The following is a 72,089-nucleotide window of genomic DNA, read 5'->3' as shown; positions in this document are numbered from 1 at the left end:
TTGCTAGCTTCAAAAACATTGGCATGGCAGCTTATTCTTCACTCTTTAACCTCTATTATCTTTTATAGAAAATAGATAGGAAAATTCTTTACTGGAAATTTGAGGATGATTATGAAACTAATAGCAGACCTAGAGGGTAAATCAAAAATTATGTAGAATCTTAAAAAAAAATATCCTCCTTTATTTAAATTTTAATTATTTTTATTTTGAACAAAATAAAAACATTTACATTCTTGTTAATTTTTTGACTGCATAGGATTTCTCCCCTCAGGTGTGGTCACAGTAGCTCTCCCTCCACCAAAGTACTTGTAGTCCTTACCATAGGCCATTGTGCTCCCCCCAATTTTTTTTCTACACATCCCCCTCTATCTTACATTCTCTCTCCCTTCGTGGGTGTCTCAAATGTATGGGAGGGTTTCAAGGTTTGTCTTAAAGTTTCTCTTTGTCTGACTCTTTGTTTGATTTCTCTCTATTCCACTTGTAAGTGAAACAATACAGTATTTATCTTTCTCCTTTTGGCTTATTTCACTTAGCATAGGCCCATGTAGCTCCATCCATGTTGCAGCAAATGGCATGAGTTTATTGTTTTGGCCACTGAGTAGTATTCCATTGTGTATATATACCACATATTCTTATCCACTCATCTGTTTGGGGGCTTTTAGGTAGTTTCTATATCCTGGTTATTGTAAACAAGGAGGTAAGATATACCACTCTTGACATAATAACAGTGCAATATGAAAGGGGAATAAAGAATAACAAATTACTTGAAGCTATAGTTTCAATTAAAAATTGTTATAAGCAACTTGACATCAGTCTTGACAATGATGGCTTGAATGCCACACCAAAAGCAAACAACAGCAAAAAATTAGATGGGACTACATCAAACTAGAAACTTCCACACAGTAAAGGAATCTATGACAAAATGATAAAACAACCTACTGAATGGAAGATATTACTGTATCATATATCTCATAATGGGATAATATCCAAAATATATAGAGTTCATGTAAGTCAATATAAAAAAAACTATCCAATTAAATGACAGGCAGGGGATCTGCATAGACATTTTATCAAAGACGATATACAGATGACTAACCCACAGAGGATAATATGCACAACATCACTAAACATCAGGTAAAATGCAAATGAAAACCGCAATGAGGTATCATCTTAGACCTGTTAGAATGACTATTATCAAAAAGACAACAAATAACACGTGCTGGGAAAAAGAGAAACCTCATACACAATGATGGTAATGTAAATCGGTACAGTTATTGGAAAATAAAGTATGGAGATCAATTTTTGGGCATTTGGGTTTTTTCCATAGCTTAGCTATTGTAAATGGTGCTGTTATAAACATAGAGGTTCAGGTGCTCTTTTGAATTAATGTTTCCATGTCCTTTGGGTAAATACCTAGGAGTGGAATTGCTGGATCATATGGAAGCTCCATCTTTAGCAGGTTGAGGAATCTCCACACAGCTTTCCATAGTGGTTGGACCAGTTTACATTCCCACCAGCAGTGCAGGAGAGTTCCTGGATCAAGAAGATGTGGTACATATATACATAATGGAATATTACTCAGCAATCAAAAAGATAAACTCATGCAATTTGCAGCAACATTAATAGAGCTGGAAGGGTTCATGTTCATCAAAATAAGCCAGTAAAAAAAAAAATGCCAGATGGTCTCACTCATAGCAGGAATTTAGAAAACCTAAATAAGGGACCAGGAAAAAGACTAATTATAATGAAGTAAAAAATCAAAATCAACAAGCAACTATAAACCAGAGACACACTATGGGGGTGTGGGGAGGGAAGGAAGGAGCAGGATCAAAACAAGGGGGGTGGGAATTGTATGGGGACTATAACCAAGATGAAAATGCATACATTGTGCAAAAATGAAAAATGATGTAAAAATATATTAAATAAAAAATGAAAAAAAAGTATGGAGGTGCCTCAAAAAATTAAAGATAGAACCACCAAGATTCAACAATTCTACTTATAAGAATATACCTAGAGAATGCAAAAACCATCTAAAAGATAAAGGTACTCCCATGTTCACTGTAGAATTATTTATAATAACCAAGTTAAGGAAATAACCCCAACTGTTCATTGATGGATGAATGCATAAAAAATTACAAACAAATTAGCAAACAAAATCAAGCTCATAGGTATAGAGAACAGATATTTAGTTGCCAGAGGATATAGGTTTGAGGGAGGTAGGTGAAACGGGTAGAGCCTTTTAAAAAAATACAAACTTCCAATAACAAAATAAACAAATCATGGGGTATAATGTATAATATAGTGACCATAGTCAATAATACTTTAATGCATATTTGAAAGTTTCCAAAAGAGTTAATCATAAAATTGCTCATCACAAAATATTGTAGTTTTGAATAGAAATGGATATTAACTAGACTTTTGTGGTGATAATTAAATTAAATGATATGAACAAATATTAAATAATTATATTGTAAACCTGAAACTAATATAATATCATGTCAATTATACATCTATAAAAAGTTCAACAGAAATACTTGTTCCAACTTTTACTGTAGGGACACTTATTACAGATCTACTCTCTTAATAGATCTTCATGATTAAAATACAGTTTTGTTGTCTATAGCCATAATGTTGTACAACAGATCTCTAGAACTTATTCAACTTCCATAACTGAATTTACACATTAATTAGTAACTTCCACTTTCATTCTCACCTACACCTAGCTATCATATTTTATTCTTTAATTCAATCATTTTGACTAAGATATTTCATATAGTGAAATACCTAATACAATATAGGCAATATTTTTTTTTTTTCCTTTTGGTGTTGACTTTGACAAAATACAATATTCTCAATGTCCACTCACATTGTCTGATTTTGTAGGATTTCCTTCTTTTTTAAGACTGAATAATAGTCCTTTGTATGTGTACACCACACTTTCTTTAACCATTCATCCACTAATGGATATTTTAATTCTAAATCTAGTCTTTGTGAATAGTGTTGCGGTACACATGACAACAATAAAATTTCACCAAGATACTAATGTCAATTATTTTGGATCCACACAGAGAAACAACATTTTCAGATCATATGGCAATTCAATTTTTAGCTTTTTTGACAGATTATATACATTTTTCCAAAGTGGATGCATCATGTTTTAATTCTAACAACAGTTTGAAAGGGTTTCAATTTTACTGATTTTTTAAAATATACTTAATAACCATGCTAATGTGAGTGAGGTGACAGCTTATTGTTGCAAACCATTTTTTGACTTGCATTTTCCACATAATTCATATCAAGCAGCAACTTTACATGTTTCTGTTGGTCTTAACAGAAATCTTTAAGAAAGTAGAATTATCTTGTTCAACCTTGTGAATTTTACCTTTTTTTTTCAATTTAGATAGAAGAATTCAACATTTCTTATAAGGGAGACCTAGTGGTGGTGCACTACTTCTGATTTTGATTATTTGGGAAACACTTTATTCTCTCTTATACATGAAAGAACATTTTTCAAGATAGAATATTCTTGACTAGCAGTTTTTATCTTTGAGTATTTGGTATATGTCATTCTACTTATTCCTGAACTGTAGAGTTTCTGCTGAGAAGTCTGATAATACCCTTGCCAAAAAGGATAGGATTTTAAAGAAGTTATTAAGAAAAGAGTTTTAAAAATTGGTAAATTATAATCTATAAGACTAAAATAAATTGCACTAAATAACTGAAAAGATGAAATTATCCAAATAATAATGAAAGAAAAATTCTCAGAATGTTTACAACAAGAACATCTATATTATAGGGCAGGAAAAAAAAAAAAACCTAAGACATATCATCATAGAATTTATGAAACCAGAGTAAATCAATATGGAAATACTTCCATAAAGGATAAAGCAAGTCATATGTGAAGAATGGAAGAGAATCCAAAGAAAGCATAGAGCATCAGAATGACAATTGACTTCTTAAACAAAACTAGAAACTAAAAATGTATTTTCAACAGGAAGTTCTGTATCTAGTCAACTTTTAATCAAATTTGAGATAAGAGGGGCCTCCCTGGTGGCTTAGGGGTTAAGTCTCAGTGCTACCACTGAGAAGGCCCACCATTATGGCCTAAGTTCCATCCCCAGCCAGGGAGCTAACTCATATAGCGCAGCAGACCTCTCCTGTCTTGCCTGCTGCTCTCCTTAGCAGTATATTTCAGCAGATCTGCCTGTTCTTCTTCCCACTCAGTCTCTGATGAATCATCTCACCTCCCTGCACCACAGTTCTTCATGCACAAATAAATAAGTGAAATATTAAAAAAAAAATTGAGGTAAGAAGAGAGTCATCTATTTTGGACAGATAAGCTATCAAACTATTGCCAGTCACCTTATTCAGGTAAATTTTTTAGCATCTAAAAATGTGATCCATGAAATCAAGTAAGCAATTAAAAGAGAAGATCAATAATCTAGGAAAGAGTGGGTCCATCATGAAGATATAACAATGGTAGTCCCAGGCTGAAGGCAGCATACCAAGGCTGAGACACAAGTTGAGAATGGAATGGAGAACGGGAAACTGCAGTAAGAATATCTATGGAGTAAGAGACAAAGAAATACATGGCCCTATGTTTTGAAACACAGTAAACAGGATTTGAATAAAGTTTAATATTTTTGCAGAGTATATGAAAGTAAATGATAGGGACATATAATATTATGCAAAAATGAATTCAAGATTATTTAAATCTGGAAAAACCCAAAGTATTGTTCAAGAACCCTGGTTGCCTATGTCTCTTTGCTACTGGCTGAGTTTGATTCCCAGCCAGGGATCTAAAACACATATGGCATAGCCGACCTCTCCTGTCTCACCTGCTGTTCCCCTTAGCAGTGTATTTCAGTAAATCTGCCTGTTCTGCTCCTCATTCTGTCTCTGGTGAATCATCTCATTGCCTGCACCACTGGCCTACACACCTGTTCTTCTATACACACAATAAAAACACACCTGTTCTTCTATACACACAATAATAAAATAAGTAAAAAAAATGTTACAGGACAAATTTCATATAGTGCTTGACTAGGCTTAGGGTTTAAAAAATAATTAAATTGTAACCATAATGTTAACAACAAGCCTTGATTTATCTGAACAATTTTGATATAACTATCATGGAAAAATGAAAGAATTGAAAGTAGAATATAGAAACCTTTTGGTGCTAAGCCCCCATATTTCATAAGAAAACTTTTGGTGCTAAGCCCCCATATTTCAATATATATCTAATATAAATAAATTAAGAAACATATATTAGCATGATATTGGAATAAGGAGAGAAAAGGAAACATAGTTTTTTTTAATATGGTCAAATCTTATAGTATTATTACTTTTTAAAAATGATGCAAATGTATTATTCTAACAAAAAATAAGTTTTAGAAAGATAAAGACTTCCAATTTACAGAAATGGAACTAAATCTGAACTCCCCCACCTATTACCGATATCTCAATGGAAGGTCTTTCTAATCAAGATCCTCAGTTCGGGGTATGTAAAACAAGAGAGAAAATAACAGTAGTCGCCATGTCAAACACTTTACCATGATAGATATTTCAATGCATTTTTTATTTAATCATCACAAAGCTCCTATGACTTTTCATGTTTTTATTATCTCCATTTATATGGGGGAAAATGGGGCAACATGTTCAAGTTAATGTAGTAAATTAATGATGCAAATGGAATTTGAGCTAACATAGTAAAAAAAAAAAATAAAAAACAACATATATGCCAAACTCTTGCCATCACAAAGTCAAAATCAAATTTAAATGAGGTCACCTACAACTGTAATTGACAGAGTAAATGCTCTATATTTGCAAATGAATGAGTGAATGTTCACTGTTCATTTAACAAGTTCATTAAGAACCTAAAACACATATAATAATCAATTTTAAAATACTGACATATTGAACACACACTGTAGTTAACCAGACATTAACAGAGTTTTAGTGTGTGTTGGGGCACTTGGATTGTAATATATAGTCATACAGTCACCAAAGTATCTATAGTGCAATGAATTCTAATAGAACAGTAATTTATTATTAATTTATACAGCTGCCTGTTTAGAAAAAGGTTGTAGATTGTAAAGGATATTTTTCATGATGAAAGTCCAGGCAGGTAATTTCCGTTATATACTAACCAGAAATAATGTTTTTCAAGTCTGTGTTTCAGGAAGGAAATCCTCTGCTGTCACTTCTTCCTTCTCATCTTTGTACTGGATCAATTTCCCTATCGATTATGCTAATGCACATCACATCAGACTTGCCACCCAGAAGAGGGAATGTCTAGAATTGAAAGTCTGTTAAGGGATATGAATAGATTTCTTATCATTCTGGTTAGGTTGGCCTTTTTACAACACTTTCATCAATCTTTGAAGGAGAATGTTCTTAAAACCAGCTCAGATTTCATTTCAGTGTACTAGTCACTATTCTACATCCACCCAAAAAGTTTTGTCATTAGGTATTTAAAATCCTAAATACCACAAATATGTTTTAAAGAATGGCAAAAAGTTAAGTTTTTTACAGGCTTACAAACAAACATATAGAATATTTTGTTAACCACATGAAAATTAACATGAGGGATTTTTTTTAATTTAAAAAGAAACACTGAAAGAGATGTGTTTGCTGTTAAGAATTATTTGATAGATCAGCTTTAGGAAATTCAATTTGAGATAGAGAACTCTTTAAGTACCCTGATTTTTCTACTCTGCCATATGGTCAGCTGTTGGAAAAAGTACCCCAGTGAATATATAAATTGTAGAATCAAATTATTAATATTACTAAATGTGAATATTAAATAAAAGAACACTATCACTGGCTATTCATGGATGTCTCCACGATACCTTGTTCAAAAAATCCTAGGAGTCTAAATCAGCAATCTGGCTTTTAACAAGATTTCCATTACCAGACATACAAACACATTTCTCATTACTGTTCATGACTACCAAACTCTGAGAATTTATTTTGCTTTCATCTGAACTTTAGAAGAGTTAGTTTTGAATGAAGAAAACAGAACTAAGAAATAAAATTCATTTTAAAAAGATCTATATTAGAAAAGCCTACTTTTTTTTAATGGGAATATCCACACTGCCTGAAGTTTCTTTGGACCACATCTCAACGACTTGTTTTATAAGATGCACATTTCATTGTGTACTCATTCTTACTTGTTTAGACAAAAGAAATAAAATCCTGAGTTTCAGAAGAATATATTAGGGATACTAACTTGAAATGGGTGTTGGGTTACTTCTTGTTACTTCTTGTTGTTAGTAATGACTACTGAATGCCAATAAAAATTGGTGTAGTAGTCAGAACCTTTCAGAACTCTATGTTGGGTCAGTTTTTGAACAATTAAATCTGGTAATGAAACAATTACATACCTGGTAATGAAAACAATGCCAATTATTATAAGCTATCTTTTAGCAATTGTTTTAACCATTAAAATCTAGATTTAACTATAACTGTAGCTATAGTTAAAAGAATGTAGACAGATAAGCTGGATCATTCAGGTTGAAATTCACACCCAATATCATTAAGCAGCTATGACTGTGCTTATCAAAAAACTGAAAGTGAAAATTCATCATATGTTTTTAGCATCCATATGTGTTAAGAGAACATGTTATAATAAGTGTATGTAGGATGACACTTCATTGGAATCTTATAAATTAAACGTGGTTGTTCACCTTGAATGACTTCAGAGAAATGGACACTGATATCCTTGCAAGTGATTCCTGAGACCAAATGATTACTACACAAAAAGTAAACCAAAAAGTAGGATATGGAAAAAAAATCCCAGAATATAATATTTAACTTTGGTTTTGAGCCCACCCGAATGTTTCCATTGTTTTTCTTCGAGAAAATCTTCTAATGTGAGAATTCATTGACCTAAGAAGTAACAGGTTGAAGGTATCCTGATAGTGAGAAGATTCCTTGTGGATTTATACTATAGATCAGCTTGTAGCTTGGCAAGTTGGTGAGATTTTTTTTTTTTTTTTGGAAGAAATGCAGAGACCACAGAAGCAGGAAGATTGCATCATGGTGCTCCACAGCATGCCTTTATAATTTGTATACCAGCCCGTGGAAGAACACTGAATCAAGAAAACTTAATTTTGACAGGTCTGATGTATAGTCTATTTTGGTTAACCAAAAGGAACACATACATTTACTACATTAGAGAAATTTCCATTATTTTTCTCTCAGCCATGAAAATCGATTTTGATATGATTACACTCAAGGCTGCTTGATGTGACTGTGACAGGACAAAATGGATAGAGACAGTGGGTGGTGTAGACTGTGGTTAAGCTGGACCCTGTGACAAACTGAAAATAGTAGGATTCAAATACCAATTAAGATGTTTTGTGTGAAAATGGACCTAAGATAAAATAATGAGGACTATGCTGTATTTAAAAGCTATATGTGTGTGTGTATATATATATATATATATATATATATATATTTCAATATAACTAGTAACAGTTTCCATCACTGCATCTTTACAGTTTTAGATATGTGCAAGGATATTGCTAATTGAGTGAATACTTTATCTCTTTAATAAAAATATTGAGCTCAATATATGTGAGATATTTATTTAAGAAATCTGTATTGAAGTTTAGATTTGATGAAGAAAAAAGATTAAAAACTATGTAGCACTAGTTGAAATTCTCATTTTGATTCTTTTTCAAGATTCTCTTACTAGTTATAAATCTATCCTCATTTTCATTTATTCAATGAATATTCATTATCCTAAGGTAAGACATTTGACCAAGTGTCTAGGACACACAAATAAACAAAGCAGATGGTATTTGTTGCCATGGAATGTATATTCTAACTGGGAATACAGACAAGTAAAAAGAAATTACAATAAAATGTGGTAAGTGACATAATAAAATATTAAATTTAGCCTTGAAGGAGGAATAGAGTCTACTCAGTAGAAATTGTTAGAATTTGGGGTTGAGAGGGGGATAGAGGATAATGAGGTAAGGGAGAATATCAGGAAGAGGAAGTAGGATGCTCAGGGGTCAAGGGCAGAGAGAATGCATGGCACAGGGAAATAAGATGAAGCATTTATATTGCCTAGAGTGTGCAATGTAAGAGGTGGAATGAAAGACAAAATTAGAGTGAACTGCTTGAAGGAGAGAGAGGATGTTGGATGTTTCTGCAGATATTAACAGTTTGCCATTGGAAAACTGTAATAGTTTGTGAATGAGAAACAGTCTCCAGTACTTAGTCTAGATCCTCAGAAAGGACTGAAATGCTCTCAGGGTTCTGGAGTTCTTTGGTTATTAGAACAAAAACTTTCCAAGTCTTTAATTTATGCTCATAGGAATATCACTGATTAAGTTCAAGTAATAAAGATATAATTCAAGAGAGAAAGCAAGTCCTTTTGTCTGAGCATAGCAGAAAGAAAAAAACAAACAGGGAGTTAATTACTCTAAATTCCTAGAGTTGATGAAAATGTCAGACACAAAATGTTAAGTACACTGTCAAAGTGATATAAAGAAATAGAAATTATAGTTTTACCTGTCTTTAATGAAAGACTTATTAGAGATTAACAGATAAACTTTAAACTATATAGCTTCTAATAATGTACATACAGTGATTCAATTTAAACTTCAATTGATTAAACAGCGGAATGGATACATCTAAAGAGAGAGTTAGTGAAATAGAATGTGTCCAAAATTAGTCAACAGGAGTCAGAGAGACAAAAATATGGAAAATATGAATAAGATATTGCAAGATATAAAGGGTAATTATGTAATTTTAGCAGACATATGACTCAATCCCAGAGGGAGAGAATAGAGGCAAGACAATAATTCAAAACAATATTTTTTTTCAGTATTGATGAAAATATAGATCCTCAAACCCAAGAAGCATCCTATTCTTCAAGCAGGATAAATATGAAAAAGTTGAAAGTGAAACACGTTGTAGTGAACTTGTAGAATAAAGACAAAGAGTAAACCTTTAAAAATAGTTAAAGAGTTATGGGAAAATACTCAACAATGATATCTATTCTGAATATTAATCTAATTGACAATCAAACTGTTTCCCTGGATCTTGCCAACCTCAGCAGTTCATGTATCATCCATAACAGACAATCCAAGGTGGAAGTTAGATGAGTGTACATTTCTTAACTTGGCATAATCTCTTGGGCACTTCTCTGAATTATGCAGTGAGCTGAGTATTTCTGCACTCCATCTCTTTCAATCCTCTCTGCCATCCCCTGAGGTTGCCACCTTCTGAGTTTGATAGAGTAGGATTTTGAAAGAGAAGGATTTGGGTATTTAAAGAGGTTTTGTGGTCTCCCCAAGGCTGTGAAACTAAGAAGTGACATAGCAAAGATACAAATCCTGGATCTAACCCCAGATTATTGTTCATTGTAGGAATTCATCTCATATTCCTTATTTTAGTGAGTCCTTCATTAGAATGTCTTCAAAAGTAGAATATAATCTTCCATAATCATAAGTTAAAAACAATCTAACCAATTACAAAGCAATCAAAGAGAAGGGAGACTGATAAAGAAATGAATAATTAGAGAAACACTGGATACTGGGAGAGCTTGTAAGATCTCTTCAAAGTACTGAAGGAAATGACTATTATAACCAGAGAAAAATAAATTTGAAAAATATGTGAATCAAGTCATGCAAAGATGAAAACAACTGAGAAGTTATCACAAAGAAACAGAAATAAAGATTTCTAAAAAGCATTCAAGAAAGAAATAATGTCAATACTAAAACTCATGCAACTTAACAAAAAGAACTCAAATAACCCAATCAAAAAATAGGCAGGGCCTCCCCGGTGGCGCAGCCGTTGAGCGCTGGGTTGCGAAGCTGCCCGCAGCCTCTGCAGCGCCGGTTCGATCCCCGGCTGTTCCCCGGCCACCGGAGGAGGGTCCCACATGGCGCGCAGACCTCTCCTGCCGCCCGCTGCTCCCCTCAGCAGTGTACTTCGGTCCTTCTGCCTGTTCTGCTCCCCGCTCTGGCTCTGGTGAATTCTCTCACCCTCCCGCGCTTCTGACTGTACCCAGTGCTTGTATGTATAAATAAATAAATAAATATTTAAAAAAAAAAAAAATAGGCAGAAGAGACAAAATGGCATTTCTTCAAAAAAGACATATAGAGGGCCAGTGGACACATGAAAAAAAAATTATCACATTTCATCAGGGAAATATTAATTACAAACATGATGAAATACCATATCACATATGGGAAAACAGCCCATATCAAAAATAAAAAGAAACCCTCATAAACTGTTGGACAGAATGTAGATTGGTCCATCTGCCAAGGAGAACAGTATGGTGATTTCTCAAAATAGTAACAATAGATCTACCTTAATAAGATCCAGCAATTCAACTCTTAGTGATCTGTCCCCAAAATACAAAACCACTAAAAGGAAGAGATATAGCAGCACTTATGTTTATTTCAGCACTATTTACAATAGTCAATCTATGGAAACAACCTAAGTGCCCAAAGACCGATGAGTGGATTAGGAAGATGTGGTACAGATACACCATGGAATACCACTCAGCTTTAAAATATGATAAATTCTATGAAGTTATTTTTAAAACACACAAAGCTAGTTCCTTGAAGATGCTGATAAATAGACAAATCTCTGAGAGGATTTCTTTTTAAAAGAAAAAGAAAGACACAACCAATAAACAATATTAGAAATAGAAAGAGTGACTTAATTACAAGCATCTGAAAATTAAAAAGACATTAAAGTATTGGGAATGAAATTCTGGTTGGGTGACTATGCCACTAAATGATCAGAAAAGACCTGAAGATAAGGAGGCTGGGGAAAATATACTGAGACACTGAATTTGAAGACTTTATGGGACAAACAAATAATGGTGTCAAGTAGCCTGTTGTCATACTTACAAAAAGATCTGTATGCAGAAAGCTTATAAAAAGATCTGTATGTAGAAACAATGAGCAATAGACAAAATGTTAAGTATTTCTGTAAATCATCTAGTCACTTAAACAATCTAATCATGTTTTCTTAAGTGAATAAGAGATCATTCTTAAAATTATTTTTCAAATATCTGACCTGAAACGATTTCTCCATCCCATACCTAGTAAGTTTAGAGTAATGATTCAATCCTTGAACATTGATGTACTGACACCAGAATGTTTGTTCTTAAACTTTCTCTGTACCCTCCCACGTAAGCTGTAAATCTGTGGATGGGATCTAGATGTTATAGATGGAAATTGATGCCCTGGATACAGATAATATTAGCTAACACAATTATTTAAAATAAGATAGTAAAAGGGCTTATGACAAGAATCTTAAGATTGACAATAATTAAAGGGTAGGTCAAGGAGAAAGGAAAATTCACAAAAGAGACTAAGAATGAAATGGCCAGTGAAGTATAAGGCAAACAAGGAGAGTGCAGTTGCAGATAAGCCAAAGGGAGAGGGCATGTCAAGAAAGAAGGAACAGTCAATAGTGTCAAACTCTGCCAAGTGTTCAGGTAGATAAGACCTGGAAATTATTTATTGGATTTAACTACAAGGCCATCATCTCTGACATTGACAAGAGCAGGTTCAGAAGAGTGGGGGGAAGTAGGATCCAGATTTTAGAAGATTGTGGAGTGAAAAGGAGAAACAGAAGTAGAGATGGGATTAAGACTTTTCATATATGTTTGATTGTGAATGGAAGGATGCGTTGGCTACTGAAGGAGAACATGGAGGTGACATATTTTCCCCCAAAGAGTGTGTAAATAGTGATTAGAAGAAGTGAATACAGTGGGGGAAATTAAATATATAGGAATTAAGGGATGTTTTATTTGTCAAATACTTTTATTGTGCTCTGAGGTATTTATAAAGAAGACCATTTTCAATTCTTATTAATATGCTGTGAGATAGGAATATTTCTTATGCTCATTTTGTACTTATAATGAGAACATGAAGAGGTAAGGTCAATGCTATGGTCACTCAGTCAATTAGTGTGGACTTACAGTTCAATTCCAGGCCGTGACTGGTTTCATTAAAACAATTATATATGGATAAGTAACCTATGAACAAAGCACAATCTTTGAGAAGAAGCCAAAGAGATTGTGTAAACAAGTTGAAAGTGAGTCACAGAGAGAATGAAGGACATTTCTTACATCATAATGGGAAAAAAAAAAAAAAAAAGAGGCAAACTCATGCAGAACGCCTGCATGTTTGAAGCTAGGGCAATCTGAAGTTCAGGGAGTTTCCATGAAAAGATGTTTTACTTAATGTGAGGTTGTCATATGTAGATATCTGTGAGAGATGGCTAAGCTGATGAGGTTTGAAATTTGAAGCAAAAGGAGACCGTTTGATATAAATGTTACAGAGAAAACCAAAAGTGAGTTTGTAAGGAACATAGGAGGATTTCACGATAACTATGAGAATCATTTTGTATCAGTGACTTCAAATTAGTGACAATTCCATGCATGATTGAACTTTTTTCCTTTAGTAGTGCTACAAGCTTAAAACAGTAGTTTCCAATGAAGGCTTAAACTTAGCCAGTTGAAAACAGCGGAGGAGATCACAGAAAAAGAGTTGAGGTTATTGACAAAAGATCAATTTGAAATGAAGAGACTTAGAATTCAAGCTAGATGGGAAAGGCATTCAAAAGAGAAAGGTATACAGAGACAGGGCAGTGGAAATTAACCTGTCTCCTTAGAACTTGGGTTGCTTTATAATATACCAGAGCCTGAATTTGAATCCAAAAGGTTCTGACACAATTGATCTTGTAAGAGACAAAACGCATCCACATATTTTTAGCGCTTCCATGGTTATTTGCATGTGCCATCAGTCACAGCTTTGGAAGATGTGATTAGATGGAAGAAGTAGTATAGAAAAAGTTGAGTTCAGGAGCTGGAGGGATGGGAGTTTGGAGAGATTGAAGTCATTGAGTTAATTATTTCAGAGATTAAGGCTTTCCTCATGAGGGAAAAAAGTTGTAATGGCACAAAAGTTGTAAATCTTACTTTTATTGGGTGCTTATTTTTTCTGGCCTAGAAGCCACATTGGATGGTGGTGGGATTTCAAATAGAAAGTTAAAGTGTGAACTATGGGCCAAAGTCTTTAATTAAAAAGGATTAACCAAGATCTTTGTGGTTGATAGTAAGAAAAAGGAGTAGAGACTGATTTAGTCAGATGGTATATGCCATATGTATGTGTGTGTATATATATATATATATATATATATATATATAAAATGTTCCATATATATATATATATTTTTTAATGTGGTTTGTTTATGTCCTCACCTTGGTCCTTTATACTTTCCTTTAATGATCTTTTCTTTGGAATTTGGTTTAATTTGCCTCTTGCTATCATCTATGCCTTGTGTATTTTTTCTTATTCATTCTTACTTTTCTCTGCTTTATCCTCTTTTGTATAGTTATTTTGCAAATTACATTTCAATAAAAATGAAAGATGAAATAGATAATTATGAAAGATGAAAAGGAGTATAAAAGATAGGTTGTATTCAAGATAGGTTGTTGATGGGAATTTTAAAGTGTTTTGTAAACAATACTTCATGGATTTATCCAGTGCCTCTAAGCAATGGACATGAAAATATATGTACAATTTATTGTACACTTGCTAAAGACAAATCTATCAAATGGACTGTCTGGAGAGAGTGAAAATGTTTTTATTCATCCATTTATTCATTAAGGTGATATTTATTGAACACTTTCTGTGTGACAATCACTACGTTTGCAGCTAGAGACCTAGTCCCTATTACCTAGACACTTAAGATCTAGCCTGGAAAACAGACAGTAGACAAATATCACAGACTTAAATATTTAATTATAACATGTGATAGATGCTACAAAGGAAAGGGCAAGCTGCTGTGAGAGATTATTGGGTAGACATAATTTATATTGGGTAATCAGCATAGGCCTTATTGAAAAATATGCTCTTAATTGCAGGCCATGCCTTTACCTTCAAGACAAGTAATTCTTTGAGAAATACTAACAGCTCCTTGGCAACTATAGTAACTATCTTTCAGGTAAACTAGTAAGTGAGTTGTTGTTGTTGTTGTTTAATTTTTCTGATGGTTCTTCAAGTTTTCCTGTAATTACTGGGTTTGATTCAATCCAGCTTGCAATAGAAATGTATCAGGAAACATTTCTTTTTTTTTAAAAAAGATTTATTTATTTTTATACAAGTACAGGGGTATAGGCCAGAGGCACAGGAGGGTGAGAGGATTCACCAGAGACAGAGCTGGGAGCAGAACAGGTAGATGGACTCAAAGCACTGCTGAGGGGAGCAGTGGGTGAGACAAGAGAGGTCTGCTGTGCCATGTGAGAATCTCCCTGGCCGGCCAGGAATTGAACCCGTGCTGCAGAGGGTGTGGACAGCTCCACAGTGCTGTGCTCAAACTGCTGTACCACTGGGAGGCCCTATCAGGAAATATTTCTAATTTGGAACTCTGAACTTGAAATAGAAAAACGGATCTATTTAAACTTATTAAAACTTTTGAGTCAAGGCCTACAGTTTTTTCCCTAAGAATGAACACTGACAATACCTTTCTGTTTAGTCTTGTATTTAGCTTTGTAATGTCAAAAATATTTATGAAAATTGAGTGGAGATATGAATTTCTTGAATTCCCATTGTATTTGCATTATTTCCATCTTCAAAATAATTCTGCAAAGAAATACCACCATTTTATGAATGAGAAAAATGAGTCTTGCCATTTTAGCAACATCCTTATGATCAACAATAAAACAGATATGTCAAAATTAAGGTTAAGAATATTAAATTCTTAACCTCAATTAATTCTATTTTATGTGATTGCTACATGCTTTCATTTTTATTTTTGTGAATTCTAGAAATGTCTACTGTGGGTTTGAATGGTTTCCTCCAACCCCCAATATATGTGGCAGTCTTAACATCACAAACAAGAATGAGACCTTACTGGGAAATTAGGTCATTGCAGATGTAATGATGTAAGACAAAATCGTACCGGAGTAGGATGGATCCTCAATCCAGTATGACTATGGTCCTTACAAAAAGACAACAAGAAGACCCAGACATATGAAAGAACACCATGAGACAACACCATGAAGTGCTGTAGCTGCATGCTAAGAATGCCAAGATTGTCAGATAATCACAGGAAGCTAGAAGAACTCAGGAAAGATGTTGTGACACAGGTTTTAGAGAGAATGTGGCCCTTACCCTTCAATGTAGGAGTTTCTTTTTGAAGCAAAGACAGCTAATAGAAAGGGAAAACTAAGTAATAGTAGAACAGGCCCTTTGAAGATAACTGAAATGATAAAGATGTATAGTCAAGTTAAATGCTGCTTCTTCTATGGTGCCCTTTCACTTACAATGAGAGTGGGCAATCACTTCCTGAGATTTGCCAGATATAATTCTATAGAAGATATCCTCACTGTTACCTGACTGGGAATGGAAATCAGAAGGAGCTACTTCTTTCTGTTCTAAGGTAGAACTCTTGATCTTTGTATGTAAACATGATCATGTCATCTCTTCAAGGTGTCTTTTTCCTGACCATCTAGCTCATTCTCAGATCCTGTTACTTCGATCCCCCATCATGCTTTCTTTGACATTATCTTTTCTTCCTTTTGCTTCCTCTTTCCCTCCAAACTTTCCTTCCTTCCTTGATTTCTTCTTCCCTTGCCTTACTTTCCTCCTCTTAATTTATTTACTTTTGTCTTATTTGTAATAGTATTTCTAGCATCTTGAAGAACATCTAAATTGATGTGTTCAAAAACATGGGTTAACCATTAAATGCATGTAAATGTATACATAATTGGAGGAAGACATAAAAACAATTACATTTATATAAATTGTAAACGACCAGTTGTATGTTTTACTGGCACTTGGATCAATAAGACTGTAAACAAATACAAAGAATCAAAGAGTTGGTTATTTATGCCAGCCATGAGATATCTTCAAATAAATAATTTTGCTGACACTTCATGAGCAATGCAGATAAAGTAAAAACATGATAAGTAATAAAGAAATTATAGTTTCATTGAAAAAACTGAAACATTTTGAATAGGCACATTTAAGCAAAATGAGATAAGTTGGTCTATTTAAAATAATGTACTGTATTTCAATATGATCCGTACCTTGGATATCTATATACTTAAAACTTTTATTCTGAGGTCTTGAAAGGCTGCCAAGATGGTCCATGACACAAACCAGGTTAAAACTCTCCACCTAGCATGACCTCTTATGATGGTGATGGTAAGTCCTGACAATTTATAGTTGTGACTCCAGTTGATACATAAGACTGAAGTCAAGCACTGCAAATGGCTTTGATAATTTTAAGTGAAAGATGTAAAGCAAATGGATAATATGCTATTATTGTCATTTTGAAGGGTATGCTTTTGGAAATTATAGCATTTTTCCCAAGTAGTCTTGGCTGAGATGGAGGTCCTCTCTGTCCTCTTTTGTCAAGTTAGTTTTGATAGATATTTCCAACTGTTCATTAAATAATATCTAAATCATAAAGCAATAACCATCATATGACTCTCACATAACTATCTGTTTCTAAAAGAATTATAGCACCGATGGCTTTTAATGGCCATTTACAATGCCAGAATACTCTTAGGTGATTTCCAGTGGAATCAGTCCAAATTGGTTACCCGGTGGAATTGATCTTTAGTTAAAGGTCAAATTCAATTTTACCTTCAAAATTGAGAGGACTTGGATGGGAAGGTTTCCTCTTAATAATAATCTTTAGCATAAAATTCACTCTATATTCATTTTTTAAAATCTTTAGATTGCAGAAGAGGAATAATACCATTCACTACCCACCCCCAAGTCTCAAAATAATTGGCAGATTGACATGGGGATTATCATATGAAAATTCAAATCACCATTTTCTTTTTATATAAAGCTCTTGGGATAAAGATCTGTAAAACTGAAGCAAAGAAGACTTACTAATTTCATCAAAGATCTAAGTTTATTCATGTAATGAAACACAATTGTTGAGATACCTTCACTGGTGGCTTAACTCTAAAACTACACTACAGAGAATTAGAAATCACTTTTTTTTTTCCCATGCAAGTATAGTTGTGTCCCAAATAAATAATAAATTGGCTAGGTTGAGCATATGAACTTGGTTTTTGCAAACTCTTATGTTGAATAACTCACTGCTATGGAATGATAGACAGAAGGGACTGTACATGGGAAAAATAAATTATATGCAAGTAAATCTCTAATAGTCATTTCAGTGTTAGTATTTCCAGCACTGAGACCCTAATCTCCACACAACCTTCCCTAAAACCTACTTTCCTTCCAGATTTTCCAGGTCATTAAATGGCAAGTTTACCCTTGTCTCATCCCTTTTACACATATCCCACCTTACATAAAAGTTCTACTTGCTTCAAAGCAGAGCTCATTTAAAAACTGCAAAGAGAATAACCCTTTGAAATGAAAAGTTAGGTTTTACCAATCCACACAAATCCCTGCAGTGACTTATTGGCCTCTTCTTGAGTGTAGGCACAAGTCCTTACAAAATTTTACAAGGCTTTGTTGGGTTGATAACCTGTTAATCCTCTGGGGTCCTGTCTGAATATCTTGTCTACCACTGATCTGTTCTAGTCCCACCAGCCTTCTTGTGATTCCACAACCCCCAGGCATGCCCTGACCTGCTGGCACCTGCTCTAGGTCTTCTCTCTGCCTACAGAACTCCTCCTGCAAATATGTGATTGTCTGGTTTTCTCTCTTCCCCTAAGTGATTACCCAAAGGTCACCTACTCAATGAGGTGCATTTATTATTTTAACTTACCTGTTTTCCCGTTTGAACCAAGTGTTTTTTTTTTATTTTTTCATAGTACTTAATAATATGTAACAAATGATACACTCTATTTGATATACTGTATTCGGTTTGCTTACTCTTCACAACATGTATATTATAATATTTTTATTTTTATAGGAGTAGGGAATCTTTGTTTGGTTCACTGCTCTATGGCAAGCACCTAATGTAATGCCTCGTCAATAGTAAGCACTCAAAATATCTGTTGAATGAATACATCAAGTAGAAAATTATGTTGACTCTACTTTTAAAATATGTTTTGAACCTATTTCCAACCATTTTGTCAACAATTCCATCACCATTAACTTGATTTAAACCATCATTATCAATTGCATGGATCATTATTTACTCTTTAAATATTCTTCATTATTTGCTTGTACTCTTTTATTCTAAAATGCACACGCACTCACACACAAGAAAATGCAACAATGGCAACAAAAATGTTAGATTGTGTCACAGCCCCAGACCTCCAGTGTTCTTTTTCTACACTGAGTACAATTCATAGTCTTTGGTGGCCTTTTTGTTCTACAGGATCTGTCTCTCTCACCTCTGTTTCTGCCTGACTACCCTGATTCTATCACACTGGCCTCCTTGAGCAAACCATACTCATTTTTGGCATGGGCCATTTTTATTTGCTATTTTTTCTGCCTGCCATGCTTGGCAGAAATCTTCATGACACGCTCCCTTGATACTTCGTGTCTCCCTTAATGATTTTGTAAATTTCCCAGAGGAACTTTCTCTGACCAGCCAACTTTAAATTTAAAATTCCTCCACCATTGTTAGCCTGGCCCCATTGTATTTTTCTTCATCATACTTATTGTTATGCCTCATATAATTTTGCACATTTATTTTGTTCATTGTCACCACCAACCAGAATGTAAACTTCGCAAGGGCAATGATTTTCCTCTACTTTGTTCACTGACACATGGTAGACATTCAGTTAATAATTATGGAGGGAAAAATGAAGTATTACTCTTGGCATCTGAAAATTCTCAAAGGAAATGCATGTGTATTAGTTAGTGTCCCAGTAAGAAACAAATGGCACTTTCAAACTAATTTGAGCAGAGTTTAATAAAAGGATGATTTACAAAGGTGAAGTCAGGGCATAGAGAAATCACACAGGAGTGCTTTACCCTGGGCTAGAATCACTGCCCATCTTTCTCCCCTTCCAAACAGAAATTGGAAAATAGTAAGGCCCTTTGACTTAGTCTTCCAAGAAACAAGCAATGGGGGGAAAGATGCAGAGTAAATCTGCAGAGTAACATTGTTTGCATTTAGAATAATAGTGAACTTTGATGGTATAAATGAAAACTGTCAACAATATCCAAATGACTCTCCATACATATATTTCAGCTTTTAGAGATGTACCCATGAATTAACAGTATTTTCTGAATTCAGAGCTATGCCTGGCTCATCTTCTAAGGCCGACATTAGGCACCGTCATGTATAAGACTTTCTGGATTATTGGACACATGGATTATTGTAGTGCTACTGCAGGAGGATTTGTGTTAAATAATTATGGTGTAAATTTGATTACTTTCTGAGTAATTGTAAATGACATTTAGAAACAAATAATGTCAAGTAGCTGAAGTATTTGGGAGGAAACACTTGAGGCAATGTGGCAGAGCATAATGGTGGGTCATTTTAGATAATGTGGGGAGGGGATCACTGAAGAAGTGATTTTTGACCTTAGAATTGGATAGTAAATTGGAAGCAAGTCAAGAGAGTGACACTGCCAGAGTTCCCATACAAGTCTGGGGAACAGAGTTAGCAGTAAACTCAGAACAGAGTGAGTGAGGTGTGTGAAGAAAAGAGGACACGAGAATGATTTGAGATTATGTAGGCACTATAGGCATTGCTTTGTTTTATCAAAATGCAGTGAGAGACAGGGGTCTAATGCCCAAGATCTACAAACAATCCATGTAACTCAACAAGAGGAAAATAAAGAATCCAATCAAAAAACGGGCAGAAGAGCTACTTCTTCAAAGAAGACAAGCATATGGCAAATAGGCACATGAAAAAGGCTCATCATCACTTATGATCAGGGAAATGCAAAGCAAAACCACTCTAAGATACCATGGAACTCCTGTGAGAATGACCCATATCAAAAATACCAGAAACATCAAATGTTGGAGATAGTATGGAGAAAAAGGAGTTCTCAGACACTGTTGGTGGGAATGTAGTCTGGCCCAGCTCTTTTGGAAAACAATATGGAGATTCCATAAAACCTTAAAAATATATCTAGCATACTATTCAACAATTCCACTCCCAGTATCTATGTGAAGAATACTAAATGACTAACTTGAAAGGCATATGCGAAAATGTCTTCATCTTATCCTTGCATTTGAGTGATGCTTAAGTGAGGTCAGACAACAGGATTCAGAGCATACTTTCCAAAATCTTTAGCACTGTCCTAAGTTTTATGTTTGGGCAGTTACTATAGGGGTTTTTTCCTGTGAGAAAGTGTTGGAAGTCAGACACTCCAAAACAAGGGAATTGATACAAAGTGGTTTTTGAAGTAATTCCCAGTCTAGTTTTGTCCATGTCCAGATCCTTCCTCCAGATACTGTCTCTTCAGATCCCCCAGCAGCAGCTTCACATTCTTCTACCTAGGTACCACTGTCTTATAAATTCTCCCTAAAGCATGGTGGAGCTACTGAGGCATCATATCTGCTGGACTTCACTGTCAATCCTCAGAAATCCTCGCCATTTCTGGAGTGCGAGTGGCAGCTCTCCTCTATGAATGCATTCTTATATTTCCCCAATTATTCTAATGCAGTTTGGAATTAAAGAAACTTAAAATGTTATGTTTTTAACTTTAAAATTTTAACTTAAAGTTTTTAACTTTAGGCCTCCCTAGTGGCTTAGGGGTTAAGTCTCAGCTCTATCACCTCCATGGCCTGAGTTTGATCCCTGACCAGGGAGCTAACCCACATGGCACAGCAGACCTCTCCTGTCTTGCCCACTGTTCCACTTGTGTATTTCAATAGATCTGCCTGTTCTCTCTACTCTGTCTCTGGTGAGGCCCACACAAACCTCTGGCCTGTACCCCAGTTCTTCTATGCAGAAATAAATAAAGCCTTTTAAAAAATAAAGTTTCTAACTTTAACTTAAGAAGTTAAATAAACTAAGTTTAAAAATGCTTTCGATCAGAAAATTTAAATAAGAAGGTAGATTTCTAAGAATGGCTAATGACTTAAGTTTAAGATATCTGCAATGTTTAAGGAGGAAACAAACAAAATAGTGTATACGCCTAAAATTAGGCAGCATGTATGAATTAAAGATAAAGATTGAGGGGGTTGTTTTCAGACACTAAATGGTGGTGGGGACCATGAAAGAGGAAGTAAAGCTTGGCCAAGTATAGCTCCTCAAAGATATGGTGTCTATAATTTAAAAGCAAAAGTGATTTTACTCTTTTTGTACATATTGAAGATTCACAAAACATAAAGCAAAAGTCAACAAATAAAAGAATGAATATGTCCAGATATTTTTCTGCCAGGAAGCTTTAAAATATAAAGCATGAGACAAGTGGAGCCCTAAACATTGGGTTTACATAATTTCATGGTGGAAAACCTTCATTAATTTATCACTTTTCATATAAAATGGCATGTAATACCTGTATAAATTGATGTGTGTGAAATGTAATTTATATGCCCTAATGTTATTATTATTATCATTAATGTTATCATTACTTAAGACAGAATAGCATATGCGGTTCCAAACGTTTATATTTCATGTATAACAGGTGAGAAATGAAGATTATGATGGGATCATAAGTGTGTGTCTAATTGCTTTTTTGCATTTTAATTTTCAGTCCTTTTTTCCCTTTACTTCTCTCTTCACTTAAAGATTTAGTCTGTGTACACATTATTCAAGCAGGATTTAAAAGAGGACATAATTCTATTTATCATGTTTATGATTTCTGCAAGACATATCTAATATCATTAGTGGAAATGGAACTACCTTTCATTTTCTCTCCAATTATTTATATATTTTTGAAGAAAGTTGACAAATATCAATACCTTGTGAAAAGGACATTCACTACTTCCCAAATCAAATTGATTAAACTACCCAAAGAGTAGTTTGGAATCTTCCATGGGCAGAGCAATTCAATACCAGCACATCTCTCATATTTATTTATTTATTTTTTTAAAGATTTATTTATACAAGCACTGGGCACAGTCAGAAGCGTGAGAGGGTGAGAGAATTCACCAGAGACAGAGTGGGGATCAGAACAGGCAGACTGACGAAGTACACTGCTGAGGGAAGCAGCGGGCGGCAGGAGAAGTCTGCGTGCCATGTGGGACCCTCGCCCGGCGGCCGGGGATCGAAAGGACACTGTAGAGGCTGTGGGCAGCTTCGCAGCCCAGCACTCAACCGTTGCACCACCGGGGAGGCCCTCTCTCATATTTAAAGTGAGTTCCTGGCCCACATTCATCTTCCCCCAAACCTTCATTCATTCAACAGATTTTTGAGCCCTGGGCCCAAGATGAGACTTCTTATTGGCAATAGGTGTCGCAGAAGGAGAAGAGAACAGTCAAAAATCCATCTTGCTTAGATTTTCCATTCTAGGAGAATTTCACAGACTATAAATAAGCAAGCAAATGAAAGATATCAATTGAGATAGTGATAAAGGTCACAAAGAAAATGACACTGTGAGAGGGACAGTGTGAAGCTATACTCTCTGATAGGATTTGATGATACTGTAAATGTCTCAGTTTCCAGCTGGTGTTTCATTTGTTGGTTTGTTTCTCTATTTCATTTTTGAGTCATCCCAGGATGAGAACATACCAGTAAACATCAAGGAAGGACTCTGAAAAGAGGCTCACTGAGTTAAAATCGAGGTGCTCACAAACACTGATTCCAGCAGCTTGGGAGGAGGAGCATGGTGAGAATGATTCAATACAAAGCACATGTGACAATACCTTGAGGATTAAAATAAAGGTTATAAGTACAACAAAGAAATACTAGACTTAACTTCCAGAAATAGAGAATATAAGAAGAACAGGGCTAGTGGTCATTAATTAAGGCTTTTCCAGCTCAATCAGTAAATACAATGTTAAATGAAGATAAACACACACACACACACACACACACACCACACACACAGAGCATTTCATCTTTATGTGACTCTTCAATTTATTCCTTTTATTGTGGTTTTTCAGAAAAAAAATGTTTTGATTTGTTAAATTATCTTAAAGATTTTCTATATTATTTAATTTCTCTTGAGAAAATGCATTTAGATTTAGGCCTTCTGAATTACCTATTGCTTTAATCAAACAGCAGTAATTGCTTACATTGACAAAGAGATACTACAGAATTAAAACAAGTGAGACTGAGAGAAGTTAGTGTGTGGAATCAATTTCAGCAAGCAAGGAACAGTATAAGGGAGACAAGGGCAACAGCAGGAAAAAGATAGTAAAGATTAGGTTTACTCTTAGATATTTTTTTTTTCCTCTGGATTCAGAAAACCTTTGTTTTGGAGAGGCCACCATGTTGTTTTTAGTCATCCATCTCTTACACCTTGACATTGATTAATTCAGTGTTAAAATAAGTCCTAAGCAGATTGGGTTACTGTTGACTCAATGGAATGTTTGAAGCAGTCAGTCTCTTTGAGAGTAAAAGATCCTTCCTGTGTCTCACTAACCAACTTGTCTTACAACTGCAGCATGTCTTAATACTTGATATGTTATGCACACCCCATTTAGGATTGAGCTCCTAAATAAAAACTCAGCATTTGCTCTTTTGCTCATCTTATTGGCATTACTGTAAAACATGGTTCATTCTCATTCCACAGAAGCAGCAGAATTTTTATCCTCATCTTTTTATATTGATTTGATAGATATAAAATGCAGGTAAATCTTGATCTACATTTTTTTTTTTTTTCATTGCAATGGAAAGCTATTAACAGTACAGAGAGCAGCTATCCACAAGCTCTTTGCAGTGGCTCCTTCCCTTGCAAAACACTTCTTATTTCAGTGCCCAGATATCCTATAAGATATGCCTCCTCAAAATGGAATTGTCAACCCCTTCAGCCCTTAGACAAGATGCACTAACAGCCTGGGTGTAAAACCCCTGGGGTAAGCTAGTTTGACTCACATAAGATGCTCTAGAAGCAGAGAAAAGTCTTGACATTCAAAGATGATAATGGGCAATCCCATGCTTTAAAACAGGGTATTTTCCCTACTCCCTTCTCCCCCGCCCCTGCAGTGTGTCTCTAGTTTATAGTTGCTTGTTGATTTTGATTTTTACTTTATGATAATAGTCCTTTTCCTGATCCCTTATTTAGGTTTTCTAAATTCCTGTTATGAGTAAGTAGGATCAAAACTAGGGTAGTGGGAATTGTACCGGGACTATAACCAAGATGAAAATGCATACACTGTACAAAACTGAAAAATTATATAAAATATTGTAAATAGTGCTGCAATAAACATAATGTACAGGTGCTCTTTTGAATCACTGTTTTTGTGTCCTTTGGGTAGATCCCTAGTAGTGGAATTGCCAGATCATATATAGCTCCATTTTTAGTAGACTGAGGAATCTCCAGACAGCTTTCCACAGTGGCTGGGCCAGTTTGCACTCCCACCATCAATGTAGGAAAATTCTTTTTTCATTGCATCCTCGCCAACATTTGTTGTTGCTTGTTATTTGATATGTGCCAAAACCTGGAAACAACCCAAATGCCCAAAAATAGATGACTGGATCAAGAAGATGTGGCATATATACACAATGGAATATTATTCAGCAATCAAAAAAGATAAACTCATGCCATTTGCAGCAACGTGGATGGAGCTGGAAGGAATTATGCGCAGTGAAATAAGCCAGAAGGAAAAAGAAAAATATTGGATGCTTTCACTTATAACAGGAATATAAAAAATAATAATAATAACAGTACAAAACACAACAAAGCAAAAACAATCATAAACCAGAGATATAACGCAGGGGAGGGGGAGGGAGAGGGATCAGAGGGAGGGAGGGAGGAGCACAGGGGACTGCGGTGATGGTGCAAGAGTGCCTTGGGGAAGGAAACTCTATTGAGACTCAATCTGATGTGGTGAGGGGAAGAAAATATTATGTAAAAAATGATAAATGCTAAAATAAAAAAAAATTAAAAAAAGAAAAGTTATACCCATATTTTCAACTGTGTGTAGAAAACGGTGTCAGTGCTTGACCCTTGCATTGTTCAAGGGTCAAATATATTTAAATTATAGCTATATATATTTATATATATATAAAAGAAAAGTAAAAAAAAAAAGTATAAAATGGTGTATTTTCAAATTTGTCTTTGTAATATGAACTTGAAGAACTTGGAAACACGTTTCCATAATCCTGCCTTGGCCATCTCTATTAGCTGCTTCTGAAAATAGGTGGGAGGGTGGTGGGAAACAAGTGGAGGGTTAAGTAAATGTGTCCTATTAAATCTATTTGTTTATATTTCATGCTGAAAATGTCACAGCTAAAAAAGAAGTTGAAAACTATTGTGCGGACTTCCTTGTCCAATATTATGAAATTCCAGGTATGCTCAATTTTTCTGGGTACAAAACATCTAAGTATGCTTGCAAAATCCTTCTTTATAACTCCTCAGTAGATAACACTTAAGAAACCCTTGGCCATCCAGAACCATGACAGGAGCAAATTAAGAGTGGTAACTGGGGCTGAGGGCTTCCCTGGTATATTACACAAGTGCATTAGCTGGAGCCTTGGCCTTGAAACATTACACAGGTAAAATAAAAGTGATGCTTGAGCCTGCTCAAAATGGGAGTTGGCATAGAAGCTGCATAAAGCCATAATCATCCCACCCTCAAAAAAGAAAAAAAAAGTCTACATGCTCAGGGAAAGAGTAGATAAGAGAAAATATCTGAATATAAAATGAGATGACAAATATTGTCTTTTTACGTTTGTTAAGGTGAGAAGAATAAAACCCTTCAGTGATTATGTGTATACATAAAACAGCCTAATTCATGACCAAGTTCAAATTCTTATTTTTCTGAATTAAAAAAATAAAAATACAACAATAGTTTATCGTAGTACTGGTTTGGCATTTCTCCCAGGAGCCTAGCAAAACCAAATACAAATAATTACAGTAGGAATGTCTCCTAAATTTCATAAAATTCCTGAAAGTAAAGACCCAAGGAATATGACTAGATTTTTTTTAAATGAACATGCAACAACTATAAGAACAACCAAAGATACTATAAAAATGACCTGAATTTTTTTTTATAAGAACAAAATGTTTTCTATAAATTTAATTTAAAATTTAAGTTCCAGGGATGTATTAGGTAATAGACTATATTTAGCTAAGAACTAATGAGCCAGAAGATAGATCCAAAAAAATTACCCCAAATGAGCACAGAGATACTGAGATTAAAAGATGAAAGACAATGGAGTGTAATGCCTACCATCAGGATGATCGGAGCTCCAGAAGGAAATACAGAGGATAAAGTTGCAAGATTTGAAGTCATATGGTTTAGAAATTCCCTGAAATGATGACATCAAAATTCAAAAAGGAAATTCAGTGAATCCAAATCAAGATGAATTAAAAAAAAGAGAGACAGAAAATCCACACCACACTACTCTTTAGGGAATCTTTAGACTATATCCTAAATAAACATAGCTGGGGGGTGGGGGGAAGTATTCTCAAAGGAATGAGCATTTTAACAGTAGAAATGGTGTCTAGCCATTGCACTACATACTTGTAATAATAAGTTTAGCATGTTGAAAAATAATCCAATTTTCAACTTTGAAAACAAAACTAAGCCCTTGCAAACAAAATTATATTTTAACAAAATTTTTAAATTTCAAAAATTTTCAAAACCAGTGGGGATTTAGCCACAAAAGACAATCACCAAAGAATTTTCTGCAGGGCAAAAACAAATTCCAAAAAGAAAGAAATCCTTTTTGTTTTTAATGTATTTATTGTTTTTGAAGTACCCTTATTTTATTTTTTTTCTTTTTTTTTTCTTTTATATATTTTTTACATCATTTTTACACCCTTGTGGATGAGTTCTCCCAGTTGGAACATCGGACTCCCAACACTTTGTCACAGGAAAGAAACCCTGAAGTAACTGACCAGCCCTAAAAGTCAGGCAAGTGATAAAGGCAAGCAATGAGTTTCAAATGGTGTTTCCTAAAATCCCATTTAGGGTGCTAAAATAGCAGAGAGAAGGGAAAGGTGCTCAATATACTCACAAAAGCCTATCTAAATTCAAATGAACCATAGTTCAAATAGAACCTAATTACCATTCATTAATTAATTTCTGGAAAGAACATGGCTTATCGTGGTTAAGAATTTGAGTTTTTCAATCAGACAGAACTGTGCCAAGTCCCAGTTTCCCCCCGTGCTACCCCTGTAACTTCGTGATTTTCTACATCTTGCAAATTTTATTTCCTTCTACTAGAATTTTGTGAAGATCAAGTAATATATGCAAATTGAGTTCCTACAACATAGCAAATATGCAATAAATGTAAACTATCTTTATCATTATTGTCATCATCATAAACTTCATTTTCATCATCATCATCAACAACAGCATCATCATCACTATTATCATTAACTGAATAGTCACCAGGAATATGTTTCTCTGGGAAATAATTTTCAGAGTTTCTTTTAGGGGCATAGAAAAATAAACCTTCCCTTGGATCGCATATCTTTTCATTTATTTTTTTTTACATTTTTCTATTATAGTACTTACAAGAGTGTATTTTATTATTTGAATTGTGTCACCAGATTGATGCTTCTTGGATACTATTTAATTTGTCATTGCATTCCCTGTTATAGTTCATTGCACACAATGGAGAGGGAGGGACATTTCAGCTTAAAAAAGGAATCCATACTGGTTGGAGTATAGTATGTGGGAAACACTGTGTGACATGTTATATACATCATATATCACTACACATGTGTGCATGTATGAATCTTCTTCATAGAAGAAACATTGTACAGGCAGTGTGATTCTTATTTTAAAATATAAAGAAAATAGGGCCTCCCCTGGTGGCGCAGGCAGTTGAGCACTGCACTGTGAAGCTGTCCGCTGCCTCTGCAGCACCAGTTCGATCCCGGCCAGCCAGGAAGAAAACCACAGGGCAAGGCAGCCCCACTGCTCCCCTCAGCAGTGTATTTCATCAGTCTGCCTGTTCTGTTCCCCGCTCTGTCTTTGGTGAATTTTCTCACCTACTGCACATCTGGCCTATACCCTGGTTCTTGTGTGAATAAATGGATAAATCTTAAAAAATATATACATTTTCCTATTCATTTAAAAACAATAATAATAAAAGAAAATTCAAAGAAAATAGGTCCTATAATCTGGTTGAAATAAAATATCTCAGATTGCAGAGGCAGGATTAGAATTCTGGTCTGTTTGGATCACAAATCTACCCTTGTCCCCTCTACATTAACATTTCTAAAACTTTAGATTAGCCTTTTCAGGATTCTCAAAACAAGTTTTTCTGAGTCCACATGACATCTGATTTTTGCTTGAATTTCAGTGATATTCAAAATAAATATGAACATATTTTTGATGATTGTCATACATATGAGAACTGATATTTCTGTGGCAGAATTTGGGGTTTTCCCTTCCCTCAACCTCTTCCTGGTGATCAGTTATGACAATGGGGTGTCCTCAATTTCATTTCAAGCCCTATGTTCCATGGTCTTGAGGAGGCAGAGTCTGGAGTGGAAATGGAAGATTGCGTGCCAGATGGAGATAAGACATCGCTAACAAACCCATGAAGGAAGGGTCTGTGGAAGCCTGGGTGTGGGCAACTTTTGTATTTTAACCTTTGGGAATGCACATCACTCCCCCTGTTCTAGTTCTGCTATCCTTAATAGTCACAGAATAATTCTTTAAAGGCCATAGGGGTTGATCTGTCCCATTATCTTCCATGACCTCTTCTAGAGTTTATTGTCCCAGATGAAATGATTCTGAAGGTCTCCAAGACAAGATCCTAGTGCAACACAACCCATTTGCAAAAGAATAAAAGTTAATCCTATAACTCCTTCACATTGCACATCAACTTTTCCTCACTTCCTTTCTCCTTCTCCACAGAAGAGGAAGAACAAACTGTGACAGCGAGAAGCTCACCTTTGCAGACTGCGCACGAGCACCCTGAAGCCCATCACACTCATTCTGGGTGTGCACTCTTGCTCTCACGGAACTGCTTACACTTACGGTGAGTGAGCTTTTCTTCTCTATTTTCTGTTCGAAGGAGATAAGTGCCCTGCAGGAAACCTGCCATCTCTCCTCTCTTTCTCTCTCACCCTCTGGCAGCCATGTGTGAGGCAGGCTCAAGCTCTCACAGCAGGCTGGCTTTCCCTCCTTGGAGTCTGTTTTGCTGACCCAGCTCTTCCCACAGGCCTTATTTTGAAATGAAAATAAAAAGTATTCGTTAGACTTCAGTTCTAAGCCACTTTCTCTAAGATACTTTATCAGGAGTCATGTAGGAGGAGAACAATTGGGCACTTGATTAGCCATTAGCAAAGCTAATATCTTGTCACATTTAGCCAGTGATCCTTGTATCTGTTCTCTATTTTTGTGACATGGAGGGGGAGAGGAATGATGAGTTCTAAAGACTGTGATTTCCAAAACTGGATTTTAGGGGATTCTTCCTATGCGTACTCTAACTTTTCTTGGGTAGATTCTCTGGAGAGGCAAAGATACAGGGCAAAAAAGACCTGAATCTTTGAGTGGAAGCGAGATGAGGCCCATGGTGACCAAATATTAACTAAATATATAAATTGTTCTGAGAGTAAGGAGAAGGCACAGGAGCAGAAAAATAAGTGATTTGGTTGGGGAAAATGTCCCTTTGCCACCCACTTTGTTACCTCCTCTGATTTGTTTCTGGGATCTATTTGTACATGTGGAGTATACAAAAATTTGCTACACATCAGTTTTAAATATCTTTTTCACCAAAAGAATAAAAACATCCATGGTAACATATAAAAATCACTAAGAGTCCAGCAAACTGAACCCCAGATTATCACTGTCTTTGCCATATGGTTTCACTCATCTGTGACTTACAGAGAAAGCAAACAGATGAACTAAATAAAATAAAGGTAGCCATTTCGGCTGCAAGACCGATTAATGGCTACCAGAAGGGAGGGAGTTAAGGGGTAGGTAAATCAAGGAAAAAGGGCAGTGGTATGAGGAAGGATAGATCTGGGTTTTTATTAATGTCCTTTATATAAACACATATACATGTTTCTTCTCAATGAAACACACCTAAAAATTATATAATATTGTCACACAATGTCACTCCACAAAATCAAAATAAATTAGAAAATGAAAACTATTAATTTTAATATATTTGACTACACACTTGTAACATCACACTTGTAAAATCCAGCTATGAAGATATTCTCTAAGTTGAGTGAAATGTATAATTTTGTTTAAAGTTTAGTAAATGATCCATGAGTGGAGGGAGGAAAAAAGAGAAGAGAAACAGAAGATGGTAAAGCGGGCTATTAAATTCAAGCTATAATTGTTTCTTTCCCCTGAAAGAAATCAAATTGGATATAAACATCTATCTTATATATCATATACACCTAATATTCTAGCAGCAGTTTTTGGACACTGATAAATTTGGCCTCCAATTATAGCCTTATTTATTTTTGAAAAATATTTTTATTAAAGTAACATTGGTTTCAACACTGTATATGATTCCTAAATGCAGAACCCCACCTCTCCATGTGTTGTTACTCCCTAATACTAGCTGAATATCCTTAGGAGTCAGTCTTTTCATCTGTAAAATGGACTTCAACTTATGTATTTTTTAAGGTTGTTTCTAGGATTAAATGAAGTGACAAAGTGCCTGGGTGTAATAACTATAACAAAGTTCTGCTTCCCTTTTTTTTTTAACTACACCCTTCTAAATTCTACTACATAATCTTTAAGGACTGAACTGGGAAAATGAACTTTGTGATCTGTACAACGTAGTTTTTGAAAGTGTACTGCTGTCTAGCCTAGGCCCAACCTGATACTGTTTGTTAATCATTTTAGGGGCACAAGCACATTTTTTCAAATGACAGAATCTTCCCACTGCAGAAATTTAGCTGTAAAGCAGATCCCTGGAAGACAGAGTTTAAATCCTCACTTGACAGCATGTACAAGCCAGGAGATATACTTGGTATAGAATCCTGGGCATCATTACATGTGAGACTTTTTTTTTTGGGGGGGTGACTACTTCATAAATCCTATAGGGAAACTTCCATACTCCTCTACTAAGGAATATTTGGATAGAAAAGTGTGAGAAATAATGATCTAAGTTAAACGTCATATACTAGGTAATTAGGAACGAAATTGAGATGCATTGAGCATAACCAGGACTTTTAATAGTTTTTTAATTAGTTGCCATGATTCTGAAATCAAGAGAGTTCACCTAAAAGTATGAATTTGGTGTTTAAAAGATAAATTAGATCTGTTTGCTTATAGCTGTCCCATACATGACAAGAACTGTCTCAGGCCAAGGGATACTCCCTTTGAGGAGAATGTGATTTCTGTGTTTGCTCATTCTTTTCCGCGCCCACCCTGATTCTCTAAGTTAGCCATGTTGTTAGCCTTTGCAGACACATGCAACTCTTCGCCCATGGAAAGACAGAGTCAAGTTGACAAGCTTTGCTCAGTTAGGAGGCATTTTCCAAGGGAAAATAAAGGTGGTGATGGGTTTTTACTTGAATGGGACTCCTGGTTCACCTATCAGAGACTCATGGAGAGTCAGAAATGGAAACTAAGAGCTTGACAGGTTAATACCAACTCCGAATGCTACAAAAGTCACAGTGAGTTGAATGAATGCTCATCTATAAAATTTATCTCCCTCACTACTGCCTGGAGCACAGTTTTGTTTATGAGGCTTCCAGAAGAATCTGCAAGGTCGTCCCACACATTTGTGCTGGTCACTGCCCTTCAGGAAGGACATCACAGGAAGCAATGTGGCCAGAAAACATGAAGGTGTCTGAGAAAAGATGCCAGGCCTCGCTTTGAAGACCAAACTGAAAGAAGCCAGTGGAAACTTTTTTAAGTTACCAAAGACCAACCCTCACTTACACATATTAAATATCTGAGATTCTTTAGTAGTAGAACTAGCTGCAAGAGTTAGAGTCTCTGTTTAAGCCCATGGGAATGACAGGGAAGGAAATGCAGGATGCAAAGAAATGAATGGTAATTTGCAGGCAAGCTACTAGAGTCAAATATTATTTTTGGACCTCTCTGCCCCATTACTTTTAAATAAAATGGAGAGGAATGAGTGTTAATACAAGTGTAGAATTATACTACAAGTTCTATTTGTATGTAGCCCTGCCATTCAGGCAAAAAGGTAATAATGACTCAGAGATCAGATTGACTCACTGGAGCACAGCAATTGCAAAGAAAAGCCCCAGATGATTTACACAGAAGAAAGAAAAGAAAAGCAAGACTGGTCTTTTTACATTCAGTCACATTTCCTTCACTTAGTCTTACTAGCAGCTATTAAAAAATTCTTTTCACCAAAATATTTAATTCATGAATTAATTCATGAGGGATAAATGAAGACATTTTTAATTTCTTGTGAAACTGAGAATGTGAATTATTACTCCTCATTTTTTAGGATATTCATCAAAATTACTTTGAAGAAAACCACCATTTTTCAAATGCTCTGTGATCCCCACTACGCCTCTCACTAGTCCCTCCCTAGATCCAGACATCACAAATGTCCCGAGGACACCCAGCATCACCAGATACTGGCGAGGGTATCACATCATTTGTTTATCTGTGGCTATTTCAACAAATGTATTTTAGTTACATGGAAGATTTAGAAATTCCTTATCAGTTTTAGTGAATCTACAGGTCTCACAGGTCTCACTGCACTCACATGTACTCAGTTTACCTATTTAATTAACTCATGTAATTACACCAAAAAAGCACATATATTGATAGCTTGAAAAATTGTAGGAACAAACATGGTTGGTTCTTCACAAGCCTATGTTTCTACTGGTGGGAGTGGCTGTAAGCACTCAGTGTGATAAGAGAAACCGTGTGTTCAAGAGCGAGAATGGGTGGGTTGCTTAACTGTTAAGTTGCTCCAGTTAAGACAGGTCTGAAAGAGTCTTTTCTGATAACCCAGCATTCTACATAGATATAATCAAAGGCTCTGTGATGATATATTAGCAATTAGAATACTTAGATCACTAGTAATGCCCCTTAATGAGAAGCATCTGATATACAATCTCATCCTAATTAATACTTGTTGAATGAATACAATGATATCCATATATATTTTTATGCAAATGCAAAATCTAGGTTTCTTTGCAAAACACGTATCATTGTTTCTTTCATGCTAAAATATATACGCTGTTTTATACTGTTAATTGAAAACTAATGGTATTACTAACAACATTCCAAATTCCAATTATCTATCACTTGATGATACCTTCTTTTCCTAAATGCTATTCCAGTATTTTTTTTTTTCTCATGGTAATTGTTAAGTAAGCCATCCTCCAGGCTGTTGTTGCTTTGATAAGTCTTTATTTCACAGTCAAACTTTTTCAAAAATATGTGAGAGTAAGGGTAAAGAGTGAGAAGAGGAATTGATGATCATTTTATTTTTTAAAACATTTATTTATTTATGCATACAAGAACTGGGGTACAGGCCAGAGGTGTGTGTGTGTGGAGGGGTGATAGGATTCACCAGAGACAGAGTGGGGAACAGAACAGGCAGATTGACTGAAATACACTGTTGAGGAGAGCAGTGGGCGAGTCAGGAGAGGCCTTCTGTGCCATGTGGGTAGCTCCCTGGCCTGGGATGGAACTCATTCTGCAGTGGCTGCGGATAGCTTCATAGGTTGCATCTTAACCCCTTATACCACTGGGTAGGCCCTGATGATCATTTTAATAAAATATGTGTTGAAGCCAGCACATTTCATTGACAAAATATCTATTGAATGAATGGGTGAATAAATGAATAAATACATGAACTGTTCTAGATGCTGAGAGCGGAAGTACAGATTACAGAAATACATGCCTCAGAGTCATACTGCAACGCTAGCTAGAGGGCCCTGGCACAAAGACCTACTAGGGAAGCAAGGAAATGAAAAAAGACCTTTGATTTTATAAATATCTCTACAGTTCTATGATGCAGGAAGCTGAGAGCAGTTTCCATGTTTCTGATCCGTGGGTAAGACCTTCACTTGGGCCCACAGGAAAATGATGTCACTGGAGTAACAACCTGGGGGAGAATCATGAAACTTTGAATGCCAAGGGCATCGATGGTCCCTGAATTAGCATATCTGGTTCTAAGGCACCTCTGGAAACAGATCAGTCCAGAATTAGATGCTTGACTTGAGAGGGGGTTGGAAGCTTCTCTACTGCTCTGTCCTTATCACTTATGTGCCACTCACAATCTGTACTCAGGAGTAGGCGAGTCCAGCCACATGCCATTGCTGATTCACTGTTGAATACTTTGTGCCTATTTTCCTCTTATCACTGAGAATCAGTGTGATGAGCACTCACCACCAACTGGGTGCATGCAGATTGAACACTGTCTTGGACAAACCTAACATCACATCATAAAATCTTTGGGAAGGGTCTCCCTGGTGGGGCAAGGAGTTAAGCACAGCACTGTGAAGCTATCTGAAGCCTCTGCAGCACGAGTTTGATTCCTGGGTTAGGGAGGTGACCCACATGGCACAGCAGACCTCTCCAGTCTTGTCCGCTGCTCCCTTCAGCAGTGTATTTCAGTCATTTTGCCTGTTCTGTTCCCCACTCTGTCTCTGGTGAATCCTCTCACCTCCTCCCGCAAACCCGCACCTCTGGCCTGTACCCCAGTCCTTGTATACATAAATAAATAAATCTTTAAGAAAAAAAAATATTCGGGAAGCATCTTCAATGACTAAGATCTTTACTCTCCTAACCAAGATCTCTATTTTTGGCAAATGAAATATATCTGCAGGGGAACTTTATACCAATGGAATTTTTTTTGATGTCAAATATGTAAATCAGTCAGTTTACAGAAAAAAAAAGAAAGGACTGTGCTCTGCTATATGATTGAGAAATAAACAGTCTGTTTTTTTTTTGTTTGTTTCTTTTTCGATTTTTTTTTTTTTTTTTTAGCATGGAACAGGTAGAAATTCATGGTGGCAGCTTTCAAAAATAATTTCTTTGCTGTGTGTTTTCATTATTTAATGAGTTGGAATGAATATCTAGATGATATGGATGCCTGCTTTCCCACATTAGTTGAAAACATCTCCATTAAAATAAAACCTATAAAGTGATTATTAGGTTGTAATACTAGGTTGGAATTCTCTAGATATCTACACTCTTCATGATTCTAACTGATCACAGCAACCGCCCTGACCTACTGAGCTGTTAGGCTGTGTCAGGCACCCAGCTGGGCCCTTTTATATACATTCTCCTTTTGTCCTCCCAAAACCCCCTACTAACTTAGACATTATTCTCATTAAACTGGTGAGGAAACCAAGGCTCAGTGAGGTTAAATACCGTGCCCAAGTCACACAACTAATGAGAGGCAGAACCAATGATGAAATCCAGCAGTGTTTGACAAGCCCCCAAAGCATGCCTTTCCTTTATACTTGATGGTTTCAGCATAGTTACTCTCCAAGAATGCATCACAGATATTTCTCTCATGTTCTAAAATGTGCTGGGCATAAAGGAAAGAGGGGAATATGCCTTAAAGTGTGCGGACAGTAGAAGAGGATTTGACTTTGAAGGCAGCTATGCTGAGATACAGAAAGATTTTCAACTCATAATTGTTAGTATTTCCACATAATAGCTTCCATAACACTACTCTGTTGAGAAGACAAATCAAAAGTCTCCCTTTTTGTGTATGTAGAATCAAAGAGAATGCCTTGGAGTAGAATTTACTTAACATCGAAGAGGCTGATGCACTATTATACCTTAGACTGGTGCATAAACACAGTAAGTTCTTTTAATTCTCTGCTTTATAAACTAGCAAGTGGACTGGTAACCTGATAAGCTGGAAAGCTCCAGTCTCCATCCTCTTGCCTCTAAAGCAAGAAAAGAGAAGGAAAACAAACAGTCTTTATAAATAAATTAAAATTCTAACTAAAAAGCTAATTATAAGTGTATTTGTTTTGTTGGAGGTAAGGCACATCTATTATCATAAAGATAATTAACTCAGTCTGACAGATCTAATAAAAGGACAAGTTTAGCACTGGCTTAGCCGGAAGCCGAAGGCAAGCAATTTTTATAATTACTAGTTATTGTAACTGGGCTCAGAGAAAATGGTCTGTGATATTTAAACAGTAATGTTCATTTGCATTTAGACCTGCCCTTTTTTCCCATGAAGGAATAAGTAAAAGACCAGATTAAGTACCAGAAATCTCAATAACTAAAATATTTTTAAATATCTATAAGCACCCAGAATAAGTCTCTTCATTTATAAACGTGAAGATTTCTCTGAACAGATAATGAATGTCCTTCCTAGGTAAATGTCTTAACCATTACCAAACAATTAATTAACTTAGCCCAACTTTCCAGTGTGGAAGAACAAGATATCCAATCTACACTGACAGGTAAAACCATTATGCGATGACCCATGTGGAGCTGTGCGTGGTGATTCCTACTCTTGGCTATCTGCAGAATTGAGGAGATTGATGAACAAGAATAAATAAAGAACATTGCAAGGAGGTCAGCAAGGATACTGACTTTGGAGCTAATTGCTGGTTCTGTTTGTAAGAAGAGGAAATTAAAGGACAGACGGCAGGCAAGGAAGATGAATGATCTCCATTGTCACCTGACATCTGCCCTTAACTCAAGCTCCTCAACATTTTATGCCAGAATCCCTTCTGGAGCAAAACAAATCAAGCTTTTTAAGAGTTGAAGTTAGTCTTTAACTGCTTCCATAATAAAGGCTGTAGAAATAAGTAATAACCAGTATCAAAAAACAAGGTTCATAATACACTAAGAAAAGTACTTAAAGGTAAAAATACGTGCTAGTCAAGTCCACATTTTATTATGTTCTACAAATATGGTGATAGAATCAGTCTATTATATTTGGTAAATATGTTGTTTAATTTCTCCACATAATGGCCTGTCCAGGCACCTGCTACCAAGGTGAATATTTAACCCATCAGCCTAACTAATTGCATTCCCAATACTTGTAAAGAAATAAAAAAATGCTGACAATGTACATGGCAAATGATCTTTTCCCCTGCTCTCTCCAGGCCTCTGGCTTCTGAATTATTACATTCTCCTTGACTTTCCTTGTTTTAAAACTTTTTTTTCAGTTTTCTGAGGCAATTAGGAAACTGTGTTTGACATACTCTTTTTCTTTTCATCTTTGAACTGAGAATTAATGGGGAAAAAGCAAAAATGCAGACCCAGGAACGGTGTGGTCTTTGCTCCAACATGGGCAAAGCAGTATTCTTCTTCTATAACCATGTGCTCTCTTAATGACTCCTACTTATTTTTAAAAATATTTATTTATTTATGCATATAAGAGCTGGGGTGTAGGCCAGAGGTGTGGTGGGGGGTGGTGAGAGGACTTACCAGGGACAGAATGGGGAGCAGAACAGGCAGTTCTGCTGAAGTCAGGGATTGAAATCACACTACAGTGGCTGCCAATAGCTTCATAGAGCTGGGACTTACCCCCTTGTGCCACCAGGGAGGCCCATTAATGACTATACTTCTAACCTTAATGTTCTCATTTCAGATATTTACTGTATCATGTAATATGTCAGCATTCTTATTACATGCCTATATTCTTATTATATGCTTGTATTTTCACTAATACCCATTAATTCAACAGGTTCTGAGAGAGATGATCAAGGAAAGGAAAGGGAAAAAAAGAAAAGAATGAGTTGGTTCCTCCCCTCTAAACTCTCTGATCTTTGGTGTAAAACCATCATGGAATTAGGCACTCAGAATACAATGTGAGAAGCACATCTTGGGGTAGGACAGGGAGCTATGGGGAAAAAGAGTATAAGTGAAATTTGCAAAAGGAAAGCTGATCTAGGAAGAAATCGAAGAAAAAAGAAAGAACCAAGATATTTCCTGGAGGATGATTAGAGGCAAAGGGAAAGACATGCTAAATAGATTTGCAAAGTCTGTGAGGCAAGAGAATGGTATTATTCATAGAATCCTTGCAGCCCATGTCTATTTATTCTTCCCGATTTAGCCCTATCCAACTCTATCTGATTCATTTAAGACACACTGATAATCTGAGATGTATTTTATGCATGTATATGCTTCTCTGCTTTTTTCTTTTTGATGCTAAGTTCTTAAAAGTCAAGGACCATATCCATTACTTCAGTTTCAGAACAAATGTCTACAAAGCACCAGTGAGAGGGTGAATGCCTGGTACTGCACCGAGATGTCAGGATCTAGTATAACAGAAATTGAAAACACTAAAACATTCCCTTGCACAGAGGAGTGATTCTTCAAGCAAATGATTCTTATTCTCATCAGCCCTTGGACTGCCCCATTGTGGTAGGTTTGAAAGACCTACTTAAAGCCTGATGCTTTTACAGGCGTAAAGTTAGTAGTTCCTCAAATGTATGGGTTTTCAAATCATTTCCCTTCATCCAGATGTCTGTGAAGTAGACAAACTAGAATTCATTCTGTAGGTTTTCAAGGTCCTATTCCAGGCCTTTGCTGAAAATGCACCAGTCAGTGCCAGTGAAGCTTAAAAGATGGAGAAAAAAAACCTGATGGAATAGTGTCTCCAACCTTCTCCACATATGGGTGGGCAGAACACATGCTTCATTTCTTGTGATTGTCAGGGGTCACTGTGTAAAGGCAGGGTTCATCTGCCTGAAATTGAAACCAAATTGACTATTATTTATATAGTCCTAGGTAGGAGGGGATGGCTTTGTGTGGTAGGGAAAGGTTGCTCAGAGATGAGGGCTGGAAAATCAGCACAAGGATTCTGTATCATGGTCTTGCAGGTACAGCATAATAAAGAACAAGTGAAATAAGATGATATTGAGAGAGTAGGAGGTCACAGTGAGTAGAACACTTCACTGAAGAGCTATGACTAGCATCCTTCATTTTGCAAAATGTGAGGACAGCAGAGTTGGCATAATGGATTGTGAGATTGCTTCAGGACAAGGTGTAGACTGGGGGGGATGCTCCGTCTCATTACCTGAGAGTGGAAAGATATGTAAGGAAGGCAGAAGGAAAAATGGAAGACTCAGAGAGATAGAAAGAGGAGATAAATTGCCTATAGATCTGTGGTTCACGCTCTCCCCCTTTTTTTGGTCATTAATACAGTGTAAATGATTTACAACAAATTAAATACTAAACCATAGAAGATTTGAAATAAATATCTCTTCTTATCATTTTCTCTCAGAAACTCATTTATGAATATATTGGTTAGAAGAATCTGAAAGAGCAGGAGCCGCAAAGAAATTTTATGGGAGTCAGTCCATCCTCATTTTCACTGCAGAATAATTGGTAAACTCTCAGAAAAAGGTTTGAATTGTTCTCACTCTGATTCATTAGCTGAGTCAGTCACAAGAGGTGGGGCAACTCTGCCTACTTCAAATGTTATGCGAAGGCTGTACATTTTTACTATTATCCATAATTTCTTGTACAACAAGCCTGTTACACAGAACTGCTCAGAACGAGCATGCAGTTCCTCCTCCACTTTTAATGCAGGTCAACTGGTGGGTCTTAAAAGATTGACTATGGCCCTTTAAAAACGCTCTCCGAGTAGTGGTGTGTAATTAATCACAGCAACAGATGCAAAATATATTGTTTCCTTGCTGAGAGTAGCATGTTTTCTTTGCGTATGAATTGATCCCTTAAACATTCCTCATGGGAATATATTTTTCCCTTCTAATGCAAACTGGCTTTAAACTACAGATGTGCTAATCTATCTGCAGGAAGTTCCAGGCCTCATTGATTTGTGAGATGCCTCAGTATTCATCTGCTTTAGATGGAAAACTGGAAGAAGGGACAATTAATTAAGTCATTCTGCAGTGATTTTTCAAAACCAAAAAATAAACAGTGACAGGAAAACCCCCAAGGCTTTTGAGTTTGGATCAGATTTGGATGAGCATTTGAACTTTTGCAAATGGGGTTGTTTTGAGGAAGAATAAAAATACTGCATTTTGCATGAGGGAATAGGTACACTCTACCTGTCATGTAGGGTTGTCACATTCTGCCCTCAACTTGAGGCATGTGGGAGGGTGTGAATCTTTCGTGTGTGTTTGTGAGTGTGTGATCTCCTCTGTTTGACTGCAAGGGCCTTTAGAAATAGATTATGTCATATACCACTCGACAGTGGTGAGTCAAAAACCTGCTATTGCATGCAAATTATCCATACCATACATCTTCAATAAAACATTCATTTGGGCCTTCCTGGTGGTGCAAGGGGTTAAGTATGAAGCTTAAGAGTGCAAGGGGTTCAGCACTATGAAGCTATCCACAGCCACTGCAACAGGAGTTTGTTCCCTGGCCAGGGAGCTGACCCACATGGCACAGCAAACCTCTCCTGTTTTGCCTGCTGCTTAGTTTTGACAGTGTATTTCTATAGATCTGCCTGTTCTGCTCCCCACTCTGTTTCTGGTGGATCCTCTCACAAACCCCCCACCCATACCTCTGTCCTATACCCCAACTCTTATATGCAAAAATAAATAAATCTTTAAAAATATAATTCATTCACTGATTCACTTGTTACCAAACATTATACATCTATTAAGTTTATCCTTAGACGAGTGAGCTCAGAATAGGTAGAAATGCATTATCATTATTAAGGGATAATTCAATGATATTTTCCAACACTAGCCTTCCAGGTTTATAACCAATGATCTTGGAAAAGGAGTCATCCCCATAAATGCATGATCTGCAATCTGCCCCCAATTCTTTTGGAAATAGACAGGATATAAAACAAACAAAACTGTTAGAATTATCTATGGAATATTTAATTCAACTGAAGCCTGTTGAGCATCTACAAAATGCGAAGGGCAAAGCTGTCTGTTGGTCACATTCCTATTAAAGATTTCAAAGAAAGCAGCAAGAAAGATCCCTAAGGTGCATATTTAATTAGTCCATTAACTAGTTTAGAAACTCAATAAATTCTTCACTTCCCAGCACAGCAGATAAGGCCCCAGTTCTGGAGAACCCTTTACCTTGGCCTCTTCTTCTTTGTTTCCACTGATCTGTGCATTCCAGATATTTTGATTGGTCTCTGTTTCCTCAGAGATGCCAAGTTCTCTCCCACCACTGGAACTTCACACACATTGTTGGTTTTGCCTGGACTTCCTCTGGTGTCACTCTATTTACTTATTTTTTAAAGATTTATTTATTTATGCATACAAGAGGTGGAATGTAGGCCAGAGGTGCAGAGAGTGAAAGGATTCACCAGAGACAGAGTGGGGAGCAGAACAGGTGGATCTACCGAAGTACACTGCTGAGGGGAGCAGCAGGTAGAGACAGGAGAGGTCTGCTGCACCATGTGGGTTGCTCCCTGGCCAGGAATCGAACTCAGTGGCTGGTGGTAGCTTCATAGTGCTGAGACTTCTTGTGCCACCAGGGAGGTCCCTTTAGATACCACATAATTCCCTTTCCAACCTGCATGTAAAATTCACTCTCCTTGTCTGGATCTTTCCCTATTTCTAGGCCTGAGGTCATGTGTGGAGCCAGCATAATCTATACTTCTGCTATCTTAAAACTCAATTTTTATGAATTTTGGCTTACAGTCTTACTTTTCTGATTATGAGCCATTGGAGCAATTAGCACTGAGCCTGGCACTAAACATGTACCTAGTAAATATTTGTCCACTGAATCTATGGATAATAAACTATATATTCTATTGACAAATTTCAATAGAATTATTATGTATCAAAATCACTGCATATTAAAATTGCAAATATATTAAGCACAATTGAAATCTCTTTTATTCAAAATATGCTTTAGAATTTCTCAGTGGCTATGGTGACCTCTTATTTCTGTTGTTTTTCTTTGCATGCAAAATATGATTTTTTTTATTGTGGTAACAATTTATAACACTAGATATGATTTAAGGGAACAGGTTCATACCTCTTCAGAGGTGTGTCACCACATGTGGTCACTGCTTTGAAGGGAAATAATCATTTGATGCAGACACAGTGACAGTAAGAACAATTTCTGCCTATATGCAAAATAAATTATTATAATCACTTGATCAATATATTTCATAGAATCAAATTATTGCCTATATCTCAACTCAGCAGCCATCTCAGGAATAGAGAAAGAAAAAAACAAACTTTCTTACCCTTTCCAAATTTCTGAAAGGATATAGCTATATTTTGTTACATGTTAATATAACAGTTGTTTGGTAAGTTAATGATTGGGTCCATTTTGTTTGATTTGTCCTAGTTGGAGGGACAGGGAAAGAGGCAACAGATTCAGCTTTTGAAGACTGATGTTTAAAACACAGCTCTTTGACTTTCAAATTCTGGGGAAGTGTCCCTGTTTTCTCACTTTTAAAATGGAAATATTATAATGCGTCTCAAAGATTAATTCGACACGTTTTTATTTAGCAACTATTCTAATTTTAGGCACTGTCTCAGATTCTTTAAAAAACATCAGCTATAAATCAACTACGTCAAAGCCCTACCACTTGCAGAACTTACAGTTTAGATAGCAGTCCAGGAAAGCCCTCGGTAACGGTGCTTCACTGCACCGGTGCCAGACAGCTGGCCTTATTTCTACCAGCTCTTACCAAATCTGATTCTTACAACTAAATTAAACCCAGATTGTTGTCCCTGTGACATGTAATGATAACGTATACCTGGTGCCTCAAAGACTAACTCCACCCCAAATAACATAATTCTTTAGATTCATAGAAAACACACACAGTCTGAGACATGCAACATTTAGTAAATATGTATTTGTAGATAATTCAGTCATTTAATAATGCGCAGAGGATGAGTGGTGTGCTAGGAGACGCTACATTCTTCACAACATCCACCATCAATGAGGTCTACGTTCAAATATCCTCTGAGTTTATGGCTTTATAAATCCATGAGGAAATTGGAAAAAAAAACTGCTATATATATATATACATGTATATATGTATATATAAGATAGTAAATTGAAGCAATAAGTTTAAGCCTACAGGACCCTGTTTTTATTTCAGAAATGTAAGGTAGTTGGGAAAGCAATGTATTAAGTTATTAAAGAACAGGTCTCTTGAGACTTCTGGGTCAAGTGCTAACTGTGCCACGTGGTTGTGACTTTGTACACATTATTTTCCTTCCTCAGACCTCATTCAAAAGAAGCTGGAAAACTGTAAAACGTGCAAAAGATTGGTTAGTTGTATTATTAATATTGTTAATAAAAGCATTATCATTTTCCCATTCTGAGCATATGTGTGATGTTAAGAACATCTTATTAGTTCAGGAATTGTTCAGGGCGAAGGTTCATTTTAAGACCTAATGTTTGTGGCTTGGTAGTGGGTGTAGTTTGGTGACATATGTCTGAAGAGGTGCCATTCTAGACTTCCGAGTCATATACAATGTTGCAAAGCAAGACTACCTCAATTTTTTTAAAAAGAGCTAAATGTTTACATTGGGTCTCCCTCACTCATGTGAATCACTTTCTATGGTCTTTATTTTTCTTTACTTTTTATTATTTAAATTCTCTTTTTTTTTCTTGCAGCATTGTAGTCTCCATAGATCTCCCGCCACCTTATCACCTGTGAACCATCACCATTTACCATTGTGTTCTTCCCTCTCCCGTTTTGCACCCTCTCCATCCCCACCTTTGGTGCATGCCTCAGGTCTATGGTCTGATCAATATTTTATATTGATCAAGTGGTTACTCTATGTTCCACATATGAGTGAGACCATCCGGTATTTATCTTTTTCCTTCTGATAAATGTTGGCTAGCATCATCTATGGTCTTTATTATATCCAACTTGAGAGTAGGGCTCCAAATTCTGAAGAGGCAGTCTGACTTATGCCGGTTGGTCATGATGGAGAGAGGATATTCCAAAGAAGGGACTTTAGAAAAATGGAGATCTAAACTATCCCTAAGCAAATAATTATGGCTCCTGATGGGACCTTAAAAGTTATCTACATTTTTTCATATTTTAGATACTTTTATTCTATATTCTGGGATGGTAAAGGTAAGAGTGATTATAATTATAAAATTAAGCACTTATATATGACTTCTCTTATTGTGAAAATAGATGCTCATTTGAACTCATGGCACAATGCAAAAGTGTATAAATAAAAGTAATAACCATCACCACCAGCCTCTCCTACACAGCATATCTTTCTGTTCCTCTGAGATGGACATTGCTCTGGGCCTAGGGTGTATTCTCCCACCCCTTTCTCCTTCAGTCACATCACATCAAAGTAACTACAAGATTTATGTGCAGAAATGTTTGTTGTCATTGATTATAATTTAAAAATAGTATTATTAATTGGTAAATTTTTATGGGTTTTGGAAAAATGCATATGGGCATATATGCAACACCGTGTTTCCATAAAAATAATTGTATCGTCCTCCAAACTCTTATGCTGACCTTGTCTAGTCAATCCTGCTACCACTCCAACCACTAGAAGCACAACTTAAAATTAAAGAGCTTGCTTCCTTTTCTGCAAACTAAGAAGACATACAATTATGACAGTTGTACTTATTGCTAACTATGTTAATTACTTATGAATTAAACATATTGTTTAATTTCCAAATATTTGCAATTTTCCAGATATCTTTCTGCTGTTTGCTCCTAGCTTCATTCCATCATGGTTAGTGTGCATACTTTGGATGGTTTCTAATCTTTAAATTTGTCAAGACTTGCTTGAGGGCCCAGAAAGTGGCCTGTCTTGATAGATGCTATATGTACATTTGAAAACTAAGTATATTCTGATATTGACTAAAATCTTGTATAAATGTTAAATTGATCTATTTGGCCATAAAGTAATTCATTTCTTGTTTCCTTCTTTTGTATTGGGGTTTGTCTATTTTTCCTATAGTTCTATATGAGCTTCTCATCATGTACCTTAACACTTTCCTAAGAAGTACTCAAGTATTTGTAATTGTTGTGTTCTTAGATATTTTTATCATTATGTGGTATTTCCTTTTTCAGGACAATACTTCTTGTTTTGAAGTCTGCCTTGTCATATATCTATATGATATTAATGATATATCATAATTTCCTTGTCATAATTTCTGCTACTGCCCTTTGGTTAATATTTCCATGCTGCATCTCTGTCCATCCATTGACTTTTAATATAGTTATATTTAAAATCAAGTTAAACAAATATTCTCCTATTTTTCCTACTATTTTTAACATATCAGATTTTTCCCATGTGGTACAAAGGTATGCTCTTACTTTAGTATCAAGTTGATAGAAAAATTAACCAAAACTATTTATTACAAAAGCCATTATTTTACCCAATGAAGGTAGATGGCAGTATTTTAATATATTCTTTGTATATAGTCAAGGTATTTTTGAGTTTTTTTATTTAGTTTCACTGTGATATATTCTATATGTTTTCCTAGATATTCTATCATTTGCCATTTGAGTTTTCAGCATATAATTCTATAACTCCTCTTTATCAGAAAATCACTGTCTTAGAAAGTTTATGACAACAAAAATCTAGAATTAGAATCTGTCATACTTCTGTCCAAAATATTTCAATTTTAAGGTAACTGTTTCCTCAACTGAACAAAAAAAAAAAATGCAGAGGAAAATATTAATAATAATCCATATCAACCTGAAAAAAAAGTATACAGCTATGTGTGACAGTTCTATTGGTTTCTATTCCTTTTTTCACATTTCAAACATGAAAGGCTGATTTTTATCTGCATCTAGTTATTCAGGAACAAGAGTCACAATATTCATTCATATGCAGTTGTTTTTAATAGTAGGAACATATAATAAAGTTTTTAAAACCATATCTTCTATATATAACCACATCTTAGGTTCTTGGAGTTACAAAATCCTATGTAACGCATAATCATTTTGTTTTATTTTAATCTAGTTAGGTGACCCTACATGGACAGTGGCATTTAAATATCAGTAATTTTAAAGCAGTTAATGTCAAGGGCTTAATGAGTGATTTATTTTATAAATGCTTGGGTGGGGAGGTTCTCAGAAGGAACTAATGATTACGGAGTCATGAACTTTTGACACATGCATTACAAATATGTTTAATTAATCCTTACAACTACTCTGTGACTAAGAATTAATCTCCTAAATATACTATTGAGGCAATGGAGACTGAGAAATTAAGGTCTCATGGCCTAAATAATGGACTATGGCTTGTTCCTCTGGTCATCAACAGTGCAAATAATATTTGGAAAAAGGATGAGTGCAGATATACTCAGGTACAAGCTCATATTCATTGAATTGGGTGGGACCCACTAACTCAATATGATTGCTGTCCTTATAAGACTGCCCTGGGAAGGCAGGAACAGAGATCTCCATATGACTTCAAAGCCAGAGATCGGGGTTGTGTAGCTGCAAACCAACAAATGACAAAGGTTACTAGGAAGAATTAGAGAAGGGTTTCCTTATAGACTTTAGAGGGAGAATGGTTCTGCTTAACATCATGATTTGGGGACTTCGCATCTCCACAACTGTGAGATAATATATTCTGTTGTTTGTTGTTTCAAGCCACCTAGTTTCTGGCACATTTTGATGGGAGCTCTAGTAATGTAATTTAACAAGGGGTGATCATATATGCCCCAACACAGATAAGTGGATTGAATAGTTGTGGTATATATACACCATGGAATACTACTCAGCAATCAATAAAGATAAACTCATGTCATTTGTGGCAACATGGATTGAACTGGAAGGGATATACACTAAGCGAAATAAGCCAGAAGGAAAAGAAAATATTAGATGGTATTACTTATATGTAGAATATGGAGAAACCAAACAAAGGGTCAGACAAAGACAGATTTTAAACTGACCATTGATCTGTTTTTTTTTTTTTTGGTTTTTTTAGGGGGGACCCTCGCTGGCGGCCAGGGAACGAACCGGCACTGCAGAGGCTGTGGGCAGCCCCGCAGCCCAGCACTCAACCACTACACCACCAGGGGAGGGCCCTGACCATTGATCTTCGGCTTCCAGAGGGCGAAGGGGAAGAAGAGTGGTGAAACAGAGAATAGAGGGATGGGGTAGACACAAGCTATGATGGTGAAGGACTATGGGTGCACTGGTGGTGGGAGGGCTGTGGTGTCTACAGCATTTATTAGAGACTCTAATAAACCTACTAGCATAGCTGTCAGTTGATTTGGTATAACCAAAGGGTAAATTTCCATATCTGAGAACAGAGAAAGAGGTATAGGCAGTAATACTCAGTTTGTATGGCAGCTCAGACTCATAAAAGTGACCATACAAATTGAAACCCTACAAAGCCAACATACTAGAAATCAATGGGAAATTATGACTGCTCTGTACCATTAAAATGTTGGCAAACATTAAAAAGTCATTTACTGTCTATTTAGAGTCTATAGGAAAATATTTTAAAAAACACAGTAAAACTAATATTTAATATATATATATATAATTTAAAACACTGGAAAAAAACTAAGAATTCAACTTTTCATTTTATTTTTGTATCAAGAATAGTTTGGGGCCTCCCCGGTGGCGCAGTGGTTGAGCACTGGATTGTGAAGCTGCCTGCGGCCTCTGCGGTGCCAGTTCAATCCCCGGCTGCTCCCCGGACACCAGAGGAGGGTTCCCCATGGCGCGCAGACCTCTCCTGCCACCCGCTGCTCCCCTCAGCAGTGTACTTCGGTCCTTCTGCCTGCTCTGCTCCCTGCTGTGGCTCTGGTGAATTCTCTCACCCTCCCGTGTGCTTCTGACTGTACCCAGTGCTTGTATAAATAAATAAATAAATAAATCTTAAAAAAAAAAAAAAGAATAGTTTGGACAGTGCCTTCCTTGTTGACTTACAACTTAAACTGTAGAGAAAATATTTTTTTCCCTAGCTTGGTAAATTGTTTTAAGTTTGGATCCCTTTCCTAAATTTTACCTTTTATATTTTTAATGATATGAAATATCTTTGAATATAGCATTAATCGAAGTTTTGGCTGGCATTACTTTCTCTAGGATGTTAGTCCTCTTTTTTATGATAACCACTTCCCTCATTTATGTTGATTAATTTACTCTGGCTTGTTATCAAGAGTCTTTCAAATAGTGATAATGTCTATTTCATAGTCAGCAATTTCTTCTGTAACTCGATTTACAGTAGATCCCGATTTCACTTCCACTGTTACCACTTTTCATTTTTTTCCCCTGTACTTTTATCTTTCTTGGCAAATTTTCTCTTTAGATCATTCATTTTTGTAAAATTCCATGTTGCTATGTTACTGAGAGTCAAGGAGACAAAATGACTACATTCTCTGCTGTCTATAGGTAAGTCAACTAACAGTGCACACAATAATAATCGCCAATAGATATTCAAAGAATTGGCATGACTGATCATTGCTCTCATAATACATTTGTCACTTACATAGTGACTTATTGACTGAAGAACTAATATGGAAGTTTGTACTTTATGAAATTACTCAGTTAATATATTATGGCCACTGAAATTGGAACCATGTTGTAGAGGCCTGGTATTTAACTAAACCATGGTAATGATTTATGTGACTGGAGCCATCAAAGAGAAGATTGCTTGCATGTATCTAATTATTCATCCAGAGTTAAGAGTTACATAGAAGAAAATAGAGAGAAAAGAGAAATAAAGGCATGGATCAATGGTTCTCAAAGGGTGGTCCTCAGGTCAGAAGAATTTGAATTTTGAATTACTTGTAACTTGTTAGAAATGCAAATCTCTGTCCCATCCCAGACACTGAATCAAAATCTCTGTGAGTGCCTAATAACCATTGATGTTTTAATAAAGTATTCAAGTGATTCCCATACTACAATTTTGGGAACCATTGAGATAAAAGCTATGTGGTGACATGGTAGAGTTTGAGGATGGAATGGGGAATGACTTTTTTTAGAGATGAGGAATGAATTGGTAGGAAAAATTCTTTAAGTTTCTGTCATCCTTGTCTGTAGGATGGCTGCCTTTAACTAACTTTCACATTTACACTAACTAGAAATAAAATTTGATGGATGAAGCCAACAAAACCGTCTCAAATCTATGCAGTTTAGGGCATGGAAGATCATGATTAACAGGGATGTTATCTGAGAGTCAACAAAAGTTACAGTCCTAATAGGTGGTAAAGCGAAATTTAAAACAATGTTTTTGCCTTGAAATTTTATGCTCTTCAACTTCAATCACACTGTTTACTCATAGTTTCAAGGGAACTACATTTTAGTCGACACCTTATTTGTAAATTCACATCAAAATTTTACCATTTGATGTGTACATGACTGTGAGGATAATACCACCTATAGTTCAATAGGTTTGAAAACATTAAAGAAATAGCCAATGTAGGTAAAATTTGTAGTTCAATAAATTTTACTTAATAAGAATTCAATTTTGTTCCTGAATTCTTATATGGAATCCATTCCCCCATTTCCTACTACTAATTTTATAGTGCTGTTATAGCTATAAATATTACATCTTAATTATTAAAACAGCAGGGATCGTTATTTTATTCACTGATATATCCCAAGATCCTAAAATTGTGCCAAAACACAGTAAGTGCTTAATTAAAATTGGTTGAACAAATGAATGATTATTTCCCTAAGTCCTAGTTCAAAGTATTTATTCTCTGTAAAGATAACCCAGAGAATTTTCAAAGCATTGGAATAATTATATGAGAATGAGAGTGGTGTTTACATGGGGTATGATAATGCCTTGGTTTTGTCTCATTCTTCTTTGAGGAGTTGGGATGAACTCAAAGAAGTGTTCTTAATGGAGATGATCATCTAAAAATTGTGATGATCTCAGCATTATAGATGGGATAAAGGAGGTATATTTTCGGGGGGGAAATGTAAATCATATTCAAGCAAAAGCTATAACTAGAAAGGAACTAGGGTGAACACATCAAAAGGTCAGAAGTTAGGAGAATCAAGTGCAAATTAGGGAGTGGAGATTGAGATGGATCCAGGCAAGTGGTACAGGAATAACGCTATAAAAATTTGATGCCCTATGGTGCTCTCTGCATGGTGCTAAGCCTTGCAGGATTGAATTTTTTTTTCTTGCATGCATTTTAAATGCTTTGATTTGTACTTAATGACAGGGAACTTGTATATGCCACTCAGTAAAGATGGATTTGTCCGAGGCCCTGCTAAATCAATGCATATTCACTGAAATCTCTTGTCATTGTTCTGTCAGAGAAAGCTCTGCAGCCATTCTGCCACATGGAGATCTGGCTAGTCTGTATCTCTGTTTGTAACCAGCTGGGACTTTTACTGGCTTCATTATGCCATTTATTTTATCAGTAGACAGTTTTCCTCTAGTCTTTGTTTTCCTTGGTGGAAGTTATGCTCCTCTTGTTTATGTTATAATAGAGAACAAGCCATTTCCTTTTCAGCATTAACAAGCCCATCAGTCATGCACTTTGACTTATAATTTTGAATGCCTTTCAGCACTTTTAAGACCAAGAAAAGATGATATTATTCTGAGCCACAACATTATGGGGGCAAGAAATTCCCTCAAGAGGTCATATAATCTAATCCTCTGACTCCAATTGAACATTAGCTTTGAAGAGATCATCACTTATAGATAAAATCTTCCTCCTTGCTTTATATTCACAGGACATTGAAGGGAGCTACATTTTCTGTGAACCTGAAGGAAGAGAAAGTGGCTTTCTTCAAGCCAAGCTATCTCACGTCTCTCCTCTCCCAAGGTTTACAAGAAACCTGTAAGTAAACATTTCCGTAAACTATATTTTTAACTTTATCCAATAGTTGATGGGCTCATTTGTTCTATTTTTCTTTCTTTTTCAACATAGCAAATTACCACACATGTAGTTTAAACAACATAAATGTTAGATAATTCACAGTTTCTGCTGTCAGGAGTCTAAGAATCTGGGTGCTTAGCTTGGAGTCCCATCAGGTTAAAATCTACTGGCAACTGGGTCTGTCATTTGTTCTGAGGCTCGTGATCCTTCTCGAAGCTATCAGTTGCTGAAAATTATCAGCTAGAGGACTAGATTCCCATTCCCTTGCTAGCTGTAAACTGGAGGCTATTCTTATCTCTGAAAACTGTCCACTGTTCGCCGTCATGTGATTATCTCTATCTACAATGGGTAGTTTGAAGGCCAAAAAACAGTATCTGCTTCTGCTTCAAATCCTCCTGACATCTTCCATTAGGTCAAAATCATCCAGGATAATGTTCCTTTGATCAGAGATCATAATTACATATGCAAAATACCTTCACCTTTGCCTAATCTCAGGACCGATACTGCCTCATATTCCTAGAATATATAGGGCATGCAGGGGACAGAAATCCTAAGAACCAATTTAGAATTTAGTCTATCATAGTTGGGGATACATTAGCTCAGTATGTTAGCTTTTATACTTATGAACCACCCTGAAACTAAGTGGCTTCAAACAGTAATCATTGATTTTTGTTGTGGGTTGGCAATTTGGGCTGAGCTCTGCTGGGCATTTCTGATCATCTCAGCTGGATTTACTCATGCTACTGCCATGAACGTTGGGTACATCTGGGGCTTATGGTTCCAGGTTCCTCTTGCATGTCCCTGGTGTTTGACTAGGACAAGAGGGAAAACAAGACCACTTTCCTCTAGGATCTAGACTCCTGTATCAGCAGCAAGCTTCCAAAAGTAGCAAGAGCATAGGAAAGTACTTTCTATTTTCTCTCCTCATGTCTGTTTTTTGTTTTGTTTTGTTTTGTTTTTTGTTTTGTTTGTCAAACAAATTCCAAGGCTAGGTCAAGATTCAAGAAGTGGGGAAATAATATTCCCCAAGGTAAGAACAGGAAAAATAGTATAGAAACTTTTTAAGTCTGCCATCCCCTTAGAACCTATAGTCTGTCCAAAATTAGATAAGGAAGCCTACTTGGTATGACACCACCACAACACAAAAATACTCTATTTATGTAAAGCAAATACTGTATTAAAAAAAAAAAACACATTAGCTTATCTTTTAAAATTAAACAATTCCTCTTAAAGCTTAGATTTTCTTATAATTTTATCAATTTCTATCATTCTGTGGTTTTCTTTTTTTTTCAGTTTTTTTTTTTAAAGATTTATTTATTTATTTATACAAGCACTGGGTATATTAGAAGTGCAGGAGGGTGAGAGAATTCACCAGAGCCAGAGCAGGGAGCAGAACAGAGAGACTGATGAAGTACATGGCTGAGGGGAGCAGTGAGCATTGCAGGAGAGGTCTATTGCGCCATGTGGGACCCTCGCTGCTGGCAGCTGGGGAATGAACTGGCACTGCAGAGGCTGCGGGCAGCTTTGCAGCCCAGCGCTCAACCACTGTGCCACCAGGGGAGGCCCTCTCTGGGTTTCTTTTTAAAGAAGCAGTTCTCCTGGTATATACAATATTTGAAGATGCACCTCACTATTTCTCTATTCCTTCATGGAGTTTGTAACTACATGCACCCTTATGACCCTGTCTCATTTTGGCTTCATTAAAAACTAGGACATACAATTAGAATACGTAATTTGACTCCATTATATTCAAAACCAACCAGACTTAGACCTCAACTCTAATGACATTGAAGTCTTCCGCATTCAATGAATTTTACAAGTGATTCAGCAAATTCAATGATAATAAAATCAGCCTCTCTTTCTGATCAAAGACTATACACAAGAATGGACATCAAGTGAAAGAACAAATAAAAGCTGGAAAGATATTTATTTGGCTTCGTCTTGTCAATAAAAAGAATCCAAAGCAAGGAAAATCCCTAGAGTAGTTTGTGAGACAGAAAAAGGACAAAGGAAATACAAATTTAACCTAAGAAGAAGTGACACGGATTCTAAAAAAATAATATTTAAGATGAAAATATGCACATGAAAGAGATAGGGATAAGGGAGAGGAAAAAAAAAAAAGACAGTGTCGCTGTAACAAAAGCTAATATCGAACTCACGTGTGGTTGAGACATTTAAATACATGTCACATATGGTACTTAGTTTTCCAAAGATCATGTAAGCCTGGGAAGGACATTATATTGATTACTCTCCCCCTAATACTTCCAGCAAAATTACATTTTTAAACATAAGTTTGTATCACTTGCCTTCTTTAAAGCAAAACCAAAAGCACCAATGATTCTTGATTACCCCTAGGGTAAAGTCCAAACTCTCTAACCTTTCAAACAACCTGGCCACAACCTGATGACATCAGTTAGCAGCCTGCACAGCTATACCTACAGTACATAAGAGAATATTCTTTGCTCTTATTCTGTTTTTGCTATTGTCCCCATATCTGGAGGATCATTCTCAAAGTCTTGGCCAATTCTCCAAGGATGAGTAGTCTTTTTTTCCTTTCCTTTTGTGCTCCACAAAACATAGTTTATAACTTGAATGACATTTATCCATTGTTGCAATACATATTTCATTACTAATTTTTCTTCTTCACTAGATTGTGGAAAATTCTGGCACAGGGACTGTTCCAGGTTCACTGCTGAACTTGTAGCACAGGATGAGAACATTAGTAAGTGTTCATTTTGTGCAAATGAATGAATGAATCAACAAATAAATGAAAATTTCTGGTGAGGTCTAAGGGAATCAGAGTCCAACTATTCCAGCCTTCAGAAGCACAGATTATAATTGGTCCAGGGACTCCCTTACAAATGGTCTTAATGTGTCATCTGCTACATTAAGCTGAGATCAACCTGTAACATGAATGAGATATTGTGCTCTGCAGACTGTCTATTCAATATTTTTTGACAAGACATTAGGGTGTCCTTTGATTTTACTGAAGTAGAGATTAACCACACATTCCAAATAGCATGGACTAAATTTGGTTTATGACTATTGTCCTGGTGTGATTTTTCTTGTGCCTGCAGTCATTTCCTATGAAATTTATGTGCCTCATCCATGAGAATAGTAACAGCATCTAGAGTAGACTGAATTTGGAACCAGAACATTAAGGAATTAAGAAGTTTGGATTCTAATTCAAGTCCTGCTACTAATTTATTGTATGTCCCATAAACCATTTAACATTTAATTTTCTTCAGTAACATTCTGGAAAATGAAATAGGGGAGGAAGGGAAAACAGTAAATATAATATTGAGATTAAAAACTCTTGAATCTTTTTTTTAATTGTGTAAGGTCATGATAAAGTAACATATTCTAGAGAAATGAAGTATATGGAGCATCCCCATATCTTATTTACATTTATTGCTTTTTATGTCTTCCCCTTACTAGACTTTTTACAAGAGTTGTAAGCAAATAAAATGTTGACTGGTTTGGCTATCACATCTTTCTCTCTGTGGAGGTGCAAATAAGCAATAAAAGTGTTACCTGACTGGTAATAGAAGAGAGATAGTGAAAAAGTAGATGATCAAGTCAATCCACAAATGGAATAATAAGATCCAGGATAACTGAGAGGGTAGTAGATAATATTGTCTTCTTTAGCAGATGAGGAAAAGTGATGTATAAATATTATCACAAAATGACATTATGGGATTAGCCATATGACATCCACCCTATAAAGTATTCACTTTCCAAGAGGTTAATGACTTGTCCAAAGTCACAGTGCAACAATAACTCATAGCTTGACGACCCTAGGTCTTCTGCCTCCTATTCTTTCATTATGCCACATTGTATGAAACCTGCAGCTCACACAATTTCTAGGGGAAGAACGGTTTTATAAAGTCCACAGTTATCAGGGTTATCTAACAAGATAATGCAACAACTCTATATAAAAATCTCACAGTATTTTACCTACCATTGCCCATGGGTTAATTAATTTAAATGAATTAATAATCAATAAGAACTTTCCATGATAATGTTTAACTTTCCAGTGTCTTATCCACTCATCTCACTATTCACCACATTCTAGCCTAGCCTGTTATTAACAACAGACCATCCCAAACACTCTATGCAATTAAGAACTTTGCAGGTGCCCTTGACCCTATTGGCAATCATAATGACCTTGGCCTCATCCTTCAGAACTGACTTTTGATATCACTAACTAATACTTCCTTCTTTTCCGCCTCAATTTACTACCCTGCAGCACCTCACTGACACCTCAGAGGTTGGAACTTTTCATTATCTCCTGCAACCCAGTCAACTTGTATTGCGTACTTCCATCATCACACACATATTGCTATGCTGCTGAATTGTTAAAGACAGGAATTGTGGAATGAGAGACACTTGATATGAGCTCTGCCTAAGTCATGTACTTCTGGATTTTTTTAAAACTTCAGTTAGTTTTCTCATTAAAAAACTAATGAAGATACTATCAATTTCATAAGATTTTTCTGAGGATCAAGTGAAATAATGCACAGAAATTGTTTACCTAAACATCCAGAGGTCAATAAAAACTAACTGGATGGATAGGTTTTTCACTGAATTATGCCATAAAAATTTCATTATGAAGTTTTGTGTCTGTAATACATTTCCATAGTGGTTTTCTCAAGTATGAAACGTTTAACTACTCATGTCATTTCCCCCTTTTGTTTTGTCCCCCAACTCTAAAAGAACATATTAGAAAGTCTATGCTTTTTAAAAAATTAACATCAAGAGAAACATGTATGAATATTTTTATTTTTTTTCCATGATTTCCATGGTTTTATCTGGGTAAAATATTCCTGTCTAAGAACTCTGCTTACCATCAAGGAGAGATGGTTACAGATGGGAAGGGATAGGAGTGTCTTGCATCAATCAACTTCCAGGAGGGAAAACAATCTTTCCTTAAAACTGCAAAAAATTGACCAATACATCAAAAGAATAGTCTCTTGTTCTCTCCATGTAAGTAGAGAGAGACCAGGCCTACCTATATCCTCTCCATTCCTTTCACTTTGCACTTTTTCCATTTTCTTCCCACTGAAGTGTTTTTCCCTTGCCTTATTCACATTTCTTGAAAGAAGTTTATACTAAGAACATCCGGTATTACAGGTTTATATAACAAAACCCAGCCAAAAACATAGCCTAGAACTATGACTACAGAATTGAGGGTACTCAGGGTGGTAGAGAAAGTAGAGAGCAAAGTGTGGAGGGGACCCAATGGTGGATGACATTGAGAGCCTTGGTGAGGGTGTGGTGTGGTAACATAATTCTAAAGAAGTGTGAATCTCTATCCCTGCATCATACACAGTGTTGCACCAGCAAAAAGAAAATATTAAATAAATATTTGCACACTTACAGATATATAAATAGTATTTCAGAACTATAAGCAGCAGACCAGATTATATTCTCCATCCCCACTTCTCCTTCACACCCAAAGACATTTTGTCTATTAGGAAACTGGCCACACTACCTCAATCCACGAGGAAAGAGTTTGTAAAAATAAAAGAGAATACAAGGACCACTTCCAGAGCTACCACTTTCATCTTAGTTTTCAGATGATAAAAAAAGTCAAGAATTTGGGGAAGAGTCTGTAGAGAAATATGGAAGAATAAAACTACCTGGCTTCAGTGACAATAGCTGAAGTTGCCAACAGCTACAAAATTCTGGCATAAAACTAGGTCAAACTGGAAAAACTTAAATCTTTGTTCTTATGCAATTGATATTTAGAAGTTTTCCCATTTTCCTACATCTCCAAGAGTCTTATTAAAAACTATCAAGAGGTATGAGCAAGGATGGTCGACCTAAAAGAAAACACATGGAACTGGTGTTGAAAATGAGGTGAACGACCTTTCTCTGTTACTGTGGTCTTAATTGTGTTTCTTTATCACCTGATGCCCATAGATGTTAGGCTAGATAACATATAATTAAGGTCTTCATTTTTCTAGAAACTAATTAAATTTATTCTGACATATTCCAGTCCTTGGATAGATCTTACCATACTAGGAATTATGTTGGCAAAATCAGAATGAAGAGTTTCCATAGCTTCTAAAGTCCTCAGAAGCATGAAAATTTGGGGTAATTCTATGTAATCTTTTTAATTCCTCTATTCATCTATCATTTGAAATCATAAAGAACTGAGCATGTTGAATTCTGATTTCTAATAAGAAAACATTGACCATGAAAGATGATAGCCAGGATTTAATTTTCCAGAAACTAGTAAGTGAAAACAAAAATTATAATAAGAGTCTACCTAACATGGACTACTGTGGTGATTATAATCCTACAAAATGTTCCTACTGACTGACATCATATTAACTCTAATATTAAACAAATTATGGCTAGAGTTTCCAACCAGATGGTCAGCAATCATGAGCTCCTTGCTGAGTAGTTCTTGAAGAGGTGCCAGAGCAGTTGTGTGATTCTCGTGATCTTTTTGGATATCAGCCATATTGGGCCCCAGGTGATTTGTGTCCCTGGGACAAACACCATTGACAAATGGTCAAAGCACAGTCATTGAGCTGCAATACCACATGACCAGCCTCCAGAGTTAGGAGATGGGGATAAATGCATATAATTGCCCAAACTCAAAAATAAAAATTCACCTCTTTAGACATCTATGCGATTTAATGGATTATTTTTCAGGTATGATATTCAGGTAAGTTTCTGCAGAAATCTAAAGAACCAGGCTGCTATATATTCACCAAGTATTAGAAAAACAGAATATTCTATTTGCACTAATTGTCATTGGACAAGTATTTGAGCCTTTTCACTTGACAGTGTGAGACTAGCCCAAGATAATGAAGATTCTTAGTAGCTTACATCATTAAATAGTTTTACTTCTTTGAGTACTACTTTCCTTTCAAATAACTTTGTGCTACATACACCTCATTGTGCACCAGGTCTGGAAAGTTTGGATTCTTAAAATTTTCAATGATGTGAAGGAAAAAAGAGCAAAGATAGTTGATGTTCTTATTTTTTTCTACCTTTATTTTATGATAGTTAACAAGTCTTTAGCTTTTCTGAGCCTCAGTGATGTGAATTGAGAAAACCAGAGACTTTCTCAGGGTATCCACTAATTTTGACATCTATGTCTCATAAAATATAAAAGGGATTTATTGCAACTTTTTTTAAACTTGTTTAGATGGTATATCATTGTGATAAGACTTAAAGATCCTTCTTAAAGCTTCTGAGCTATTGGAAGGGCAGAGAGAAAGGAGTGGATTGTACACTTTTTTCTGCAATGTTCAAATGAAATTAATCATGTTTATTTCTGATTACAGATGTTATTAATCTTCATTATTAGAGCACTGAAATTATAGAACATTATTATATTAAATCACCAATAATTACTAGACTAGTAGTAACTACTGTTGAGATTTGAAGTGAAGATTTTTCAGTATGTTTTTCCATTCTGTCTTACACATGAGCATCTTTAAGACACTTATTTTTATCTTGAAAAAAAATTGAGATAAGCTCTTGCTACTTATAATTGTATTTTATTATTTGGAATTCATCTTAACATGTTCCATATGTTAAATATTTTCCAGCAATATGCAGTTAGACAGGTGTATCTTCTGCCCTCATTTGGAAAGACTATATATTTTATCATTTTTGTGAGGTGAATTTGTTCCCAGCTTTTACCACTACAAATAATGCTGAAATTAACATTCTAGTGAATACTTTTATAAATGTCTCATTAATTTTATGTAGATTTCCAAAAGTCAAATACTAGATCCAGTGCCAAAATCAATTTTTAGAATTTTAAATATTAATATATTAGGATATTCTTGTTGGCTTATTTTTTATTGAAGTAACATTGGTTTACAACTATACTTAGATTTTAGGTGTACAGTATAGTTCAACATCTATAGAGGCTGCATTACAAAAGTAAAGTACAAAATCCACCAAAAATCCAGTCTCTATCCACCACCATACAATTGATTCTCTACCTGATTTGCCTACCTCCATTCCCCTCCCGCATAATCATCACCAATAAAAAAATTTTAGAGGTACAGAGCATTATGCAGATCGTAGAAAAATCTAACTCCCATATTTACATAGGAAAATCTGCTCGAGTGTATATATAAAAAAAAAAAATCACAAGTTATTGTTAGAATCTGAGATTTGAATCACATTCCTAAATCCCAAATTATTGTCCTTATTTCCCAAAACAATGTCTTTCCCCTGACAAAGAATTCTCTCTTTATAATATTTTGAAGAGTAAATTGGAGAAGGACACATGGAACATAAGTGTGGGCTCTCTCTGTGCAAGGAGGGTGCAGTGTGGAGAAAGCCAGTGTGCTGGAGCTATCTGTATGCCAGCATGGGACTGAAACAGACCCAGACTCAGAACTCCTCACATGCTTTCTGAAGACAGAGCTACTGGAGTGAGACAGGTCTTTCCTCCCCCTGAAGCAATCTTATCAGTTTCAGCTCTTGATCCCCTGTGGATGCTGGGGAATTGTTAGCATAAACCCTCCCATAAACAACTCAGTCAGCTGAAGTGCCAACATTAAGCTTCTTAATTTAGCACTTTGATTTGAAAACCTTCTCTCTCAGTTCCAAGTCAGGTATTTATAAAAGTTTTCACTTATCTGACAGAGTCCAGCCTCTTTCAAACAACTTCCCCTCCCTCTGGGAAGCACTGATTCAGTAGCTTGACTTTTGGGGCAGTGAAGAAAATCATCCTGAGGGTGAAGGACTTTGGGAATTTCAGGAAATGAAGGACCTCCTGCCGAGAGGACCCTTATATCCTGGAAGTCAACATCATAAGGCAAGAGCCATCAATGCCTCATGTTTATTAAATACCTGTTAGGTATGTCTGACACTGTTTGGAAGCCTGGAACAAGATTTAAATCTGAAATTCACAAATGTTCTATCATTACTTCTGTGTGAGCCAGAGTCTATAAAGTAAGAGTTTAAAAAGACAGTAGAGGGAATTCTAGTCTTTCAAAATGGCAGTGTATTGGGCAATTGGGCATATAAATCTTCATCTTCTGTAAACTCACTGAGCAGGGATTGAGGACAACTACACTGAGGCTTTGCCACACCTTAATTACCCTTTCAATTAATAAAGAAAAAATATTTAACTCATCACTCTATTAATCAAGAATCTTAGATTAACCATTTACACCAATATTTGGATAAATAGATATTTCTATATGACCAGGTTAACATGCTACCTTAGTCATTGTCAGTTTTGGGAATGAATTTTTTTGATGAATTCATAGGATTGTCTTAATAGAAAAAAGTAGATCAAAGCAATCAACTACATTAAAGTGTTTTTTAAACCTATAAAGTATTCCTTCCACAAGAGATTGGTACTTTGAACAAAATCAGTATAAAAGGACTTCAGCATATTCAACCATAATTATTAATTTGCTTGTTGCTCAGTTATCAGTTCATCATATTAGGATCAGTGAAAATAGTGAATTATGAAGGTCAATACTAAATCAATCATAGCATGACTCTCATTAAAAGGAAGATTAGAATGAAATCCACCCGAATGGTCTCATTGATGTTGCAGGGAATTGGAGAAAGCACTTGGAACTGGAAGTTAAGAAATATGAGTTATTCAGCTCTGCCTTTTTCTTTTTGACCTTGAGCAAGTCAATTTTGGGCTGATCATTTCTTCTTTTGCTCTATAAATAAGCACTCTGGAAAAGATGGCTGTCCTGGGTCCGTGTTCTTGGTTTTGTGGATTCTACTGGTGCTTAACAATGGGGCAAAATAAAGAAGCCATGGGCTGTATCCTGACATTTAGGAGTGAACAGTAGAGGGATCATGAGTTTCCCAAAATTGGGGAACGTAAGTTGCATTAAAAACATGACGCAATATTGAAAGCAAAGTGACTGTGTATTTGCCAATTGATGAGTGACAGGCTCCATGGCGGCCCTATTGGTCCCAGGAAAGCAAACTATATTTGCAGCATGGAACAGACTGCAGGTCAAATAGGAGCCTCCTCCGCCAAACTTGAATGACTGGACAGCAGCTTTGTCAGATGTGGCCATTTTCAGTGCCGAGAAGAGTGACAGACATATGCTGACCATCGTTCTCATCTCTTATGTATTCTGGACATTCAGGAATAATATCTGTGGCTCAAGAATTGAGAAGTCATCACTGGACGTGGTCTGATTTTGCTAGGCAATGGCACTGTTCCAATGTAAACTTCTACTGCTTGTTAGTGAAAGATCCCCATGGCCCACCTGTGTCTGTCTCTTTCTATATCTGAGCAAGCAACTTAAAACTTCTTCCTCAGACACAGTTCGGAAATTCTTGTCAATTGATTTCAGTGTTCTGGTTTGTAGCCTTGTGGTTGATAACAAAGAGAAATTATATTCTCTTTGAAGTAAGTCTGCTTAAAAGGGATCCCTAATTTTGTACTGTTAGTTGGAATTTCTGTCTTTCTATACATCCTGACAAGCACAAATTTATAAGTAAAAACTTCTGATGAGATTATAACAGACATTTCTTGTTCTCAAACAGCATGGATATGGAATGAAGAAAAAGCAATAGTGGGGTCTCCCTGGTGGTGCAGGGGTTAAAGACAGTGCTATCAAGATGTTGCCAGCCACTGCATCACAAGTTCTATTCTGGCCAGCCAGGGAGCAACCCACATGGCGCAGAAGACCTCTCCTGACTGCCCACTGCTCTCCTCAGCAGTTTATTTCAGTCTGCCTGTTACACTTCCCACTCTGTCTCTGGTGAATCCTCTCACTCCCCACACCTCTTCTTAAACCCTAGTTCTTGTATGCATAAATAAATCTATACAAAAATAAAAAGTAACAGTTATGAAAAATATGAATGAATGAAACTTTAAAAATAGGAATAATGAAAATACTAGTAATTTTTCAAAACTGTAAACTTGTAAAGCTGACAGGAACTTGAGAATAACCTTTACAAATCCTTCAGCTAAGGAACAAAAAATCTGGAGCTCAAGATGACAGAATGACGTGCTCAGAGTCAGCCAGCTACTTAGTAGTAAAATCAGAGTTAGATTCAAGTAACTGTAACTTTTTTATTCCATTTGAAATTACAAAATCACAAGTTTGAGTCTATGCTTTATTTATGTAATGATAAAAAAATTTAAATACTCTCAAGGAAAATACATAAAAGTTATGCTTTGGGGAGATATATGTTATGCCACTTTGAATTAATTTTAGGAAAGTGGACTTTCAAAACTAAGTGCCTTGATATTTCTTAAACAATATACTTTTCCCCATTGGAATTATATAATGAGGAATTTGCATACTGAAAATTTCTCTGGCAAGTGTTATGAAAAGCTACCTGCTCCTTAAAACCATGAATCAGTACCCTGAACACTGTCCTCCCTGGAGGACTCCAAAATGTATTAAAGCTCATGAGAAACAAGAGATCCAAGGACTGGAATATAATAAGGATCAGAATAATAAGGATATATACCACAAAATGAAATCTACAAAAAAGTGATCAGATATTGGATAAGTATAACCTGGCTAGTCATCTCATTGATACATTGCAAGTGATTCCAGAGATTGAGAAAGAGAATGAATGTATCACTACACATCCATCATCACAACTGAAACACCATGCTCAAATTCTCACCTTTTTTTGCATGTATCTCCCAGATATATGTACATATGTGCATAACAAAATAAAGTGCAGACTAGTAAATCTTTAGTGTCAAAAGAATGACATAGAGAATTGAGTTAGGCAAGCAAAGGAGTGGAATAAAGAAACACAACATTTGGGGAGGCAGGTCTGTGGGCTAGGGTATCTATGTGTAATTACATTTCAATTTCATAAGCAGGTGACATAAATTATACTATTCCCCCCTAGGCAATAGAAATACTGATATAAAGAAAGTTAAATAACCTCCCTGAGTTTATAAAATCTAGTAAGCGAGAGTCAAAATTCAAACCCACATAGAAATGACTTGAAGGAGAGAGAGATTTCTGCAAACTAGTTAAGAATGTGTTGTATGATTTGATTGAAGGTAGTATAAAAGAGAGTATCTAGGAAACTAATCATGGGAAATGTAAAGATAGGGAGAAAGAGAAACTCCTCTGGATATTAAGTTTCTGCTTAAAATTAAATATCTAATAGATAGCTCAAGTCTCCACTCCACTAGGTTTCTTTCTGGAAAAGGCTTTCTCTTTTCTGAGAAAAGTATAGATAAAAATTAGTAGTTTGTGATGTCCTGTGAAGATAAGTGTGTGGACTATAGAGAAGGACTGATTCCAGGAAACCACCTCTTTGCGCAATCTCCTCCCTTGAATATGAGAGGGACCTGTGACATCTAAATTTGTAAACTGCCTTTGGAGACTTCCACATGACAAAGGACTATGAATGACCTCTAGGAGCTCTTGACCTCCAATCAACAAAAAGAAAAACCCAAATTCCTGTCCTACAACTGCAAGGAAAAGAATTCTGTCAATAACCTGAGTGTACATGGAATTACATTCTTGGTTTGAGCCTCCACATGAGTAAGCAGCCTTTTGGCATGCTCATTGCAACCTAGCAAGACCTTAGGCAGAAAATCTAGCTAAGCCATGCCCAGACTGCTGACCTAGAAAATGTGAGATAATAATCACAAGTTGTTAGCATTTTGTTATGCAGCTTGGAAAACATGCTCTTCCATGCTAGAAACTTCTCCATGATGCAAACTTATAAGGATGTTAGCTATTAAGAAACTTGTAGTTATGGCACTTGCCACTGGTAAATTCCTAACAGCATTGACTCTTTTTTTTTTAATAAATTTTATTTTTATATTCCCCATACAATTGCAACCCCCCCATTTTGACCCCAATCCCTCCCTAAGAGCATTGACTCTTTTTTTTTTTAAAATATTAAATTTTATTTTTATATTCCCCCATACAATTGCAAACGCCCCATTCTGACCCCAATCCTTCCCCTCCCATCCCCCACCCCCCAAAAAGTGTCTCTGGTTCATAGTTTTTTGTTGATTTTGATTTTCACTTTCTTATATTCATTTTCCTGGTCCCTTATTTAAGTTTTCTAGATTCCTGCTATGAGTGAGACCATCCGGTATTTTTCTTTTTCTTTTTGGCTTATTTCGCTGAGCATGATCCCTTCCAGCGCCATCCATGTTGCTGCAAATTGCATGTGTTTATCTTTTTTGAATGCTGAGTAATATTCCATGGTATATATGTACCACATCTTCTTGATCCAGTCATCTATTTTTGGGCATTTGGGTTGTTTCCAAAGCTTAGCTATTGTAAACAGTGCTGCTATAAACATAGGGGTGCAGGTGCTCTTTGGAATTGATGTTTCTGTGTCCTTTGGGTAAATACCTAGGAGTGGAATTGCTGGATCCTATGGAAGCTCTATGTTTAGTAGGTCCAGAAATCTCCACTCAGCTCTCCATAGTGGTTGGACCGGTTTACACTCCCACCAACAGTGCAGAAGAGTTCCTTTTTCTCCACATCCTCGCCAACATTTGTTGTTGCTAGTTTTTTTAATATATGCCATTCTCACTGGTGTGAGATGGTATCTCATGGTAGTTTTGATTTGCATTTCCCTGATGACAAGTGATGTTGAACATTTTTTCATATGTCTGTTGGCCATTTGCATTTCCTCTTCAGAGAAGTTTCTTTTTAGCTCTTCTGCCCATTTTTTGACTGGATTATTTTCTTTGTTGTTGCTGAGTCTCATCAGCTCTTTGCAGATTTTTGTGATCAGTCCTTTATCATTAGTGTTGGGTGCAAAAATGTTCTCCCAGTTGGTGGGGTTTCTCTTTGTTTTTGTTATTGTCTCTTTTGCTGTGCAGAAGCTCTTTAATTTGATGTAGTCCCAGCTGTTTATCTTTGTCTTCACTATCACTGCTTTGGGTGATGTGTCTATAAAGATGTCTTTGATGTGCAAATCCTGTAGTGTTTCGCCTATATTTCCTTCTATGTATTTTATGGTTTCAGGTCTTATGTCTAGTTCTTTAATCCATTTTGAGTTGATTTTTGTGTATGGTGTGAGGTAGTGGTCAAGCTTCATTCTTTTGCATGTAGCGACCCAGTTTTCCCAGCACCATTTATTGAACAAACTTTCTTTGCTCCAATGCATAGTCTTTGCTCCTTTGTCAAAGATTAGTTGACCATAAATCTGTGGGTTTATTTCTGGATTTTCTATTCGATTCCATTGGTCTGTATGTCTGTTCTTGTTCCAGTACCATGCAGTTTTGATGATTATGGCTTTGTAGTATAAGGAGCATTGACTCTTAATGGTACAAATGAATCAGTAATTTGCTCAGTGTTTCTATCACTGAAGTCCCTATGTATAATTGTATAATGGCTAAACTATTGCTCTCTGTTTCATGTCTGTGTGATATGGTCTATCATGACTTATCTGATCTGAAAGAGCACTTGGTACTTGAAATGCTGGATCTTTATGTATCTCCATGAGATAAGCTAGAGTGACCACAATATTCATTACCCAAACTTGAACTTTCTTAAAAATGAAAGGATCACTATTAAACCACCTCAACACCCACTGGAAAGTTTATTATTTATGAGACAGAAGATCACAGATGTGTGGAAAAGAAAACATTTGTATACTGTTGGTGGTTATGTAAACTAGCACAACCATCATGGAAAATAATACCAAGTTTCCTCAAGAAATTACAAATAGAATCCATACAACTTCTGGTATATAGTCAAAGAAAATTAAACTATCACCTCAAAGAGGTATTTGCATTCCTACCTATGTTCATTGCTCTATTCATTATTCAAAATAACCAAAAAGTAGAAACAACCTAAGTGTCCAGCAATGGATAAATGAATAAAGAAAATGTGCTGTATATGTACATATATACAATGAGCTGGATATGTACATATATACAATATTCTCAGCCTTGAAAAACAGGGAAATTCTGTCATTTGCGATACCTAGACTGACCCTGGAAGGCATTATGTTTAATTAAATAAATACAGAGAAAGACAAATACTGCATGGTATCACTTAAATGTGGAATATTCAAAATCTAAAGAACTAAATAAGTCAAATCATAGAAAAAGAGTAGGAAAGTAGTTTCAAAGGACTGGGGTGGTTTAGGAAACAAGTTTGTAAAAAGGTAAAAACATTCAGTTATAAGGTGAATAAATTCTGAGGATTTAATATATAACATGGTGACTGTAGCTGATAACAGTGTAACATATAACTGAAAATATCAAAGACTGAACTTAAATGTTCTTACAAACACTAAAGGAACATTAAACTGGAGCAACAACTAAGAACTTGAAATGTCCTAGACAAACCAATATGCCTGGTGAACCTACGCTTAACAATCTCAGGTCAGTTTCATTAAAACTAACCAAGGGCCTCCCCTGGTGGCGCAGCGGTTGAGCACTGGGTTGCGAGGCTGCCTGCAGCCTCTGCAGCGCCAGTTCAATCCCCGGCCACTGGCGAGAGTCCCACAAAATAAATAAATAAATAAACAAACAAATAAATAAATAAAAAATAAAACTAACCAAAAGTCTTTGGATTTATTCTAAATTGAGAACTTCAAATGAAATCCCACATAGTTATTTCCTGGATGTGACAAACTATGTAACACAGATCTACTATGTTTACAGTAATAACAAGATTATAGTAGTACCATTTACTACTAACCAATTGAGCCTTAGTCTGGAACAGCATGCCTGAAATATATTTGGCTTCACTAATGTTTGTGTAATTGAATAAAGGTATGACTAAATCCTGCAGCTGCTATGTATGTTAAAGGGTTTGCATCATAATGCAATCATTACCTCCCACTGACTACAGTGGCTAAAACTAAAAAAAATATATATATATATAATGGCAGTATGAAATGATGCTGAAGATGTGGAGACACTGGAACTCTCATACATAGTTGAGGGAAGGCAAAATGTGCCAAATACTTTGGCAACCAGCTTTACCATTTCTCGTATATTAAGTATACATTTTTTGTATAATCAAGAATTCTCACTCCCAAGGACTAGCATGCAAAAAAAAAGCATGGTCTTTTTTTTTTTTTTTTTCACAATAGTAAAATAATAGGAAAAAAATCAAATTTGATCAACTAGAGAAAAGGCAATTTATGATAAATCATACCATAGAATGCCATTCAACAATGAAAAAGAACTACCAATGCAAACAACACCATGGGTGAAACTCATGAACTTATTCTGCGTGAAAGCAGATACAAGTTTAATTTATCTGAAGTTCAAGAACAGGAAAAACTAAAGAAAATGACATAAGAACAGGCATCGCGTCTGTGTTAGGTCTAGAAGGAAGTGTTTGTTAAGAGATAGAGGATATATTCTGGGGATATAAATGTTTTATATTGTGAAAGAAGTGTTGATTAGGAAGGTGTACTACCTTGTCAAAATTATGCAGTTAATATTTATGCATTTTAATGTGTGTAAATTTCACTGTATTAAAATGAGTAATATAAAAGGCATCTTGTTATGTATAGGATTAATATTAAAACCACCTGAGGATCTGACCTTACATTAATGGCCTCTTAGCATCCCAAATAAAGGAGGGGACAGCTCCAGGCTGTCACATGCAATGACAGTTAATGCTAGAGTATTGTTCTGGCCACTATGTTCAGAGACACACTGACCAAACTATGTCCATATCAGGGAATATGAATGACCAAGAAGCTGAATATCATGGAGCATATAGAAATCCAGGAAGGAACTGTTTCTTTTTCTAAAAAAAAAAAGATTAGAAAAACTAGACTAGTTGGCTTCTGATATTTGAAATATAGGTATGAAAATAAAGATACTTTCTGGGAGGCCACCAGAGGATAGAACCACAGAGAGGATAAACTTGAATACGTACAAAATAGAGTTTTGAGAATCAGAAATAGTACAAAGAGACAATTAGCTTAGAGGGGTAGAAATTTCCCCATCAGTGTTTTGTCCTGGGTATTTTACAAAGCAGTGCTGCATTGAAGAAAGATGGGTCCACTCTGTTATTAAGGTATCACGACTCTGTGTTCTGCAAACATGAAACTGTAGATTTCAAGCCTTGATGGGACTCAAAGGTAATATATGAGGCCCTTGAACCCATATCAGTAGAATAAAAAGGCACTATTTCATTCAAATGTTCTTGGCAATGACTTTTACCATAAATTTGTCTTTGGAACAACCCTAACTACCCAGTCCACATCACCAGATAGTCTCCAAACCAATACAGAAAAATTTTAGCCATGGAAATAGCAGCTTCATTAGATCATAAGTAATTTTGCATCCACATTTTCTATTTTTGTTTACTGTTGTTCTTGTTTTGCCAAACAAAAATAAAATGTTGACGTGTTAACAAAAAATGTGTTTATCCAAATCAATAACAGAGATACATAATTTTTCCAGCCCTGGAAAACTTTCAAAGGAAGTGCCATTATGAACTCACTGTGGGAATATTTTAACAATAATGCATTAAACATATGTTTTATGTTTCAGGGAATTGTGAGAATTATTAGTTTCAATAAATTCCCTTATATCAAATTCTAATATGGTCAAGAAGTAGTATTATAAAGTCTTTTGCATTAAAACAAAGTTTAATACAAAAATATAAAATTGTGTCTTAAGTCTAGTGTAAATGGATCTGAAGATCTGATTCTTTATATAATTCAATCTGTGTGGAGTATAGACTCCATTCTACAGTTTGCCTCTGTCTTCTTTTACTTGACCTCTTTTAACCATGTCAATGTGATTGGTAGAAACTCCTTAACCAGAAGTCATAGGCTAAAGACAAGAACAGTTGTGAAAATCATTTCAGATATCGCTCTCATAAAATTTTAGTGAAGACATTGGAAATTACTTGCTGTAGATTCCATATCTCCATTCAGACTTCCCTCCATTAGTAGAAATAATTGGACTTATCTACATATGAGTTCCTGAGCTACTTGAATATTCAAAAAAAAGTCATGAAAATATTTTAAGCTATTACCTGTAATTGGAAGATTTTCTTTAGATTTCCACTTAAAATATAATATCCTTTAGTTCTGTATATTTGCCTTAAACAGCTGAAAGAATTGAACCTAGAAAGTGACCTCTGTAAAACCACTCATTCAAGGAACACAGAAGAAGTAAATTTCACTGTCAGCAGGTAGATCTTAGATTTGAAGAGAACTTTTAGGGTGGCTAGTTCTAGACAAGTTTTAGGGGTAATATAGGGAAAGAAGTAAAGGAATTTTCTTCTAAACCTTATTTAAACCTTATTTAAGCACATTCTTCTTAGTGAGATTTTTGTTGTTTTTTTGTGGCTTTCAGGAAAGGGAGGGTAAGTTTGATGAAGTTACAGCTCCTTCTAAACTCTGGTTCTACGTAAATCATTTCATGTTACTTTTCTTTAAAAGTTGCTTGCAAATGATTCTCTGCCTTTGTGAAATCTTTATGATATTGCTGATGAATCTCACATGCATGATAGTATACAAAAGTCACCCCTGCTTAGACTCAAGAGAGATTGCCATTGAATCCCACTATATAATTTCAAACAGGGTTTCCTTAAGAGCTGGTTAGAAAGCATGGCGATTACATCACAGAAACACACAAATAAGAAAGGGGAAAAAACACTTTTCAAAAGTCTAAAATAATCTCTGAATAGAGCAGTCATTTAGAAAGTTATGAGCACACTAAGTCATATTGATTTCTATTCCACTAATACTAAATTTATAATGATTACTTGACAGGGAGATCTAGAAAAAAAGTTTCCCGTGCAATTATGATATAAACAACATGGCTGAGCTAAATCAAGTGTAGGAATTAATTTTGAAATATTAATATGGAGGCCAATGATTGGCCAACTTTAAAGGCATCTGGCAATGCTAGAAACTCCATCAACTCCAACACTAACTTGTAATCTTTGCTCAAACCTGGTTGTTTTCAGTTTTCTCAATATCATTAAATCAAAGCACCATCCATCATTCTCCATGACTAAGTCTCTGTTGATATTCTCCTTGCTCCCCATTTCTCACTTTTTAACAAATCCTGTTCCTTTTATGTTCTAAATAACTCTCCTATCTCCCCATTGCTGCTACCATTTTCATCGCCTTAATCCAAACTACTAGCATTTAGTACTACCTGTATTCCCTGTCTATCCTTTTCCCTCACAAAAGCTAAAAATATTTTTTTCAAAATAGCATCTCCCTTTTACCTCTTAAATCCATTATTAACTTCTTATTACTCATAAGCTAAAGATAGATTGCTTTAAGGTCACCTACAAGAGCACCCATATGTGATCTAGCCTCCCTATACCTTTATCCCTTATCTAAAAGCACCTTTCCTGTATTATTTGAAAAATAGGATTACTTATTCCCTATTCCACCTCCTTTCTTGTGAAGGGCACCCCACTTTAAACAACAAACCCCTAACCTTTTGTGCTACCCCACACATTCAGACCTCCATCTTTCTGTGGTCTCTGGCTCCTGCATAATTCTGTGTTTATTTGAGGAAGAACCAAGGGATCAGTGACAAGCAGCAGAGTTGTGTTTATTCGCACAACCCCAACTTCCTCTCTTCTGTCAGAGGGTTTTATCCATGCCATTCCTTCTGCACTGGATGCAGTTCCTTCTCTTATTTCTTCTCATATATTTAGTTCAAATTTTTCCTTATTTCCTTCACTGAAACAATCCTTCTTTTTATGGTTCCTTCATCAGAACCACAATTATCACAGCTGCAGTTCACAAGTTTTCAGTAGTGGTTGGAGTAATAGGCATCTCTCTCACTATACTAGAAACCCTCTGAAGGCAGAAACAACCTACTTTTATTCTCCACTCAAATCCCATTTCCTAGCACAGTGTCCTTTAAATATTCATTCATTGCCAAATCACTGTCATACCTTCTTATATAATAATTACCATGATTGATAATATCTCAATTTGATATCACCTCCTATGACATTGTACATCATAAAGTTGATCACATAAACAGAACTCAAAGTTGAAAGGAACTTTGGGTGAACTTATCACGTAATTCTTAATGCATACTTTTCTTAGTGTAGCTCTCCCCAAAGCACTACACACATACTATGGCATATTGACAAGGTTCTACTTTACATTAATAATTAAAAAATGGGAAAGTGGGGCCTTCCTGGTGGCCTAAGGGTTAAGTATCAGTGCTACCACCACAATAGCCCATTGAGACAGCCTGAGTCCATCCCCCTCCAGGGAGCTAATCCACATAAGGACAGCAGACTTCTCCTGTTTCACCAGCTACCCACCTTACAGTGTATTTCAGTAGATCTGCCTGTTTTCCTCCCTGCTCTGTCTCTGGTGAATCCTCTCACACTCCTACCCCAGACCGACACCCCAGTTCTTCTATGCAAAAATAAATGAAATTTTATAAAAAAAAATGAGGAATGTCAAAGGAATGGACTAGGGAGAATATCATCAATAGATTCATAAGATATCTGCTTTGTGCCTGTCTTATATTTGTGCAAACTGCTTAACTTCTGACAGGTAAGCCTCATTTCTTAAAAATGAAGTAATGTCTACATCACATGACTGTTATTAAGATTAATGAGATAAAGCATGTGAAATTGTCATCCATGTCACCTATTTATTGTGGCCACTCAGTGATTT

At 35.8% G+C, this 72,089-nt stretch overlaps 1 long non-coding RNA gene across 2 annotated transcripts; it reads left to right on the top strand.

Annotated features, from left to right (window-relative positions):
* The first annotated feature begins 13,156 nt into the window (after nucleotides 1–13,156).
* Nucleotides 13,157–29,422, top strand: LOC129144738 (uncharacterized). Of its 2 annotated transcripts, none has more exons than XR_008549240.1 (3): nucleotides 13,157–13,332; nucleotides 14,909–14,988; nucleotides 29,404–29,422. It is a non-coding gene; the product is annotated as an uncharacterized LOC129144738 (long non-coding RNA). The 2 variants fall into 2 exon arrangements; XR_008549239.1 differs by lacking the exon at nucleotides 29,404–29,422 and adding an exon at nucleotides 23,538–23,556.
* The last annotated feature ends 42,667 nt before the right edge of the window (nucleotides 29,423–72,089 follow it).

The sequence above is a fragment of the Talpa occidentalis genome, unplaced genomic scaffold, assembly GCF_014898055.3.
Source record: "Talpa occidentalis isolate TD23 unplaced genomic scaffold, MPIMG_talOcc4v2.1 talOcc4.6, whole genome shotgun sequence".
Taxonomy (NCBI): Eukaryota; Metazoa; Chordata; class Mammalia; order Eulipotyphla; family Talpidae; genus Talpa; species Talpa occidentalis.
Note: the sequence above shows the minus strand (reverse complement) of the source record. Positions and strands in the feature narration are given on the sequence as shown.